General features: G+C 39.2%; 3 protein-coding genes across 11 annotated transcripts in view; 1 reads left to right on the top strand and 2 right to left on the bottom strand.

Annotated features, from left to right (window-relative positions):
• AK8 (adenylate kinase 8) overlaps positions 1–13492 on the bottom strand; it is a 157292-nt gene extending 143800 nt beyond the window's left edge. The window contains exons 1-3 of one of the 3 annotated variants that reach the window (XM_027869681.1): positions 13369–13492; positions 11372–11456; positions 3613–3662 (exon numbers count right to left, since the gene is read on the bottom strand). In XM_027869681.1, the coding sequence (XP_027725482.1) occupies positions 3613–3662; positions 11372–11453 (132 nt within the window). In that variant the 5' untranslated portion in view covers positions 11454–11456; positions 13369–13492. Of the gene's footprint in view, positions 1–3612; positions 3663–11371; positions 11457–13070; positions 13128–13148; positions 13245–13368 lie in introns of those variants that run through there. The other 2 variants (XM_027869680.1, XM_027869682.1) reach the window with 2 other exon arrangements.
• Positions 13493–14383: 891 nt separating this feature from the next.
• Positions 14384–27156, top strand: SPACA9 (sperm acrosome associated 9). The gene is made up of 4 exons (XM_027869686.1): positions 14384–14512; positions 19619–19796; positions 23113–23315; positions 25817–27156. Exons 2-4 carry the CDS (start codon positions 19653–19655, stop codon positions 26151–26153), a joined length of 684 nt encoding a protein of 227 aa, XP_027725487.1. The 5' UTR covers positions 14384–14512; positions 19619–19652; the 3' UTR covers positions 26154–27156.
• Positions 27157–27933: 777 nt separating this feature from the next.
• TSC1 (TSC complex subunit 1) lies at positions 27934–70026 on the bottom strand. Of its 7 annotated transcripts, XM_027869371.1 has the most exons (25): positions 69195–69441; positions 65259–65418; positions 61224–61359; positions 60638–60700; positions 54720–54901; positions 54226–54329; positions 52979–53131; positions 50858–51002; positions 49539–49693; positions 48979–49052; positions 48224–48360; positions 47394–47506; positions 46751–46862; positions 46332–46444; positions 45998–46067; positions 45320–45424; positions 44498–45053; positions 43809–43852; positions 42991–43157; positions 40612–40794; positions 40141–40251; positions 39390–39512; positions 36150–36337; positions 35884–36042; positions 27934–34365 (listed from the first exon to the last, which is right to left on the bottom strand). In XM_027869371.1, exons 5-25 carry the CDS (start codon positions 54823–54825, stop codon positions 33846–33848), a joined length of 3438 nt encoding a protein of 1145 aa, XP_027725172.1. In that variant the 5' UTR covers positions 54826–54901; positions 60638–60700; positions 61224–61359; positions 65259–65418; positions 69195–69441; the 3' UTR covers positions 27934–33845. The 7 variants fall into 7 exon arrangements, with proteins under 7 accessions (XP_027725172.1, XP_027725171.1, XP_027725176.1 ...); XM_027869370.1 differs by lacking the exons at positions 65259–65418; positions 69195–69441 and adding an exon at positions 69937–70020; XM_027869375.1 differs by lacking the exons at positions 60638–60700; positions 61224–61359.
• Between the last annotated feature and the right edge of the window lie 1683 nt (positions 70027–71709).

Raw genomic sequence — 71709 nt, 5'->3', positions numbered from 1 at the left:
ATATCCTAGGAAAATGGCTTAGATCTTTCAATTGGCAGCTCCCCTTTTCCCCTAGGATGGTTCAGATAACTCCTTCTTAATGAGGCTTAAGAGATCAAGGGTTAAAATTGGGGTGGGAGCAGGGATGCACTTTCTAAAGAAAGATGGAACTCTCTCTCCATAACTCTGGTGTGAGTTTACCAGAAAAAAAAGGGATCCCTTAGCCAACTTTGTGGCAATCTGAGTCACTAGATGAAAGTGAGGGAAGAGTACTAACCCAATCCTGATGGAAGAGGAGGGAAGTCCCTCAGAAGAGGTATTTTTAGATGACCAAGGATTATTTCACTGAAGAGATAGAATAAATCAAGTTATGACCTTCTTAGCTTTGAAAGATGACAAGACCCATAAAAAAATCCCCTCAGCAATAAAAACTGATAGCAACAATAGCTGGGCCTAGAGAAAAGATATCCCTAAAGAAAGACCTGTTGGAGGTACACAACTGCTAAGACTCTATGTCCTATAAGCAAAAGAGCAATTCTGCCACATACAGAAGTGAACTTGTTAGAGACTCCAAGAAGGAAAAAAGGATTCCCAAATCCAGGAGATACACCTTAATCACATATACTCCCTCCATGTGTTTCATTCAGTACCTATGTATAAGAGGGAAAGTGTGCCCCCAGTTTTTTGAGGAATATCTTAGTGACATCTATCCTTACCAAATCTCAGTAAACAGTCTTTTGTGGAGGCTAATTGGTATCAACTGGTTAATCAATATTAGGAAGCCCCACATGGGGGCAATAGTAATAGAAAACCTCTTAGTCATCAGTCATTCTCTGGGGCCTATCTGCCAATACAAATAGGAGTTAAGAGAATGAAGCCAGAAGGGATACAACAGGAGCATTTTTCATATGATTGTTGAAAGAGTGCAATTTTTCTTTTGGAAACTGTTTATATTTTTGACTCCTAATATAATTGGGACATAACTCCTTATATTGTTGTGTCATATCTTGGATATGACCATTATCAAGATATGGGATATGAATTATCTAGCTGCATTGATTTTGCTCATGTAAAAGTTTTTTAGTGTAACTGAAACTGTCTTTTTAATTTTTTATGATCACCCTTGAGAGGCAGCATGGAATAATAGAAAGCCAGCCATGGAGACTGAAAGACCTGCACTTAAGTTACACCTCTGACACATACTGTTTGACCCCAAGAGAGTCATTTAACCTCTCACTGTCCCAGACAACTCTTTATGACAAGTCATAGATGAATTCATGATCTGCATTGGAAGAGGGAATTTCTTCATAAGAGTTACTATGCCCAAGAAATAAAAAGGCCCAGATTAAAAAAAAAAAAGCACAATACTGTGTTAGACTACATAAATCTGAGCATTCTTACCTTCAAGGGATTACATTGTACTGAGAAGACAATGTGCAGAAAAAATATATATATTATGTACAATGTAATTTGAGGAGGGACATAGCAGTAAGAACTGGAGAAGATGGGGAAGACCAGAAGGGTGAGAAGACAAGTAAGTTATGTGAACTTGGAAAAAGACGTGGATTCTGAAAGGCAGAAATTAGGAGTAAGTAAATTCAGACATCAGTATAAATTAGGCTAAAATGAAACAATCTTTGTCCCCAAGGAATTTACATTCTGTAGGGGCTGAGGAGGGAGGAAACATAACAGGTACATAAATATATTCAGAAGACATACAAAATAGCGACAAGATAATTTGGAGAGGGAGGGTACTAGTACCTGGGACAATTGGGAAAGGCTTTATATGGAAGCATTTTAACTAAGTTCTGAGAAAATGAGGGGACAGCACATCCCAGGCAAGGGAGGCAGCCAGTAAAAAGGTATGGAGATGGGAGATAGCATACCATGTGTGAGGAAAGGCAAGAAGTCCAGTTGGGTTGGAACATAGAGTGTAGAAAGGGAAGCAATGTATATATAAAAAAGCTAGAAAGACAGGTCCAGACTGGGTCATAAAGGGCTTTAAATGCCAAAGAGAGGAATTTACATTTGTTCCTAGAGGCAATTGAGGGGTAGCTAGATGGCGCAGTGGATAGAGCACTGGCCCTGGATTCAGGAGGACCTGAGTTCAAATCCGGCCTCAGACACATAACACTGTGTGACCCTGGGTAAGTCACTTAACCCCATTGCCTAACCATAGGGAAAAAAAAAAGTTCTAGAGGCAATTGAAAGCCACCAGAGTTCACTGAGTAAGAAAGTGACGTAGTCAGATCTGTCCTTTAGGAAAATCAGTTTGGCATCTTTGTGGAGGATGTATGGCAGAAAGGAAAGAAGAGGCAGAAAGACCAATCAAGAGGCAATATTGCATAGTCCAGACAAGAAGTGATGAAGGTTTAAATTAAGATGGTGGTCATGTGAATAGAGAGGACTCAGATAGGAGAAATATTGTAGAGTTATAAATGACAAAATCTGGCAACCAAATGGATATATGGGTGAAGTAGAGTAAGGAGTTAGGGATAATACTGAGATTCTGAACCTTGGAGACTCTTAAGATAGTAATATCCAGGTAAGAAATAGAGAAATATGGAATAGGAATAGGAATTGAACTAAGTCCTGAGTTTGGGTCAACAGATAATGAGTACTGTTCGGAACATGAAAAATCTGAGATATTTATAGGACGTTCAGTTAGAAATTTCCAATAGGTAGTTGGTGATCTGTAACTGGACCCTCAGGAGAAAGACAGAAGCTGGATATAGATATAGGAACCATTTCCTAGATGACAATTAAACCTATGGGAGGTGATAAAGTCATCAAGTGAGAAAAATATGGCAGTTTGGAGTCAGTTGGTATAGAAACAAACAGCTCAATAGAACCTAAGAACTTCATTATATGCCAGCATAGCATAACCAAATGATATAAAACAAAGAAGTTCAGCTAAATAACTCATTCTAGTTACAAAATTCCAATCCTATATTCAGACTGATGGCCTTGAATCAACAAAACAAGCTCAAATTACATTCAGCATTCTCTATTTAAGAAGGTAAGGAAATTATTATTTGAGAAAAGTTTCAATCAAAAATGTTCAAAAAAAAATTTTAACTGCATAGATACATATACATAAGTAAGACCCAATTATCTCTATGATCCAGCTAAATTGAATTCTATTCTTTGCCTCCAAAACATATCCTGCACTTTCAAGTTCCTGTGTCTTTTCTGATGTTGTTTCTTATACCTGGAATACCCATCTGCCTTTTTCTTCCTTTACTGAATTCTTAGATATCCTTTAAAGCACAATTCAAGTGTCACGTCCTGCAGAAATGCTTGCATTAACTATAACCCACTTCTTCTCCTCCACCAATATTGACCTTTCCCCTTAGACTTCAGGTACCATTGTTTTACATCTTTCATGTAATATTGTATACTTCATCATAACTAGCTTTCTTTGCTACTTATCCCCTTACTAGGTTCCTTTGACAGCAGAGACTTTATCTAAACTTTGGAGCTCCCTCTGTGCCTAGTACAGGGCTCTACACAAAGTACATGCTTAATAAATGTTGTATCTCAGAAATTCACTTATAGGGAATGCCTAATTCCCCATCAATGCTGGGTGAATGAGATGGTACTGTAAAATAACACTTAATACAATGTACTTACAATAGTCGTTTTCCCAGAGGCAGGTGGGCCCAATATAAAAATCCTTGGCACTGTGGAATGAAAAGATTTAAATATCAAATCTCAGCATCACAAAGCATCCTCCCATGTCTGCTGTACTCTGGGTGTATTTATTCCTCTCCTCCCCAGGATTTCATTTTCCTTAAATGACACAACCATTTGTAACAAGGCTACGCCGGAGATACTATTACCGTAGAACATATTCTCTGTGTTTAGAGAAGTAAGTGATCACTGAGATGGTTTATTTTTCTTACTCCAAGGGGACACAGATAAGGTAGCTTACTTGCTGAACTAATAAATATCAAGAACAATTGGGATTTCAAACAACATAAAGCATTTTAAACAGGGACTTTGTCTCTGAGATGCTCTCCCAAATAAAGCTGTATTTTATGTAAATCGACCTTCAGAAACATTTTTATATTTATGGTTTTTTATTTAGCAAATTGTATTCCACATCATTTTACCGAGAGAAATAATAGGAGGGAGCACATAGTGTCTGAACTAGATTTATGAAACCTAAGATAAGAATGTCTTTGTTTTCACACATGGGCATTTCTATGCAAATAGGAAACACTGCCTGAGAGTTTTTATGTCATAGTCTGATGCTCCCTGCCCTAAAATGATTCCAAAATGGCCACAGAATTAGTTTAGGGTCTCTGGTGGTTTTGAAAGAAAAGACTGACATCTTAAGAGTTGGAATAGATAGCTGATTAACTGTAGTCTGGAGTAAAGGAAGAAGAGACCGATGTCCCCTGGAGAGCCGTCCCACGCCAAGGTGCTGCATGGATTCCCTAGGGAATCTACTCTTGACTGTATCACGTTGTTGGATTGTTTTTTCATGCCCAGTGAAAAGAGGGAATGTTTCATCCACTAGCAAAGGATGAGGGTATTGGAGATCTGCCTTCTGTTCCTTGCTTAGCTACTGACTCAGGGAAGATAGCCAACCTAATTGAACTCTCTGCAGGCCTCTTTTTTTCCTATCATATTTAAGCAGTGTTTTTAAGGTTTTCAAAGCACATCCTCAAAGAAAACCTAGGAAGTAGAAAGTGAAAATAATAATTATTACTATTTCTATTTTACATACAAAGGAAAGTCCTAGTGCCAGAGCCAGTTCCTGAACCCAAGTCTTTTGGGTACAAATTCAAAGTTTCTTCCACATCCCCATGACTACCTCTGTCAGGCAGAGCTAGCTCCTGATAGCCAAACTGATAGACCAAGACCAATTCTTCAGTCAGGTGTGGATCTCACCTGCTTTTACAATCCAAAGCCTTTGATTTTCCTAGTAGCTTTTTGGAGGGCACAGAAAGAAGAGACTAGGTAGTACCCCCAGTGAGAACATAGGGAAGGAAGCAAGGTACCTTTCAAAAAGAAAACTAAATGTTGAAAGGGAATGCAAGTGACCTCCCCAGCTCCCAGGGGGATATTCTCTTTCAGGCAGTTCATTGTCCAAGTTCAGTGTCGTTTCTCATGATGTCTAGGTAGGACTGAGGAAAATGAATTAAAGTTACCTCTGGGAATGCTTTCCCTAGGTAGTCCTGTCTACCTCAGTCTTCTTTTTTCAACAACTTCTTTCCATCCTATTATTTAGACAAACAACATGTTCCTCAGTCCATACTCCCTACTCCATTTAACATTAAAAGGGAGGCCCCTTCTTTGTCAGTTTCTATGTTTTTATAGTATCCTTGCATCTTAAGCAGTTAAAATATGCAAAAATAGACTTTAGATAGATTGACATCCACAATAAATAATGAAAGTGACTTACTACTGTAGATCATCAATCTAAACTCAACAAGATCTTTGGCGAGGTACATGGATGCTGCCTTTAGATGTGGATACAATAGTGTTGTCCTCTCTCTACTCTCCTTCCCTTTCTGCATTGAATGGAGTAGGATGAGATGTAACATGAATAGGAATGACCCATAAATAAGATATGACTCCAGTACAAATAAGCCAGAATTTAGACTATCCAGAAGAGCCCCTGCATAGAGGACTTTACCTAATTTATCCCTATAAGCTGATCTAACCCTGGCAAGGGGAGCTGTTTCCTTTGCTCGTGCTATTACCTAGACCTGAAATGCTTTCCACAGTCCTGTTCTAGCCAAGTACTTCCCAGAGTTCAGTTCAAGTCTCATCTCCTCCATGAAACTTCCCCTGAACATTTCAGCTCTTATTATTTTCCTCTCCTCTGAAATCCTATAACACCGATCACTGGTACCACACATTTTGATGCTTAAACCTATATTGTGCCTTGTTATTTAGCTTTTCATTTGTGCCTACTTTGTCCCATCCAGACTGATTTTCTTGGGACAAGGATAATGTCTCAGACTTTTTTGTACATCCTACAGAGCCAAGACTGAGGATAGAGTGAGGATATTCAATGAATATCTGTTGAATTAATGAATGAAAGAGATATAGTAGTAGGCATACCATGTTCCTCTCATTTTTTTTTTGGTCACCCATTCTAAATCCTTCTTTGTAAAGCTGTTAAAATCCTTCTTCTTCTTCCTTCTCCTCCTCCTTGTCAACATAGATATTTGCTGGTCACCTACAATATAGTTAGTCTTTCTGCCCCTGGTCTCTGCTCTTTTCAATCTATTTCACATGCCTACTAAAATAATCTTCCTAATGCACATGATTAATGACACTTCCTTTCCTCAAAAACCTTTTGTGGTTAATTATTGACTATCAAAAAATAAAGACTCCTTAGCTTGGTATTTAAGGTCCTCCACAATCTGACTTGGAGTTGCCTTTCCAGCCTTATTTCATATTCCTTTCTTTCATGCTCCTCTATGTTCCTGCCAAATTCGACTATTAGTTGTTTCCTGGTCTCTTTGGGTATTCTCTTGCTTCTGAGAATTTGTGCAAGCCATCCACCAAGCCTAGAATCCACTTTCAGCTCATCTTTGACTACTGGACATCTTCTCTTCCTTCACATGTCACCTCCTTCATGAGCCATCCCGGATCCTCACAACCCAAAGTTATTTCTCCTATTTCTTTTCCAATAGTCCTTTGTCTGTACCTCTTTTTGCCTCTAACACACTGAACTTTTGATGATGCTCATTTGTGTGCATGCTATATCTCCCCAGTAGACTGGAAGCTTGAGACGAGAGACTCTATTATTCTTTTTCATCTTTATATCACCAGCATCTAACACAAGGATTTGTACATAATAAGTACTTAAAATAAATGCTTGCTGAGTGACTGCAAGGCACTGTGTTATACACTAGGCAAAACAGGACAAGTCTAAAACTAAGTCTCTGTCTTCTAGAAGCTTATAAGCTTACCAAAAGAATGCTTTAGATACTTCATCCTATAGGAATCGAGAAGAGAAGGATTAGCATAGGTTAGTATGGCCAGGGAAATCTTCATAGAGAAGATGGGCTTTGACTTGGGCCTTTGGAGGAGGAAGTTTGGATAAGGAGATGTGCAGGAGGAAGGAGGCTATTCAGGGAGGAGAGGGGAATGGCCCGTCCAAAGGTCCAGAAGAAGGAAAGAGTAGAAGTTTGTTCAGGCAACGGTGAAGGGGAGTGCATAGGGAAATGATGAGATCTAAAGCTAATTTTAGCTTGAGCTGGCCATAACCTCTGCCTGCTTCTCCAAAGCTTTGGTTTGGCTGAGTTGGCCTTTTGTTTCTGTGTGCTCTCCCTCCAGTGACCCAATGATTCTGTCTCTCTCTCTCTTTCTCTTAGAGGAAAAGGAAGATGTATCCAGGCTGTTGTACTCCTAGAATAAGCCTGAGACCCAAATTACACATTCATCTTGACAAAGTTATCTTACTTGGAAGGCTGCAGGGAAAACCCTCCCCTTATTGGTTTCTGTAAGTGGCACCAAAATTGTACACAATCTATGAAAATGCTTTAAAAGGGGAACATCAGCTGCCTTTCTCTCCACCTAATTTCTCTCTCGCACATTATGTGATTAATTCTGGTTTCTTAAAATCTAACACCTTGGAACTCCAGCCCTGCTCATGAGTAATTATTTATAAACAGTGTCATAAAAGACTGCTTGAGTGCCAAGAATAATCAACTTCTTCAAACCACTTCAAAGGAAATCAAAAAACCTTTCCATCCACAGATCCTTTTGAGGTTGAACTAGGAGGGTGATTTAAAATTCACAAGAAAACCCTTAGGTATTGGAGCTTTAATACACAGCTTTCTTGGACAAACGTTTGATAAAAAACGAAACATACCATTATATACACCATCTCATGCTTTAATATTGCCCAGGGCTACTGTAAATGCTCACTTTGTACTAAATCTGCTTTTCTCTGTGCTTAGGGGCTGGCAGCCAATGTGGCAGCGGGCTAGCCTCCTTTGCTCATCTGCACACTCTCCAGGGATCTGTCTGAAGGCCTGCTCCCCCTTTGCACCTGACACTGGGCATGTCGCTGTGTATTGTGTTTAACCCCCACTCACCCAAATCCAGGACCAATTAGCACAGAAGTCGAAGACTGGTGTGCCAGTTAACAAAGGCACCTTCATTTTGCCTATGGAGACATGGTAGTCTAAGGCAATGGCCCAGATAATTCAAGCCCCTTTAAAAATGCCCTCAAATTACAGTGGAAAAACTGCAGATCAGATAGACAGAAGACCTGAGTTCTAACCCCAGTTGGACTACAAACTAACAGTGTGATCTTCGATGAGTCATTTTCCTCGTTGGGGCTCAGTTTCCTCATCAGTAAAACGAAGGGATAGATACAAATACTAAAACATTCATAGCGACTCTTTTTCTAGTGGGAAAGAATTGTAAACAAAATTAGGGGCCATTCACTGATTGGAGAACCATCAAACAAGTATGGTATAGTATGGCATGGTAAATGTAATGAATTATTACTACTATCCCATAAGAAATGAACGATATTTTTAGAATTCAGAGAAGCACGGGAAGACATATGAACCGACAGATGCAGAATAAAGGAAGCAGAAGGGGGGAGGGGAAACTACATACAAAGACTACAACACTGGAAATGAAAAGAACAAAAACTGAATGCTACGTAAATTAAACGAGCTTGATCCAAGGATCAAGAAGAGCAAACGGAGCTCCCTTTCTTCCTTAAAAAGGTGTTGAACATTACATATACTATCTGATTCAGTTGATATGCTAGTTAGATTTACTAAACTGCTTTTTTCTCTTTTTATTCTTTGTTACATGGGATGGTTCACTGAATAAGGGAGGGGGAAGAGGGATATGTTCAGAAGGTTATATAAAAACAAAAGACAGCAGTAATTTTTTTCAAATGAAGGAAATAATTTTTGAAATCCCATCCAGCTCTTGCATTTTAGTCTAAGATGTCAAGTAAAGGAAATTTACAATTCCTATAGGATTCGGTATCCAGAGTATTATTTTGGTACTTCTCTTTTTTTTTTTTTTTTAATGTGTTCATGTCTGTCTTCAAGATTGTAAGCTCCTAGAGGACAGGAACTTTAGTCTTAGACTTGTTCTATTTCCCATACTGTATAGCACAGTGTCTTGCAATCACACTCAGAAAGTGGCTGTTACTGTTGTTGGGTTTTTTTCCCCTTTTACTTAGATGATGACCTCATTTCTCAGCTTGTCTGTCAGGGCAGCCCTATTAAAAATGGTAATACTATCTCACTTTTATGGAATGTTTAAGATTACCAAAAAAAACTGCTCTAATAGAAGAATGTCAAATACTATTCATTAGGTAAGAGAGACAAACATTTTTGAAGGAAAGAAGGGTGGGACATCTTTCTGGTGACACTTAGTAGCTGTGTGACCCTAAGCAAGTCACTTAACCCTGTTTGCCTTAGTTTCCTCATCTGTAAAATGAGCTGGAGAAGAAAATGGCAAACCACCTCAGTATCTTTGCCAAGAAAACTCCAAATGGGGTCTCTGAAGAGTCAGACACAACTGAAACAACTCAACAACTCCTCCACTTAAAATTCTACAAAGGCTTTTTATTATCTGTGAAGGAAGCTCCAAACTCCTTTTCCTGGCATTCGGTGCCTTCCCCAATTATGGTGCTATACTAACTTTGTAACTTTTTCCTCAATCCACTCCTTGTCATGTCTCCTTTCATAAACAGGCCCAGCACTTTCCTGCCCCCATATCCTTTCTCATGCTGTTCCTTATGCCTAGAATATTTTGCATGCCCTTCTTCATCTTTTGAACTTTTATCCATTTTTAAAGTCCAGTTCAAACACTGCTTCTTCCATGAAGACTCCCCTCTGTCAGTAACAACCTTTCCCTCCTTGGGACTCACACAGCAATCCATTTTCACACTTTTCTAATGCAGAAACTTTGTCCCATCTCCTAAAGGGGTATCAGAGTATAAACACTTCTTTGCACTTAAGTAAACATATATTGTTCTCTGTTACCTACCCCTTATGTCCTATAAGTTCATCATTTGGGCTTGGGGGAAATCAGTTAATCAGAAGTCTCCTGATACCCTACCCCTCCCACACTACACTTTTATCATGTGATATTGAGTTTTACAGTTATCTCTAAGAAGTGCTATAGTTCCCAACTAGGCCCTAAGTTCCATGAAGAAAGAGCTCATTTCTCATCTAAACTTCAGATCTCCCCCATTGCCCAGCACAGAATAGTTCGCTCATAGTAGGTGCTTAGTAAATGATTATTGCATCAGCACACAAAAACCTTTCTAGGAGGAGTAAGGTCCAGTCAGACCAAGAAACAGGATGAACTAGTTTCTAGATTAGAAGAACTTTCCTGCCTTAAGAGTATAAAATTAATTTGATAGGTGATGATGGCCTTGGGTTATGCTAGAGGCATGAAAAGGAAAAGAACTTGGTTTTCTCTTTGGACCACACTTTGAAGAGATATGAAATAGAGTTTGGACAACTGATAATATCAAACTACATTTCCACCTAGGCCATCCTGAGACTATATTTGAGCTGGGGTACAGAACAAATTATGTAGGCCAAGCATGATAGAGTCAGCTGGACACAATTTGCATGGTAAGAGAATTTCTCACTCTCCCTTGTTCTTCCCCCTCTGCCCACTACTACTTAAGATCATTTAACATTGACAGCCATCTGAACACCACCATGAAGCATCGATGCACAAAGCCCTTCTCAGAATCTCTAAGCCCTAATTTCACTGATGCTCTGGTAGGTCTTTCATAATGGCTTATGTTCTGATTTGAAAGAAACATCAAAGCACCATGACACCAGTTCATCCTGACAGCTCATGCAGAACAGAAATGATAGTTCACTTGTGCATAGCCAAATATAATCTGCCTAAGGGTGAACAGTTTGTAAATCAAATAATTTGAGAGAGTGTACAAGCATTCCTTGTTCCGGGTACGTCTTTCCTCACCAGTTCATCAGCTTTGGATTTCTGTTCATGCAGATATGTTCTTTAGCAGAAGTGCTACAAGCACTGGAACTCATTAACAGATAATGAACTAATCAAAAAAGCAGAGATGCTGCCTATCCAGGTAGGATAGGAAGCCAAATTTACACCTGACAAGAGGGGTAATTAGAGAGCTTTAATGACAACAGGAAATATCAGATGGGGCACCAGAAGCATTAATAATTGATACCATGGAAGGCTCCAACATTCTCATTTTTAGAAGTGTTCAAGTGCATTTTATTATATGTGCTATCAAAGAAGTTAAAGCATCTAATTAATTAGCCATTCCAAATCCCCCCATGCCATGCTCCCCTTAAACATAAGAAGGAAAATTAACTCTCAGTTTTTCTATCTAAGATAGATCACCATAATTATAAATATTGAGTTGTAGTTCTTGAGACCTTACCCATATCATTGTCTCGGCGCAAGTGATTCAACATAAACTGAATGGGTTCCTCTGGTTGGTGAATCAAGAGCTCCTGTAGCATGACCTGCAAAGAATTGGGGTTAGATCAGAAGAAGCATGAAATTGAAAGAACCAGGATTTTAAATGCTCAGCCACAGATTCTGGGAGGCTCTAGTCTGGCAGATGCTGCCACAGATAAAACTGATCATAATTTCCTATCTTGCTACCAAACTCTCCCCTTCCCCTACCCCCTACAGGCTCACCCAAAATGCCTAGGGCCCAACATGCCAGTTGGCAACTACTTGTGTCCAGATGGGCAGAATGACAAGAGAGATGGCTCTTTCAACTGAAATTTTGTGTATTTTGGGTGAGGTGGGTAAATGGAGACGAAGAAACAAAGTAAAGTGAGTACTTTTTGTCCAGCAAACCTTTTCCAACTTTAGACCTGAGCAAAGTTTCTGAGGTCTGGTAACAACGTACAGAATATTATTAGTGGGATAGGCATAGGAACAGGGAAAGGACTAAGCAAATACTGCTTTATCCACCAGATCTCTGTCTGTGTCTCTGTCTGTGTCTCTGTCTCTGTCTCTCTGTAATTCTCCAGAGCAGTGCTGTCTGCTGAACTTCACTACAGTCGGAATGGTGTCTGGGATTATCTAGACATGTCCAGAAAAAAAAAATTAGGAAACAAGGAGGAAAAGCATGAAAATTAACAAAGTTTCTGATAGAAGCTGAATATGCATGTTTGTCAACAAGAATTTTTTTTTACTTAAGATAATTACTAAAGAATTTTAAGTTACATCCTGGAGGGAGCTAATACAATATAGTTCTAGAGATTACTCTGGGCCCCCCAAGGTAATGTTCGACTTTGGACAAATCACTTCTTTCTGGGCCTCAGTTTTCTCCTCTATAAAATGAAGGGGTTGGAATAAATGGCCTCTAAGGTCCCTTCCAGCTTAACATTCAAATTATAGTGTTTCCATAATCATTCTTTACCCCCATAAGTAGGACACTAAAAACTCACTGAATATAATATTGCCTCTTTTTCTAACAGTTTAAATTTGCTCATCTATTCGTAAAAGTTAATTTATTTAGCTTTTTGTCTGTTCCCAGTCTCTTGGTGTTTTTCAAAGGTATTGGCTGTTTTTACAAGTATCTGTTTGCAGATAAACTTCTCCAAAGCCAAACTCTCGTTTTAACTGTTGTCAACAGCAATCAATACTAATTACTGCCAACTTCTAAGTACTAATTACTGCAAATGGGAGTGGAAGGGAAGAACCCTGTCAATCCCAATTCCCCATTGGAGAAGCTTCTAGGAATCCAGGTTGAGTCGAGACCTTCACGCCCCTAAATTTGGTCCTGAACGTCTCTGATAGGAAAAGCCCTTTTGGTGGAGCCCATTCTTCTGGGCCTTGGGCCCTTCGCTAACCCTCCCCTTGTCTGACTCAGGCCAGGGCCAGAATAAGGGAAGCCCTTCTATTTTCTCTGTCCTGACGATCTGAAGAGGAGATCGAAGGGGAACAATCCGAGGACTTTGTCTTCCGACCGGCGACTCAGCTGCAGAAACCTCACTCCACAAGGAATCGCGATCCCCACCAACTGCTAATACTGCCACAGAGGCTAGTAATGAGAGACACCGCTCCCACCCAGTCACTCCATTCTATCTACACCTGTCACGATACACAAGATGGGGGCGGACCCGAAAGTCGCGATGTTGCCCACACCCGAGTCGAGACAGGGGAGGGAGAGGTAGCCCTGGAGCAGCTTCCCGTGGCACCTGCATTATCTCGAAGATATGATGTTGCTCCCCATATTGGGGCATTTCCACTGGGATCTGATGGGGGGCTCTGGTGGCGTCCATGTCGCCGACAGTTGCAGAAGGAAGAGTTTTAGCAACCTGCTCGTCGCTAGGGACGCGAACACGCCGCCCCGTGCGTCATCAACCCGCGGCCGCCGCCCCCTCCCCGGCAGCCCTGCCACTCCCCCCTCCCCCGTACCCCTTTTCCGCCCAGGCTGGGCTGCAGGTTCGGATGGCTGCGGGACCCTGCGAACTGATCTGGGCCTGCGCCCACTGGCTGGCACTAGTTCCCTTCGCCGTCCGACTGCCCACTCTTTTCCTTTCTTCTGAGTGTCCCCGCTCTGCTCTCGTGACATCCTCCCCCCTCCAATTCCGCGGGGAAAGGGCGCCTGTCTGGGCAGCTGACCCCTTCCTTCCCCGGGAACCAAGGCTGGGTAAGGAATCCCGGACTCTGCCGCCGCTGGCCCCTGTGCAGTGCAGGAAAAGCACATCGGATTTGGACGTCAGATTTAGTAGAATACTGTTCTTTCGACTCTGCCGCTGTGGAAACTCGGCCAAATTCCTTTTCCTCTCTGGGCCTCGATTTCCCCATCTGTAAAAGGAAGTTGAGGTAGATGATATCCTCCCAGAGTGACCTTAAGCAAGTCATTTCCCCTCTGGGCCTCAGATTAAATGAAGGAGCTGGACAAGATGATCTCCAAGATTCATCTAGCTCTAACATTTTAGAATTAGGTGTTTAAATCCCGCACTTTGGATTAGCTCAAAGCTCAGGACAATTCTCCTTTTGGGAAGGATTCCAGGCGGGGAGGAAGTTCCATACATCTCACGGAGTGTCAGAACTAGAGAGAAACGTTCCAGATCATTTAGTCTCATTCTCTTGTTTAAACTGAGGCCCTGAAAGATTTAGTGACTTGCTCAGGTTCACACAGGGAATCAGTGGCAGAACTGGAACTGGAAACCACGTCTCTGGAATTCTAGTCCTACTGCTCATTCTACTCAAGCTCTGCTCGAGTGGAATCTCCTGTGCACACAGGCGCACGAAAAGAGACCATCCCCTTTCCCTACACCCAAATTCAGAACCAAGATCCTGGAGTAGGGTGGATTACTGGGAACGGGATTGCCTCGTGACACAATTGCCATGGTACCCAAAGTAACAATAGCCCTCTAGCCCCACCCCCTCCCTGCCTCAGTCTTTCCCCCTCCCTCTTCCCACCCTCCGGTCTCCCATCCCGGGCAGTGCCCGGGGCCCATGAGCACCGGTGGGGTCGCAGCAGCTCAACTGACTCCAGGCAGGCGGCCGCAGTTTCTGGACATGAAAGAAAGGTTAATGAAAATAACTGGAGGTGGGTTTACACCAGAAGCGGGCAAGGGTTCAGTTTTCCTGCCTCCTCTTTACCTTACTGTTATTACCAAAGGGCAGGGTTGGCTGGTTTTATAGGATTAATGAGAGGAGGGGATGAAGATGCAGATATGTAAGGTGTCCCTAGCTGGCCACTAAACCTCCTCAACTGGAGTCATGGTTTCCATGAGTGCTTCAGGCCAGTGGTCTCTGAGCCCTGACCTTGGGCAAATCATTTCCCCTCCCTGGGCCTCAATCCCGATCTATAGAATGAAGAGGTTGGATTAGATAATCTTGTCTCTAAGGACCTTTCCCTCCAAATTTTATGGTCCTATGATTTCCATATCTATTAAGGGGATGAAAGTGAAGTCACCACAGTCAAGGAGAAGTGGACTTGTTCTGGGGAATCAGGCACAAGATTGGATGTGGTGGCTCCTGTAAGCCTGGGGAGATACTTTAGGGAGAATTAGAATCAGAATCTCTCCAACCAGTCCTTTTGAGATAGCCGTTTGGCTCGATATCCTGGGCAGAGGATGACACCTTAGGGGGTTTTAGTTGACAGTTAATGCTTTCTTCTTGAAAAACTGGGCTCCACCCAGGGATTTTTTCATTTTTGCAACTGGCAATGTAACTGCTGTGCCTGATCCCCCAGGGGTTTCCATAGGGTCTAGAGTTACCCTATGCCAATTTCAAAGCAGTTTCCCCCAAAGCGTTCTCTTTGTAGTAATTAGGGCAGTTCTTTCATTATTATTCTACAGACCAGCATTTCCCATACTGTTGTTCTCAGAAACTCTGAAATTGATAAATGTTTTGTGGGAAAAGTTTGATGCTAGTAGTTTTGTGTCCCCTCCCTCCCATTTTAAAATGTAGTGTATAATGAAATTCCATATGTATCAGGCAATTTTTCTATATGAAAATGTTTTCTAAATGTAATATAGCCTCTATTTTGTTCTAAATTTCCTCAACTCTTATTTTTCCCTTCAGGGGAGAGAGGAAGGGGGTTCCTGGCACCTGAAAACTGCACTCCTTTCCCCCTACTGCATTGATTTAGTTTGAAATTTTTGATGCTTTGGGCATGTCATTTATGCTCCAATTTCTGAAAAACTTAAATCCTTCCTGTTACTCCCTCTGCTCTATTTATTAGAAACCCATCTACTGTGTGTACACACTACCCTGAGGGGTTGAAATCTTGTCAAACAAATTGTATCTGATGAGCCTTAGTCAGCAAAGATGTTCTACTGAGGGCCTACTGTGTGCAAGACAGAGTGAACACAAACTTAACTCCAGTATTGAACTTTAGTCCTAGGACTAAACTAGGGTTTCCAGTATCCCAGGAAAAACTTTCTACTACAAATCAAATCATGAAACCAATGCTAACCCATGAACTGAGAAATGTAGAAACTCATTTCATTTCTGAGTTGTACTATCGTGTGTATAAATATTATTTTTTCTTTTAAACAAAAATTGTTCAAGGTATTCATTTTAAGAGTATGTGATCTATGTTGAGTATTGCCTAACCAATTCAGCAGACCCAGTGTTTCCTTGTGTTACTAATAGCTGAGCAGTCAGGGAACTAACTTCTTAACTCAATAGCAGAAGGTAAATTCTTATCTCCAGTTATGGAGCAAGCAATTTTCACCAACAGCAGTAGTGTTTGGTGTAATTGTAAGGAGGTTTTTTTTTGTTGTTGTTATTTGTTTTTTGTTTGGTTGGGTTTTTTTGGTCTAGACTCTGGTTCTTGAAGACTTTACCTGGTGGTTCTTCAAACCAACAGTTGCCAGCCCCAGGCTTGGGTCTATCAGCATTCAGACAAGATTTACAAAAGAGGGCCCTTCTGCCAACTCCCTATGTGGCCTTGGGCAAATAAATCACTTCCCCTCTTTGGGTCTCAGCTTCCCCATCCATAAATTGACAGGTTGGAATGAGATGCCCTCTAAGCTCCCAGCTCTAACCAGCTGGAGGTTTGGGGGTGGGGGGATTCTGGTCCTGGCTTTGGCGTGATGTAAGGAGCACTCTTGACTTCTTGGATTATCAGTTTCTTCATATACAGTTTGTCTCTAAGGCTCTTTGCAGCCCTAAAACATCATGACTCTTTAGCAAGTTGTTTTCTTAAAGTGTACCTAACTTTATGGGTTCATCAAACCCAAATGAAGAGAAAAACGGAGGAAGAGGAGAGAAGATGCCATTGCCACTACCACCATCACCTTTGCTTGAACAAAGAACAAAAGAAAACCTGCAATTTGCACTGGAGAGGTTCACTTCTCTCCCTGGACATTTCTGAAATGGCTTGACTTTCTCCTCGTTTATTTTAGGCCGTAGGCACTTTTCATACCATTATTTAATCTTCTTTTGCAGCCTGGAAAAATACAAATCAATTAAAGCCTAAAACCTATTGGGTAATCATTTTTCCCTCACTCACTTCTCCGCACACATCCCTCACTTTGTGACTTTCATCCATACTGATTTGGTTGCAAGTGACGCTTGCACAAGGAGACATCACTTTGGATAGTTTATTACAGCTGCTCTCTTGACATGGATTCTGTGTGCATGTCATAAGTCACTAGGATCAAGAGCAGAGGCAGCTTTCCTCTCCTGGGCTTCTGGAACCACTAGACAAGGTGGCTTTTGCATCCCAAGAGAATTTGGCATCCAAAGGGGAACATTGTTGAGAGCTAAGCTCTTTATTTGGTAGCCAAAATTGACCCCTATCTCTTTTAGAGCTGGGCATTCAGAGGCACAACATAAGTCAATTCCAGCCATAACTACCATGTGTAGGATTGGGGGTAGGGGTAAGTTTCACTAGAATGGACCGATAGGGCAAGAAATGAATCCTCTATGTAGTTGTAGAGGGCACTGTATCCATGTGCAGTCCATGGCCTTTGTCTGCAGCCAACTGGAGGACCGACATAACTTTCTCTCTTCCCACTTTTGCATTTAGCCCATCTAATCCTGGAGGTAGATTTGGGTAACTTTTCAACCTTACCACTACTTCTGGGATCCACTTATACCTGTAGATACATTTACAGAGTAAGCTCATATGCATGGAAATGCTGTCTTCATTCAACACACATTAAATGCTTAATATATTGTCACAGTTAGGCTTGAGAAGATATGTTCTCAAGTAGGTTATAATCTAGTTAGGAAGACAAGATAGGTGCAGATGAATGGAATACAAACCAGCATATGCAGGCATTAAAGTCTGAAATATTATGAATTGCAGGTTGGGTGTTTCTTTATTGCTCCTGCACACACACACACACACACACACACAAACACACACACACACACACACACACACACACCCCATTCAGATCAGAAGTGACTAGAGGAAGGGAGAGAAGAAAACACTTTAGACTTTATGGGATATGCAGAAAGGGAATTAATGAATTTCAAGTTGTATAATTTCTATATTTCCAGAATACAGGGTGAAGATTTTTACCAAGATGGGGGGAGGGGGGAGGATGGAGTTGGGAGCTGAGAAAGATGAATAAGGCTTAGGAAAGCTACTGGGGAGGGAACAGGATGCAACAGGTAACTGAATCCACAGGAGATGAATGACAGAATTGATAAGTAACTGAGTCAGATGGCTATCCCAGAAAGTGGGCAACTGACAAAGCAAGGACTAAAGTAAAAGACAATGAATTTGGTATCTCAGCTTTCTATATACTAGAATGGTATTGCTCTCACTGGTTCTCAGTTTCCTTATATATAAAATAGACTAAATTGTTCCTAAGGTACCTAGCAGCCAAATATTTTATGTTCTGAGAGCCCTTCTAACTAACATTTTATGTTCTAAAGTCCCTTTGTATGCTAGAATATTATAATGATGTTTTTGTCTCCTTCCTTCTAATGCAGACAGCCTTCTCCCTGTCAATCAGTCAGTCTGTCAACAATCGACAAGTTTTTTTAAGGGCCTGTGAGGCACTGTGCTAAGAAACGGAGCTACAAAAAAAGGCAAAAAATAGTCCCAGCTCTCAAGGAGCTCCCAGTCTAACGGGGAAGACTGACATGCAAAATAACAATGTACGAATATAAAATATATAGGATTAATTGGCGATAATCAACAGAGGGAAAGCAGTAGTAGTAAGGGTGTTCCTGAAAGGCTGTTTACAGAAGGTGGGATTATAGCTAGTACTCGAAGTAAGCTGGAAGGAGGCCAGGCAGGTCAGTAGATGAAGATGAGGAGGGAGAGTATTCCAGACATGGAGGCAGTTGGGGAAAATATACCAAGGCAAGAGATGAAGTGGTTTGTTGTTGTTTTTGAGAAGCAGCAAGGAGACCAATGTCACTAGATTGCAGAATATGGAGGAGTGGGGAGAGAGAAGTAAGGGCTAGAAAGGCTGCAATGCTAGGGGTGGGGCAGGTCATAAAGCTCTTTGACTGCCAGATGATTCTGTATTTGATCCTGGAGGCAATAGGGAGCCACTGGAATATATTGAAGGGGAGAAAGGGGAGCTGAACACATAGTTACCACTCATTTCTTCACAAAAATAGAAAAGAAATTTAAATACATGTGTGTATAATGTATGACAATGCATAGTCTGTTACTACTGTAGCCAGTAAATCCCCTGAGGGCTGGGATCAAGTTAGCTAATCTTTGTATTTCCCTCCGAGAACATAACCTAGTTCTTCCTAGAGTAGGTTCACAATACATGTTTACCAAATGGGTGAATGAATTTTTTTTTTTTTTGGTGTGTGAATGAATTTTTAAAAGGTTCAATTTACAGGTCAGATAGGTGGTACAGTGAATAGAGCTCTGGCCTTGGAGTAAGGAGGACCTGAGTTCAAATCTGACCTCAAACACTTAACACTTACTACCTGTGTGACCCTGGGTAAGTCACTTAACCCTGATTGCATCAGCAAAAAGCAAAAAAAAAAAAAGGTTCAATTTAGATTCTACTTACTAGAATCCCCCAGAAACTATTCCTCAACTCCAGAAAACTAAAGTAATACCCTGGGCCTCTAACATTCAGAATTCAGGAACCTCCCAGAAAAGAGGGTGTGGATGATTTTCTCTCTTTGCTTTTGAACACATATAGGAAGCCCACTATGTAAATTCAGGGCTCTGGCCAACAGAGGACTCACCCCCTCTTCCTTATCGGTCCCCTAGGATTTTAAGACTTTTTAAATGAGCTTCAAATACAATGAATGAGGTGAAAGAATTACTCAGGAACATCGAACAGACTTACAAACTTTTCCAGCAACAGCAGTTCACTTTTATTGCCGCCTTGGAGCACTGCCGGGAGAATGCTCACGACAAGATCAGACCCATCTCAAGCATCGGTCAGGTATGGGGAGTGATGGGTCTCTCCTAGGAAATGTTGGGGGTAGGGGAAGGTAATAGGGCAAGGAGAGGATGAAGAGGCCAGAGAATGTCACTGAAAACAGCACCAGATTCAAAATCAGGCCCGCACAACCTACAATGCAGCGCAGGCCTGTTCTAAATAGTAGGGGCACAGTGTCTTCAGCAAGTTTGAGGAATCCGAAGGGATCTAGGCAGGAAGTCACAGGAGCAGGGTGTTTGTGGTGAGCTCTTAGAACCCTTGGCCAACTTGCTGTTTGCTGGAACTTCAACCATTACTTTCTAGCTGAACCTTCTAAACTTAAGGAAAGAAAGGGACTCACTTACTGAGGGATCCATTCCGATTAGGGACCAGAGATTGGTGGGCTTTGTTCTGCAATCTCACATCATAAGGGGCAGGCCCTGTTAGCTCTCTACTCACTTTATGGGCAGAGAGACCCCTCACAGAGCCCTCAGGGAGTTATGATCTATTGAAAAGAACATAACTGGAGTCCAGGGACCTAGGTCCAAATCTTCTCTTTGTCAAGTTACCTTAGGAAAGTAATTTTCCTTCTGTGGGCCTCAAGCCTATCATTTCATTTGTAGACTAAAGGGGTGGAAATAGATTGTTTCTAAGGCCTTTTGCAGTTCTAGATCCTATGGTCTCTAGGTCACTAGAGATGTGTGAGTTTGGCAACAAAGAGTAGGGAAGACTCTCTATTTCTTAGCTCTGTGTACCTTGTCTAGGATCTCTGTTAACATCCAATCAAAGTTCAAACTTATACCCAACCGACTTAGCTTTCACAAATGCCTAGACTTCAGATAGGAAATAGCTATGAGTATTGTTGGTATATTCTTGGTAAGTAATGTTTGGTTCTGTTTCCAGCAATGTTCAACTTGACAAGCCCTGCCTTTCTTAAACACAATGAGGTGCTTGGGAAACAAGGTTCTTCTTAATCACATACAAACATACACACCTGGATACCAATGACCTTTCCTTGTATTTACAGGGGACTGGTTTAGGTTCCCCCTTTCTCTCCCCCTCCCCCATTCCTATAGGCAGGGATGTGCTGGAACCTGCCCCAACAGGCCAGAGAATTTATTGTTAAGTTTTCAACGCGAGCATTTACACCTCAATGCAAACACTACAAAATCTGGGTTTGCCTGATCGTTTTGTTGATTGTGTAGTGGTGGGGAAAATGTTAACAATGCAGATTAAATTTAAAAGTGGGCACAAAAAAATTTTTTTTAAAAGTGGGCACTATGTATCCTTCACACTCCCAACCTCACTCCCACCCCTAGCCTGGTGTTAAACTTTCACCTGCACTGCACTGGCTATAGGTATGACGTTTGCTTTGCGTTACTACTTCCAGCACCCAGGTATGCTTAGTTCAGACTACGATTGGGGCGACGGTGCAAGGTTATATTCCACTCAAAAAGAAAAATCAGAAGGTAGCTGTTTTCTGGAGGAGAAAGTAGAAGGAATGATCTGAGGAGAAAACAGCTTTCAGTTAGGAGCAAAAGGCAATTGCATCAGGAAACACAGAAGTTAGACTTTAAAGAGAGGACTTAACTCTTGTGACTCTGGAATGGTGAGAGTAGCAGAAAAGAGAATGGACTGCTTAAACTCTAGGGTCCCATCCAACCAGGCCAGCTCCAACAGCCTAGATGATTGTTAAATTTTCAGTGTGAGTATTTATACCCCAGAAATCGCAAATGCTAAAAATTGGGACTTGATTTATTATTTTGTTGATTGTCTAGACTCAAATTGATGGAGAAAATGTTAATAAATGCAGATTAAACTTCAAAGTGTGTAGTGTTCAGCCAGATGTTAAACATTTACCAGGACACTCTTGCTTCCAACCTTGCACCTCTCTCCTGTACTTATGTTCTATTTTGTATTATGGCTATTGGTGTAGGTGGCAAAGCACACCTACCAAGTTGTGCCCTGTCTTACCATTTTTGTGTCTTCCCCAGTGCCTAACTCAGTTCTCTGACCTGAGTAGGCATTTTATAAAGGTTCAATTGAATCTTGTTTTAGCTACGAGTGAGTTGTTGAGTTCAACCACTTGCAAACTTAATGTTCTTTAGCAAATTTTCATGACCAAGAAAAGACTGTCACCCAATATTACTGTTCAGTAACCAGAAAATGAAAGTGTTCTCAAATTTCTGGGGAAAGAGGGGAAAAAATAAATTTTCCCCCATTTCAACTTAAAAATATAAAACCTCTATTGTTTAAAGTTCTTGGTTCCATTTTGCCAGAAAGAATGCCATTATTGCAAACATGATATTTCTTACTTTAAGACATTTAGAAAACATTGGAATTGCAGGTTGTAATGCTGGACACGTATTGCAAAAATGTTTGAAAATCCAGATGATTTGTTGTGTAAAATTTAAATCCTGGAGTCTGGATAGCCCCTTACCTTAGTATTATCCACATGAGGAAACACTCTGGAGTTCATAACTGTGTCAATTGCATGAGTCCCTGGTCCTTTGCTAAACTTCAAGACAACCCCACCACTGAGTGGGCCTGATGGAGTGGTTCTCAAAGTGTAGCCAATCTGCTAGAAAAATTCCCATAGCATTCATGGTAATAACATGACAATTTGTATTTTATTTCTGACCCTAAATAATTATTTGTTTAGGATATTAGAGGTAGCTAGGTGCACATCAGATGCAAGGCTGGAGTAGGAATTGGAAAGAACTGAATTCAAATACTGTTTCAGACACCTACTAGCTATGTGGGAGCAGGCAAATTATTTAATCTCTCAGCCTCAGTTTTCTCATCTGTAAAATGGAAATAATAATAGCACCTACCTCCCAGGTAGGGACAACAACAATTCTTGTTGTGAGAATTAAATAGAAACATTTGTAAAGCCTTTGATAAACCTTCAAGTATTATGACTATATTTTAAGAAAAACCTCTCAACTAAAGCAGAAGCATTCACTGATTAACACCTGGGAGCAGATGTATGATCTCATAGGATTTAGAGGTAATAGATAATCCTGTCCAACCCTCTTATTTTACAGATATGGAAACTAAGACTTAGAAAAGTTAAGTGACTTATCTAAAGTCATTCAACTACTCAATTACAAGGATTCAAATACAAGTCCTCTGACTCCAAAAGCAATGTTCTTTGCATTATGCCACAAAAGGGATGGAACCAAAATTTGAGCCTTCTAAAGTGAAGAAGTTTGGGCTGGAAAAATACCAGTTGGGCTTTTTCTGGGTGGCCCCAGCTGAGGTGTGGGTGTGGGGAGGAAAGTGTCAATCAATGCCTGGGAACACCACTGACCTGTGTCACACCCACATGCTCCTGCAGGTGCAGAACTACATGGACCACTATTGTAACAACAGCACTGACAATCGGATCCTTCATATGTTCCTAAAACTCTGCACTGAGTTGAGCAAGCTCTGTCAACAATTTGAGTCCCTGCATCCTGGCACCCCAGCCAGCAACAACATCTTGGAGAAATGCAAAATCCTTGTCAGCCAAAGCAATGATCTGAGCTGCCTTCGGGCAAGGTAGGGCCTTCCTCATTCCCACCTCTGAGACTTTGTGAGGTGCTTCTGCAGAGTCCTGCAGAACTAGCCTTCATTCTTTCTTCCTTTCCAAGGTTGGAAGAGACAGGATGTTCTCTGAGCAATCCAATGATGCTAATTGTTGTCTTGAGTGCTGGATGTAAGAGACCCGGATGCAGGGCTTTTTTCTGATATTTACTAGTTGTGTAGTCAATTAAAACTCATCGGACCCCAGTTTCCTCCCCTAAAAAAAATAAAGCTAATACTTTTTTTTTTTTTTGGTGAGGCAATTGGAGTTAAGTGACTTGCCCAGGGTCACACAGCTCAATACTTTTAATATTTGCCTCTCAAAGTTATTGTGAGCCAAGCATTTTGCATAAATACTAAGTATCATTACTTGGGGGTAATCTCAGAACGGTCATCCCTCATTCCCATTTCTTCCATAGCACTGCATAGTGGAATTACCCAAATAACTTTCTAGAAAACCACAGGCCAAAGGAAGGACCAACTTGGAATCTCAAAATTCACTAAGGCCAACACCACCCTGAGGGGGAATGGAAAATAGAACCCTGGGAAGTAACCCATTATAAGTGCTCCAAAGGGTCCCAGGTCCTTAGAAAGCAATGCCATTCTTAGGTTTCTTGACCCACTTTCATTCTCCTCAAAGGGATGTCTATAGCATAGGTTTGAAAATAAAGCGAATCAAAACAAACTTGATTTTGAGAATAATCTCCTTTGCTAGATCATCTAGGTCTTACTCACCAACCCTGGGTATTCCTCTAAGGTTCCGTCCTGGGCCCTTGTTTCTTTCCCCAATCTCACTTGGTGATTTCAATAGCTCCCTCAGATTCATTTATCATCTCTCTGCAGTTGATTTCCAGATTCCTACATCCAGCCAGCCCTAACCTCTCTCCTGAGCTCCTGTCTCCTGTCACCAACTCTCCTTTGGACATCTCAAAACTAAGTTCTCAAACTCAACATGCCCCAGATATATCTTTGCCTCCAAACCTCCCCCTCTTCCTAACTATCCTATTGCTTTTAAGGGGTCTATGATCATCCTGCTCCTTCAGACTCATAACCTCAATGTCACTGTCAGCTCCTCACCGGTACTCATCCCATATTAATGAATCTGGTGACAAATATCCATGAGATAACAAATGTAAAACACTTTGCAAACCTTAAAGTGCTATGGAAATGCTATTATTATCATCTTCAAAATCTCTTGTATATGTCCCCTTCTATTTACTCTCACAGCTACCATCACAGTTCAGCCCCTCACTACTTCTTCTCCCTTGGATTATTCCAATAGTTTTCTGATTGGTCTGCTGCCTTAAGTCTCTCCATAGTCCAATCCATCTTTCACTCAGTTGCCAAAGTGATTTTCCTAAAATGCAGGTCTGTGCACGTCACCTCCCTACTCATCTTTTGTTTGGCGTTTGTAGTATTTTACAACCTTGGCCCCTTCCTTTCTAGTCTTCTTACATCTTGCTTTCCTCCACGTATGCTACATTGGCCTTCTTGATGTTCCTTGCACATAACACTCCATCCTCCTGAAAAAGTCTGTGACTTTTCATTGGCTATTCCTCATGCTTGGGATGCCCTTCCTCCTCCCCTCCATCTCTGGGATTCCCTTGCTCCAAAACTCAGCTCAAATCCTACTTTCTGCCATAGGTTGTCAGCTCTCAAAGGTCCTGCCGATACCTGCTTCACATTTCCTAGCACACAGTACACTACCATTCATTTCTTCAAAATGTGTCATCCCTAAGCACCCCTAGTCCCCACCTCCCTCACCCGGTACACATGTATCTAGACAATGGGTTGGGAAGCCAAATATAAATAAGGGCACACAGAAAGCAGCTTAGGGGTCAGTTCCCTTACATACATTGTTCAGTCATTTCAGTTGTGTCCAACTCTTCGTGACCCCATTTGGGGTTTTCTTACAAAGTTTCTCTTGATAAAAGCTTAGGTAACCTAATCCCCTTCCAGTACCCACTCCCACCCCTAAACCCAGTTCAATGAGAATGAGGTTGTAGGTATGAAGTATTTCTAGTAGAGAGGTAAAGGTAGTCTTGGATCTAGTTTCATGCTTGCTTGTTACCTGTGTGACCTATGACAAGTCACAACTTCGCAGGGCCTTTTTCTTCAGCTATAAAATGAGGGAATCAGAAAAACTGTCATCCCTTTCTCAGCTCTAAAGCCAGTGATGGGATCAATCCATTCCTGCCATGGGGCCACTCTTCCCCTCCTTAGGGTGCTCAGCTATTCTCAGGCATTTGTGGATCATTCCACATCCAAATCTACATGTAGGACCTGTGGAGCCTTCACCTGTTCTCCAAAAGCAGGGTTCTACCCAATATGAATGAATTACATAGCACAGAGTGACTACTGTTTGGCAAGATCAAGTGTTAACCAGGGCTTAACAAACCCTTTGCAGCAAAAGCTTGGAACTGGGTAGGAATGATTGACTCCTGCTTACTGATCTTGCTCTTTTTCCAACCCTACAGATATCCGCATGATGTGGTCAACCACTTGAGCTGTGATGAGGCAAGGAATCACTACGGAGGAGTTGTGAGCCTTATTCCTGTAACATTGGACTTAATGAAAGAATGGATAGCCCACTCTGAGAAATTACCACGAAAAGCAATTCAGCATGTGAGTGACCAGGAGGAGGGTGAAAAGAAGAGTTCAGGAGGCAAACTTAGCTGCCATTCCATTGCCACAAAGACTTTGGCTAGGAAAGAAAGAAATAGGGACCCTAAGAAACATTACAAATTTAGAGGGAAAAATGAAAGGAAAGTTTTCATTCCTCCTTGGAGGCCACCTGGTAGACCTAACCTTTAAAAATTAAAGCCAAAACATTTTAAAATGGTTAAGTTGGGGGTGGTTTCTTATTTAATTTGGTATCCACTAAGTTTTCCACTTCTATTGCCCCCTGCCCCCAACAGTCTCTGCCATATCTTAACTTGAAAATGGGCGGCCCAGACAGTACTATAAGCCACTTCCCCTTCCTTTTCCCTCTTACTCCAACTTTTCCCAGCCTATGAATCAGGTCACATACCAACAGAAGAGGGTCTCAACTCAGGTGAGGAATAATTAGAACAGGTGGTGTAATGGAAGGAGCTCAGGACTAGAAGTCAGGGGGCTTAAGTTTAGTCCAGCTTTGCTACTAAGCAGTTATGTGACCTGCAAATCACTCTGAGCTTCAGTTGAGGAGGCTCATTCTATGAATAGATTGGAGGAAAGCATGATGAGGGGGGTGGTATTCAGAATAAGGGGAACAGGGTGGCTCCACTAAAACTTTACTTTGTGAGCTGCCTCATCTTGGTCTAAATTCCTCCCTTCCCATACAGGTGAACAAGTAGGAAAGCAGGGAGTAAAGTTTTCCCCACCTCCTCCACTTGACATACCTGGTGAGTCAAATCACCTGGGTTCTGTTCTCTACTCCATGCCTACCACGTACCTTTAGTCAAAAGTCACAATTTTTTTCTGCCTTTAGTTACCTGCCTGTAAAATGAAGATGCTCCTTTGCTTCTCACTTTATAGGAATGTATGTGATATTTGTTGTGTTGACCTTTTAAAGTGCTTTAAGCTCTTTGGAGTAAAACTAGTAACTGAATGGGATCAGTTCCTACTACCTATTCTCTATTACTACTACTATGTCATATTAGCAGATTAACACTGTTTCAGAATCATCTGTGGTCCAACATTTTTTAAATGTGTTAGCATCAAGCCCTACCAGTACTGATATCTGACTGTTGATTTTCCCTTTACAGGGGGCTACTTAGCTTCTGTACTCTTGCTTCCTCGGGGGAGACACTCAAGAATTAAAGTGCTCCACCAGCTATTTTTCTGGCTTGGTTTATTGGGATTTTCCCCTTACTGTACCCCTTGATTTATCCTAAAATATCCAAGGACATCAAACTGTCATCAGACAAGCAGAAACTATTAAGCCAGGTCTTTTCAGTGTAATCTAGGTCATTACTTGCCCAATTAGTATATAATCTTATTAAACTAGCCACAAGTGTTGAACAAGAAAAAATCCTAACTTTAGGTTAGCTAAGGTTAAAAAAAAAAAAGGAGGGGGGTAATCCTTCATTTTTTTTTTTTTAAATAAAAGCCTTAATTTTAAACAGTAGGGCCACTGAAGGGACTGGGGAGGCAGAAGGTGGGTGAAAGAGACGATACAGACAAAGATGAAAAATTTGCCGAGATCAAAGAGTCACGGTCACAGGTCTTGCATAAAATTTCAATTTTGAGATGCCATTGTTAGGGTGGTAGTGACATATAAGTAACTCTTCATATACCTAGGGGAAAAGAAGTCCAAAATGGTCACAAAGACAGAAAAGTTCCTTGGAAAATTAAGACTTTTCAGTTGTCTAATGGAATCAAATTACTCTATTTGAGTTGTCAGAATTTTAGTTAACTTATGTTACAAAATCTTAACATAAATCAATTCCTCCATAATCTTTGAGGTCCACAAAAGAAGCAAATCTTCTGAAGTGACAGACAGTTCTTCACAGGATAACAAGCCACAAATGTTGCAAATATTTCTCTAATCACTGGTGTGCTGATTCTATCCAGTGGGCCCTAAACAAAATAAGGACAAAGGTAGACACAGAAATAAAGTAAATTTTTATACATTATTTTACATTACTAGTGTTGTTGCTTTATTAGTCACCTTGTCTCATTTAAAAATTCTTATGAGCAAGGCTAAGTACTGAACAAAAAATCTGACAACTCAAGCATATAATTCATCTACTAAAAGTATTCCAGGTTAAGTTTTGAGAAGTTCATAACCTTTAGATACAAGGATGACACTCCTGACTGTTTACAGCTAGTTGTCTATTGTTGATACTGTTTACACCAAGTTATCCATTCTTGTCTGGTCCCTTTTTAGTCATAACCACAAGGTATGATCCAGGTACATATCAGTCTTTCTGCTATAGATTCAATTAAAAGAAACACTTATCAAGTTAAGTATTAGCAAGCAAACCCCAAATCTTGGACTTGGTAACATACTGTCCCTAGCCAAGTTTTCAAATATCTAGATTGGTTAAGTTAGTTAAAACTGAAAAGGATTTCGTATATTAAAGAGAATTAAAACCCTGTTTTTTATTATTTAAAAACCATAACCTTTGCGCTCACATGCTCAGAGGCTAGCACACATCCCCCATCTCAGTTTAACACAGGAAAATAGTGCAAAACAATAAATTTTTATTTGTTCACAGTTAGACATAAGCAACTGCCTTGACATTTTTAGAACATTCTAATAAGGACAGCAAAACCTTTTGATTCCAATTCTCATTCACTAAGATTGTACCATTTTCCCTTGCAGTTCATATTTATGGCATTTACCGTGGATTGTTTTTGACATGCTTACAAGCGTGAGGCAGGGAACGGATTGAACCTTTTTGACAAAAGATGACATTTTTAGATTTGAACTAAAAGCAGTTAAAAAAAAAAAGTGTTGCCACTTTGCCAAAGGATCCCTTTAAACTGCAAGCTCACTCCATTATTCTGAAGTTCTGTGGTTGAGGTTTACAAAACTAGATTATGTCTTTAGCAAAAAATCTGTTCCTCCATAATCTTCATGGTCCATAGAAACACAAAGTCTTTCTAAAGTGATTCCCAATTCTTCCTAGTGTAAAACACCTGGTGCTCCTGGGTAAACCCATATTGGAATCAACAGCATATGATTCTGCTATAAAGAACACTCCCCCCCCCTCCTCTCCAAACATGGCACCTGGATTCAGCCTACAGGTTTCAAATTCCCAAAGGTATCCTCTGAAAGGAGATCTAGTTCAGTAGGTAAGCTAGTCTGTTTACTCAAGGATAATTTTTGTGGTAAAGTTACATTTATCTATTATCCACTGAGCAATGGGGAAAGAAGGGACAAAGAAAGACACTCTACCTTCATCACCTCATCTCAGGGTAGTAAAGTCATGTTAGGTAGACAGCACTGCCCATTTACAGTGGTGCCAGTTTAATTTTGTGAACAAATCAGAGTTCACTTTCCCCCTTTATATTATTAGCACATATAGATTGCAGGATTGTTTTAGAAAACTGAACTGTTACGTTTTCATTAAGCATACATGTAGCTAGACAATGGATTCTGGAACCAAATATAAGACAAGGGCACACAGCAGCAACACAGGGGCCAATTCCCTTATATAAACCCATCCCTTATTCAGCTGGACAAAATTCCTGATAAAAGCTTAGATAGGTCCAATTAATTTGCAAGAGAGGCTATTCTGAAAACTTACAAAAAGATGTACACACACACATGCGCACACACACACAGAGCTTTGGACAAGATACAATTTCAAACACTCATTATGGGGCAACTATAAAGTACATACCACGAAGAGTAAAGAATGCAACAGGCTAAATTGTCCAAAACACTCATTTCTCCATCAACTATTTGAAACATACCATCCTTGGTCAGATCAATAATGATCCACTCAGCCCAGTATTTTGTCTGATATTGACAACCAAAGGCCATTGTGAGAAACATGGTTATTCTTGCTGAAGCAACTTCAAAAGACTAGGGACATGCCTCAGCCCTAGTTTCTCTTAATAACCTATTATGGATCAAACTTTCATAAATTAATGTTAATCTTTCTTGAACCTGTACTTTTTACCTCCAAACCACCTTATTATCATGTTCCAAAAATTGGCTAGCCACTATCAAGGGGTACTTAAGATTTCCTAAAATTATATCTTTCTAGCTTCAAAAGGGTACCTCTAGTTATAGTTTTCCAAGATTTGGTAGAAAAGGTCACCTTTTCCTTTAGTAATTCTTTCCATAATTTTACAAATTTTGACCATATCCACTCAGCCTTTCTTGACAAATTTTATTTTTCATTTTTCTCTGTCCTCACAAAAACTCCCATCATTGGCCTGCCTTGTTCTTGTCACCCTGTTGCCTAGTCTCTGGCTTTATTCTTCCTAAGCAAATCAAATTGCATATATTACATATGCAGATGAGTCATGGTTTGGATGTTTTGTGTTTTCGATTCCCTTCCTAATAAAGTTTGTTTCTACTCTTCTGACTTTTCAAGCTATAGCAACAATGTTCTCAAAAAAGAGGTAATAATTCTCAGATCTTTCTTAGATGTTAACAGTTCATCTTTTAAAATATGATTTGGAGCATGTACATCATTGACACTTGCTCACACTGAAGTTCATCTGTCATCTTTTTTCCCCAGTTAGACCTCACGAAATTTTCCTGAAGCACATCCCCACAGGCTTGTTATTCCACTATCCACAGAAGCCGAGTGTCACCCACCAACCTTTGATATTTCATTTGTAAAAATGTTAAATGATTGCTTCTAGGAATCCTGTTACTATCCTATCCACAGAAATGACCATTATCCTACACATTTTGGTTCACGTCTCTAAGAAAGCTCCCCATCCATGGGCAAACATTCTTCCTAATCCAAGAGTAACTCAATTTTCAACTTTCTGATAAGACCTTTGTCAACCCTCTTGGGAAAGCCTAAAATTTACACCTTCAAATTTGAGCAGATTCAGGCATGATTGTTATCATATCATTTCCCTTCCTTCCAACTCTGCCCCTCAAAGGTCCACAGTATTCTGCTTATGTTCTTGTTACTAACCTTTATAACTGACTCTACCAGCTTGATGGGCACCAGACTCACCCATCTAGAGTTCAAAGTCTCCCCAAGGAATGGGAATCAGTGATAATCTAGTAGTTCTATGATCTGGTCAATATTTCTAACTAGTTGCACATCTGGCCTAAGAGTTCCTTAATTTTCACCATTTACTTTGTTGATAATGCTTTGATTCTTTACAAGATTCCACTCAATCTGTGATTTATTTATACTTAATTTGGTATTGGTCTAGGACACCTTGTGCTTGTGCCATTATCTGTTCAAATAATTCTGACCCATTTACTTCAAGAGAATTCAGGAATGGAGAGCCTCTCTTCTACATCCTTATCCCCTGAAGAACTTTCTGTACTGTGATCCAGTGTTCCCACTGACTTTCTAGCTTAACCATGTAATTAAAGAATTGCACTATTGGCTTTTAACTCCTTCAAAAAGTATATGCAGAATGAATGCTTTTTTTTTTAGCCTATTTTATATTTGATCTTCATCCACTGTAGACTTAAAGTTTTATGTAATTACAGATATCTGACCTGAATGGGACCTTCTAAGTTATTTAACCCAGCCTTCCTTATTTTATAGAAACTGAAGCTCAGAAAGAGGAAGTTACCTAGCCACTGTCACAGGCAGAGCTGGGATTAGAACTGTTCTGACTCCCAGTCCAATGCTTATACCAGATTACCTCCGTTTAAAAATGAGCATTCGTACAATCTCTCCAGATGTGTGTGTGTGTGTGTGTGTGTGTGTGTGTGTGTGTGTGTGTATGTATATAAAACTACAAAGATAAAACTCTTTTTTTTTTCTCCTTCCAAAGGCCTTCTTTAATTCACTTGTTAGTCATACAGGGCTTTTGTTCAAGTACCTAGTATTTTTCAACTTGTAGCACATGTTTTTGCTGGGCTTTGTAGAGGGTATGTTTAAGAAGTTTCTAGGGTTACCATAACTTTTCAGTTAGAAACGGTATTTTGTCTTTGTTGCCTCTCCTAAAAATGATGGATTTCTTATTAAAAGTTTGGGGCTTTCCTTTTCCAACCAGAAAGATCAAACTAAGTGTGTTGTGATAGTTACTGAAACACTGGATTGCCCATGAATAAATCTTAGACAAGTTTCAGCCTAGTACTCTAAAGTACTTTCTAAGTCAACTCATTAAAAAAACCAAACACACACCCACAAACAACAACAACAACAAAAACCCCTTACCTCCACATCTCGTCCTGATGAAACATGCAACCAAATTAGGTGTGGATATCAGAAGTCCCCACATTATTAGCCAGCCTAATTTTGTCAATTCTAGTGTAGTCATTTCCTGCTCAGTCTCAACATGGGAAGGGATACTAGAGTTAAGTCTTATTACCACTTATTTTTATTATTTTTAAAGCATGGAGTTTCCTGTATTTCCTTGGTCAGTAAGATTTAAGAATCTTCACCTTCCCCTGGCTTCCCCTACACCTCTATTCTTTTTATAATTGTCTGTAGCCCATGCGTCATCCTCTAGGCTTCAAAACATTACTAGTAATTCCAGTCTTCATCTGCTACCTAATATTCCAACTGAAGCATTTCTTAGGTTTCTAACATTTTCAAGGCTTTGGCAGAGCTGGGTTTTCTGCCACTCTCCCCTGGCAGTTTTCTGAAGTACACAGTCATCCCTTGTCCACATGTGTCTGATCACCCAAATGGGACCCGTGTTGATCCGGATTGCTTACGACTTCACAGATTTTCCCTCAAAACCCGTCATCACTGAAACTTGGAATTCAATAGTTCCATCTTACCTGCAAACCAAGTACTTAACATACTAAGTTAGAATTAGTATGGAAAAACCTGCAGCTATGTTGGCCTAAGCCATACTGAGGCCAGACCTAAGAAAAGATGGTCCCACAGCTACATAACAAACGACATTGAGATTTCTTTGGAACTTCTGATCATTTCTGGTGCAGTATTAGATACTGAGATGAACAAGGGGGGAATCACAAAAAGAAACTGATAAAAAACTGAAGGAAAAAGGTTCAGCCAGCCCAAGATTTGCCTGGGAACACATTAACTATTCCACAAGGGTTCCTTGGGTAAATTTCCAGTCTCCATTCTTTCCCTCCCCAGAGTTTGGGTTTCATCACCTGCACACACCCCCCAGTTGTAGTCAGAAGAGTACCAGCTTTTCAGCCAACACCAAATAAATAAGAGGTAGAGGGGAAGGAGGGATGGTGCTTCACCAAACCCCACAGCTCCAGCTCCAGTTCTTTGAAATGGCCAAAGAGTGTGTTCACACCAAACTTTCTAGGAAGCATTATCAGAGCCTCCAAAGAACATAAAGGTGAATAACACACCACTTTTTTTCTTGATCCACTGCTTTGGGTGCTGAACTTCAGAACCAGAAAGCAGGGAGAAAAAAAATATGCATTTAGAAGCCTTCACCTGAAGGCAACTGGCTCTGTAAACTGCATCCTCGAAATGAAAAAAAACCAGACTTACCTGTACCACCACCAATTAACTGGTCTGCACTGAAAGCTGGGCAAGCTACTTGAGCCTCAGTAAAGCAGAAAGTTGTGTGCGTTAGATTCAAAGATTAAATTTGGCCTCATATTGCACAGGTTTATAGGATGCAACCATTTGGGGAAAGGAGGAAGAAAATAAAGATACTTATGAATGCAAACTGGCCCTTGGGTTAGCACACACTGCTAGGAAAGAAAGGAGAGGTTTAGGTAAGAGTCAAGAGAAAGGTCAGAGGCATTTCAATGCCAGATCCAAACACCGTTCTGCATTCAGTCTTTTGTCAAAAGGAGCTCAGTCCTATTTCCATGGCAGGAGCTAGCTACTCACAGCCTGGAAATATGAAAGCTTTTACACTTGCATTCATGCCTCCCATTCTATGCCAAGAATATGAAAGTTAACACTGATTGACCATCATCCTTTAACTTGGTTCATGCTGAATCTCATTGTAGTCCATGATATGAAGCTGTCCAACACTTTCCTGGTTTTTGGGAGATGGGTGAGGGTTGTCTAGGCCCAGAGGGGCCTTTGCTTCCGTGCTTGGATCTTTGTACAGTTCAGTCTTTAGTGTCTCAGAAAGGCTGTTGTTAGTCAAGCCATCTTCATCGCACTGGCTCTCACTCTTATTACGAAACAACTCTCGAGCCTTTATGGCTAGGAAGCTCTTTGAACTGGGAAGTGAGCCAACAGTCACAGGGATGCTGGTGGAAGGTTCTAAAGTTGTTTCCCACCGACTGCTGAATGGCCCTACTCTCTGGTTTGGGGGCTTTTCGGGGGTAGAAAGCTCACTGCTGCTGCTGCTGCTACCTCCACCTCCTCTGCTGCCACTACTGCCCCGGCTGCTACCAGACTTGGGGGTCTTAGTTTCACCATTGCGGCCAGCGGCCTCTTCATTGTGCCCTACCAGTGAATCAGGGCAACCTTCATTACAACAGTCAAGCCTGTTAATGACAAATGAAGGTGAGGGGAAAAAAAGATAATGGTTATGATTTGCATTGTCATCTAAAAGCTAACTGTTACAACAGCAACAACTCAGAAACGGCTGTTGGTTCAGATCTGCTAACCCTAACCAACTCATCTAGTTTGTGACCCACTTTATACAACACAGTGGGGGCAGAATCAAGCATAAGCATGAGCTCCCAGGTATTGCTGACTCCTACCATCATGGAGTCAAGGGAGGCTATGCGAGAACATCTTAGGAACTTAAAATATCTTAAGGACTCACATAGAATTTCTTCTAGAAGGGCATGAGTTGAAAGGGAACCTCTTTGACAAACCAAATTGCCTTGGGATATAAACAAAAGGTATAAACGAGGAAACATAAATTATAATCATTAGTAAAATTGTTCAAGCCCTTAATAAAAAGAAATGTTTATTAAATCAGTTAGAGACATTTTCACCTCCAATTAAAATGGCAAAAAGTGCTTAAAAAGATAAAATTTAATGTTTCAGTGTGTGTAGGAAAAGGCACTATTATATTATTGGTGGAATTTTAAACTCATGTAGTCTTTTGGGAAAGCAATCTGGCAAAATAACAAGTTTCAAAAAGGACCATGGGGCAGCTAGGTGCCCCATGGCACAGTGGATAGAGTACTGGCCCTGGAGTCAAGAGGATCTGAATTCAAATCTAGCCTCAGACACTAGCTTTGTGACCCTGGGCAAGTCACTTAACCCCAACTGCCCCCCCCCACCGAAAAAAGGGGATCATATTCTTTGATCTGGTAAGTCCACTGTCAAGACTATATTTTAAGGATCTTATTCATGCTTTGTACCAGACAGAAGATTTAACTGATATAGGGAATTCACAATAAGAAAACTTGCCCCTTATCAATGCATAACAACATCTGCCCTACAAATTAAATCTTTAGAAAGTTGCCTGGGCAACAACTTAAGAGGTTAAGTGACTTGCCCAGAGTTATAGTCAGTATATGTCAGAGAAAGGATTAAACCCAGTATGTCTTGACTCTGAGGCCAACTTTATCCATTATGCCATACTATCTCTGAACACTATTTTAAAAAAAGACCTAGCTATATAAAATTAAAAGCAAGTTTTTAATACAAAAACACCCCCCAAAAAACTCACTGCCAGGAAACTGAATATCTAAAGATCCAAAGAATCAACAGATTATGGTTTATCATTTAAATTAATTGTTGCAATATTTAAATGAGGAACAAAGAAATATGGGAAAACAAAGTAATGTAAAGTGAAGAATTAGAACAGGACACAATAACTATGACTATTAATAAAATCAGTACACAGATGGAAGAGAAATGGAAGCTAGCACAAAGTGTATTAAGTTATTTTTTGTTAAATTTAAGACTATGTGGTTTTATTGGGTTTAAAAAAAACTACTGCCTTAGCTCTTTAGTTCCAAGTATAAATTTAGTTGCCAAACATAAATGGATATAAATGTACCTCCAGAACATGGAATCCCACTTTCTTCCCAACCTGTCCTTACCTTTCCTCAGCTGCCTCAGCTGCTTCTGTCTTTTCTTCAAGTTTTTTCAGGAGGCCATCCTTCTCCAGTCTCCCATATAAATCTAAGATTTCTAATTCAAATGCCTGCGCAATCCTTTTCTGAGCCTCATACCTGCTCTCTACTGCCTGTAGCTGTCCTCTGAAATAGGGTAAAAAAAATACAAAAAAATCACCACAAATTTGAGAGGCTTCACTTACAAGTAGGACTTAATACTGCTAATGCAAAGCTTTTCTTAATGAAGCTACCTAGCCTGAAGTTTGACATCCTCCAGGTATTTTTTCTGTTCCAATAGAAGATGGTCTTTTTTGGCCAGATGAGATTCTAGTTCCAGAATCCTTTTTTGGGAGGTATCAAGCCGCTGATTCTGCTGAAGGAGATGGCTTCTATTTTTCTCTAGTTCCTTTCGATAAGAAGCCTTCATCATTTCCACTTCCTTAAAAACAAACATAAGTAAAAAAAAGACTATGAGTCAATGCTTGTTAATGAATTAAGATTTTTTTTTAAATGAAAGAGATAGATCCTACTTGTGTCATGCACTAAAAGCTAAAAAAGTAATTGTAATGCCAACTAAAACAAAAAGTTTTAGTTGGCTAGAATGTGCTATACCACCTGGGGAGGTAGGCTTAGGCAAAGCATTTATGGCACTTTTAATCCAAAAGCTTTGGCAAAAATCCTTTTCCAAATACGCTGAAGAAGATAGCCCTGCCCTGTTCGCTTTATTTTATTTTATTTTTTGGTGAGGCAATTTGGGGTTAAGTGACTTGCCCAGAGTCACTTAGCTAGTGAGTGTTATGTGTCTGAGGTCGCATTTGAACTCAGGTCCTCCTGACTCCAAGGCTGAATGCCCTGTTCATTTTAGACAAATCAGATAGCCTGTAATCCATTTATCATTTCCAGTGTATTGAATATACCACAGTGAAACAATCATAGAAACATGAGATTCTTAGGGAAAATAATTCAAAGTTTTCTAAAGTAAAGGAAACTAATAGAAAAAAATCTTCAGTGACACTTCAGGAGTTGTACTGTCTGGAATGTTATGTATTAGAAAACTCAAATGATTCTCTGAGATTGAATACATTCCAACATTTGAGCACAGAACTATGCCTATGGTATCTAAATGCTTCTCAGCTGTAGCCTACTAGCAAGGACTCAAGTATGACACTTATGCTAGTTTTGCCTTTCTGACCAGTATGAATGGATTTGTTAAAGCGCTCCAAAATATTCAAATAAATGCTCTAGGGCAGTCCTGAAAGGCTGTCCTAGGTCCTCTTCTCATTCCTCTCTAGCATCTTTCTTGGCAACCTCATAAGCTCTCATAGGTTGGATTACTATCTCTATGCAGACAATTCTGCAATTTATATATACAATCCTAATCTCTATCCTGAACTATAGTCCTACACCACCACCTGTTTTTTAAATATTTTGAAATGAATGTTCTGTGGACATCGCATGCAAAGATGCCCCAAACAGAACTCATTATACTTCCACTTATTCATTCCAAACTTCCCTAATCACTATGGAGGGCTCACAGTCACCCAGGCTCACAACCTCATCATTTCTCGATTCCCTCCCTCATATACCTGCTTGTTTTTCCTATTTAAATGCTTCCCTTGGTTTCTCATTCAACTCACATCCATCTCCTCGCCTAATCTTGTTGTTTCTACCTCCACAATATTGAGTATATTGTTCCCTCTCTCCACTCTCACAATCACCACCCCAATTCAGCCCCTCTTATTACCTGGACTATTACAATAGCCTTCTAATTGGTCTTCCTGCCTCAAATCTCTCCCCACTCCAATCCAGGGAGCTGAGTTCCACTGAGTTGCCAAACTGCTTTTCCTAAAGTGTAGGTCTGTTCATGTCAGTTCCCTATTCAATAAAGTCCACTGGTTCTGTATTAACTCCAGGATCAAATATAAAGTCTTCAGTTTGCCACTTAAAACTCTTTACAAACTAGTTTCTTCTTCTTCTTCTTTTTTTTCCCTTGGCAATTGGGGTTAAGTGACTTGCCCAGGGTCACACAGCTAGTAAATTGTCTGAGGCCAAATTTGAACTCAGGTCCTCCTGACTTCAGGGCCGGTGCTCTATCCACTGCGCCACCTAGCTGCCCCCTAAACTAGTTTCTTCTGACCTTTTTAATCTTCTTACATTTTACTCTTCTCCACTGATTCTACAATCCATCTACACCTGCCTTCTTGCTGTTCCCCGCACAAAGCACTCTCTCTCTTAACGTTGTGACTTTTCACTGGTTGGCTCCCATGTTTAAGGTCACTACCTCCTGGAATAAAGATTCAGTTCATATCCAGGTCTTTTCCTGTCTCCTCTCACCCATCTCCATCCCACCAAGTCCTGGGTAGTGCCTTTCCCTTTGAAATAACTTCCTGTCTACTCTGAATATATCTTGTATGTATCTAGTTTTTTTTTTCCATGTGGTTGTCCATTAGAATATGGCAGAATCTGCTTCTGTCATAGTGCTTGGCATGTAGTTAAGTGCTTAGATTTTTTTTTTTTTTGGATTTTTTTTTTTACAGCCTAAATGACTCCTGAAGTTTCACTTCAGTGCTTCTAATAACTAGCATGTCTAAGTATAATAAGTACAACTGAGACTGAATACATGAAGTTCTCTACACAGCATCTCCCCAAAGTCACTTTTCCGTCCTGTGGACTTTCCAAAGCCATTAAACCATTCAGATAAGAATTTAGTTCATTTTCCTAAAATTAAGATTGCCTTACTTAAAAGAGTTTTAAAGTTTGTCATTTAGCAAGTGGCTGAGATGCAGCAGAAGGCAACTTGGCCTAGTGTGAAAATTATATTTTACTCCCTAAGATTATTTCAGAGGGTGAAAAAATGTCATGCTTTTCAAAGCAAAGTTCTTTAAATCCTAAACAAGACTGTGGATGATGAATAACTTAGTGACAGGAATCATTTACTATTAAAGTTCTATTCAATACAAAAACATTAATAACATTACTCAGGTCTATCTATAAAGTTAACATAAGACATTTGCTTTAACAATATTGATGAGTCACAAATTAACATAAGGCCAGGATCAAGATGATCTTATTGACAAAAGTAAGCTCAACAACTAATCAAAATTAAATTCAGAATTAAAAGCTAAAGGAAAATGAAAATACATGCAATTACTAAGGAAACACATAATCCAGCATGCACCCATATGCCCCCAGGCCTGACATTTAATAGAACTGGCTCTCTTTTCTGTTCATTTTCTTCTGGCAAAGGGTGTTTGTAGGGGTCCAAGAGCATAACCTGACATCTAGGAAGTGCTTGTGTTGTTAGCCTAGGGGATATGGGGGAAGAGCAGATACTAGAGCAGGGAAAATAATTCTATTATGTAGACTCAGGCTTTACAGTCCATCAATGAGTCCAGTTTTCTCAACAACACTCATTTTCAATGCCATCTGACTGAATCCCACATGTCAATATTCTGTATTAAGAGTTTTCATTTCTCCTGACCCCAACATACCTGTGTAGTGTCTGCATGCTTGTTCTGCAATTGCTCCAAATATAGCTCATTGACCTCCCCAAGAACTAACAGCTGCCTGTTCAAGAACTCCATCTGCTGCTGGACTGATTCGCTGTTTGAAAGCTAAGCAAAACATGAACACACACAAATAATCAGGTATAAATTCTGCGGAGCTGAAAACTACTAAAGGGAACCTACAAAGCAGAGCACAAGGTAGACACATACTATTTTCAAGAGTAAAAATCAAAGGCTTGAATAAATTACTCCCTTGGTTTACACCTCATCATTGCCTGGCCTCAGAAGTAAGGGGTTAGAAGGGAGGCCTACTATGTGGTAAAGACAGGCAAAAATGTAGGCCAAATAGTTGACTCTCAAAGAGTAAAAAAAGTACAAGTGAACTGTAACAAATTCAAAACTGAAAGGGGAACTTGCAAGGAATAAATCCTAGGACTCAGACAACAAATTATTTAATTATGTACAACCTCCCCAGCTGAGATCTACAGGCCCAGTGGAGTAACAAAGCTAGAGGAAAGACTCACCCATTCCTGGGCAAATGGATGTTTTCATATCTGCAGTGAACCCCAAAGGAAGACACACAGCTCAGGAACCTAAAGGTCAAACTTAGTCCTTTTCTGTAAAAGGCTGCACCACTGCAAGCATCTTATGGTGGGCAGAGGAGGCATGTCTTCACTGGAAGGAATGGTGCTGGGCAATGCTGTCAAAAGGGCTAAAAGTTTACTGCATTTCCTACCTTTTGAGAAACTTGGCTGAGCAGCAACTCTCTGTGACACACCTTATTATTGGCCTTCTTTAATTCTAACCTCAGATCTGCAATCATATTCCGGCAGTCTTCCAGCTTTGTCTGTCCAAGCAGATGTTGGCAGAAGATTAGATAATGACCGACTATGAGACCAGATTGTGTACCTACTCCAAGGGCTAGCCAACCTTCAAGTGGTAATAATCAATTCTTCAATTATGTTATTATCCTTTGTTCCTTAAAATACAATTTCTTGGCTTCAAAAATTATAATCCATTTGACTCACCAGTCCTATATTGTTTTAAGAACACAGATACCAAACAACTGGATAAATTATATGTGTTATGATCTTGGAAAACAGTACTTTCATTTAGGTGAAATGAACAAAGTAATTCTCTTGCCCCATCCAGTTTTTAGTTTGTGCTGTTCCCCCTGACTGAATTTCTTCCACACTGAGGTCTATACCTGCAATTCCTGGCTCTGATTATAGAATTCCTCCCGATCGTGTTGCAGCTGTCTGATCTGGCTGTGGAGCTGGGTCACCACAGTCTCACGTTCCTCTTGGAGCTGTTTGTATCTGGCCTGTTCTTTCCGCATGCTAGCCTTCCACATCTGGATGTCCTTCTCTTGTAACTTCAACTGATCTTTCTATCAGAAACCAAAAGTGGCATGAAGTTTTAATTGCCTAGCACAGGACTTTGCACACATAAAGTACTTAAAAAATATTTGTACTGTAATGTTTTTTACCCCCCCACAAAAGTAACAAAAGCTAAAGGTTTCCCAAATAGATGTGCATCAAACAAAGAATGTGTAAACAAACTGTGGTACATGAAAGTAATGGAATACTATAAGTACTATAAGAAATGACAAACATGATGAACACAGAGAAACATGGGAAAATGTACAAATTGATACAAAATGAAGTAAGCAGGATTGGGAAAACATATACAATGGCTACAAAAATAGAACAATAAAATAATTGAAACTAAATGCTTCAAACTTATAATGAACCAGTCAAGTTTAGCTCCAAAAAGGAGATATTAAGAAAACACCTTTCCCTCTACTTTGCAGAAGTGGGGGACTATGAGTATGAAACTTTTTCAGACTTTTTCAATGTGGCGATTAGTTTTGTTAAACTATTTTATCCTTCCTCTGATTTATTTTTTATCATAAGGAATGGCTCTCTTGAAGGAGAGGGGAGAACACAATGAGAAACACAGGTGATATAAAAACAAGTTATTAATATATTTTTTAAAAGTTTACATTTTCTTCCTCTGCAAACACTTCATTTAAACAATCATGAGTAACCAAAAAAACTTAAAGAGTTGCTACTGATGAGAGATTGCAGACTGCTTATTTTATCTGGTAGCTTCATGTGACCCAATTCACTTGGAAAGCTTTTAGACAAAATACTTCAGTCACTGTACTTAGAGTGAATGTAATTTGCTGCAAGAGACTTTTTTTTGTGTGTGTGAGGCAATCGGGGTTAAGTGACTTGCCCAAGGTCACACAGCTAGTACGTGTCGAGTGTTTGGTCTGAGGCTGGATTTGAACTCAGGTCCTCCTGACTTCAGGGCTGGTGCTCTATATACTGCGCCACCTACCTGTCCCTTCAAGAGACTTTTCAAGGTGATTTTCTTTCAGCTTTTCAAAACTCAAAACTATGAGCCAGGGTTTGACTCTAAAGCTTTTGGATCAAATACCTTCAAAGGTAGAGTAACAATTAAGTTACCTAGGATTATAAAGTGGACCATTCTAACTACAAACTTTTTCTTCCCCCACCAAGAGAAAATCTCAAGTATTACACCATTACACTAAGCTTTATAGCATGAAAATAGCTTATTTTTAAGGCATCCTTTTAAGAGGCCATTCTCACACTCAAAAAAATAAATTTTCACCTTTCACTCAGTCAATAAACATTTATTAAGCACCCTCTATGTACTAGGTACAGTGTAAAACTTGCAGACTAAATATCTGCTGTTCTGTCATCAATAGTACAATAAATGATCTTCAACTGGTAAATATACAATTTTAGAACTATAAGGACTCTGAAGATTATTCCAGCCTGCATGCCCACCCCCACCCCCCTTTTGGGCTGGATTTTTTATCTCAATAATGTACAAAACTCCCATTGAGAAAACTTTCTACTAATGCTGAATGGCAACTATTATGCAACTTATAGTCTTAGAGAGTTGCCCATGGCACTGAGAGGCAGATCAGGCGAGTTTCCCAGGGGTCACAGAGCCCAGTATTGTCAGAGGCAAGATTTGCACCTAAGTTTTTCTGACTTTAAAGCAATCTCTCTATGGACTAAATCTGCTTCTACTCCTTTTTTTTTCTTTTTTAAAAGATAAGAATACTAAGTTTAGCTAGAAGGGGCTCCTACAGTGACCACATTCAGTCCCTCTATTAAGAGAGCTACCTTGAGAATTGGGAGGAAAGGTTCTTGCCAACTTCTCCCCCTAATTTTTTTGGTCTAAAAAATACTAATAGTAACCCCACTCCAATTGGAGTATGACAGGTGAACAAATGTAATCTGCTACCATTTACTCATTAATGGATTACAGGGACAAGTTTGTTGATAAATGAAGGAAGAATCTCATTTTACCCTACATTTGGGGAGGAAAATATAATGGTTCATATAAAGAAAGTTGTTTAAATTGTTTAAAAAAAAAGATAAAGACACCAAGGCTTAGAGAAGTGATTTGCTTCAAGTCATGAAACGAATGATTACCCAGCCAAGACTAGAGCCTAGTTGGCTGACTCCTAAGTCTCATGCTCTTTCAGCTAGCCCACTGCTACTGCATATTCAGACCAGGGTTGGGCACCCGCACAAAGCCTCACCATAGCAGCGTTGTGCTCCTCCAGAGCTGTGGCTTTGATCACCTTCCGTAAGAGCCGTCTGTTCCGGAGAGCGTGCTGCTGCCTTTTGAAGCGCTCATAGAGTAACTGGTTGTGCAGTAACAGCAATTGGTTCCGAAGGGTATGAATCTCATCTGAGGGTGGAGAGCCTAAGCCAGGAGTGAAAGGTAGGGAACAAATGCTCGAGCACCTCTTTTGAACATTTCAATCTTGAGCTAACCATGAAGATTCGGTGTACATTAGTGGCAGAGAGGCTTAGGGAACAAAACTAATCACATAATCTTTGGAAATACCCCACTGGCTACACAGAGCCAGCCAATTCACTGGGTAAGACGCAAGACTTAACTGTTGTCGAGTACCTATGTCCCCTCTCTTAAAAAGACTAGCTGGACAAACACAGGCTGCTCTTTGAGGGTATTTTTTGCCAATGAAGATTACAGCTACAAACTCAAGATTCCTATTCTACTTATCCAGACATATCATCAGTGTACTCCATGTTTTTTTTCTGTGAAAATTCTCCACATAACTTTTCTCCAGGGAAACCTGCAGTGAATATCTGCCATAGCCCATCAATTTTGCTAATGACTGAATTAGTGGCACTTACCATGTTTCAAAAACAGGAAAGGCCTGCTTTGCAATACTACAGGAACTCAATACAAGTCTGATGACTGTATCTTAAGGGGTAGAAGTCATCATCACTTTCCTATAATGTACTTCTGTGACAGAATAAGCACACAGAAATATCTGGGGCCTTTTGAGCTGGTTATTTTTAGTCTGGGTTTAAAACAAAATAAGTTTACCTCCAAAGTGGGTCCAATCGACAGACTTACTGGGCAAAGACAACCTACAAAGAAAGATTTTACTCAAGTGACTGTTTAGATTGGAAGCTAAAATTAAGTACCTTGTCTTTAGGAGACAAACTCTCCTAGAACATTTTATTTCATCACTCTGAAGTTCCCCTTTCCCCTTTATTTGAGCCATTCCTCCTATTAAGAATTCCCAATAATAACATTTAACTCATTTTTTTTTTTAGAAATTGCCTTATCAAAGGTAAATAGAAGAGCCCTTTGAGACATGGTAAGGTTTATTGCTTATGAAGAGATATCCCATTAGAGATTACTTTTAATTAGTGCTCCTATTGTCTAATTCTAAGTACTGAGCAGACTCAACATCACAATCTGTTTTCAAATGTCTACAGTCACAGGATGATCAAACATACTGAAATCAACAGACTCAAAACAAAGAAATAAGTAATGAAAATCGCTATTCAATAAAATTTGAGGTAATGAGTATTTAATTTATTAGGCCTACTAGACTTCTAGAAAAGACAGGCTTGACTTATTTTATATTCTATATCAAATTCCAGCTCATAAAGTCAACTAAGTTTCTCCAAACTTTTCACCTACTTTTTGTCCCTCCTCATGCTTGGGTAGAATAATCCCAATGAAGACAACAAAAGGGGGTTTAGAAACAAGTTCAAGTTACTTACTTGTTCAGCTCTTTTGTATGTGCATCTGCTCCCTGTTGTATCAGCCTATCCAGTACCTCCACTGGGGAAGTGGAGGGCATATAATCTTCCTCTGTGTTTCCTTTTACTTTTTTTAACAGCTCTTCAGTCTTCTTGCTGACAAAATGGTAAGCAGTCTTTGGCAGTGCCACCTCAAAAAGGTGATCATACGGGGGAGATTGTCCGCTTCCAAAACCTACTTTTCTCTGAGATGGAATTTTAGGGCTAGGTGTGAAGATGTTTGTCTCCAATGAAGTCTGGTTTTCCCTGTTACCAGCAGGGCTTTCACTGGCACACCCACAGGGCCGATCTATGGGTGTAAAGGCTTGCTTTGGTGTGTCAGGCCCAAGCTTGTCCACAGAGGAAGTTAGAGGTTCAGTGCTCACACTGGGACCTTGAGTGTTAGAAGATGTCGAATGGGACTTTCTCTGAGAACATGGGAGACTGTCTCGATAGAAAGGGGAGTCAAATCCTCCTCGAGGCACCACAGGCTCAGCATCTGCTGTGGTGATCTCAGAAAGCTCCTTTGATATTGCAGCTAAAAGGAAAAGAGGGAAGAAGAAAACTCTGAAAATTCCGTGACTATGTGCTATAATTTAGCAGTGTTTATATATGGCTCAAAATGGGAAACTAGTATCAATTTAACTAGTAGGAGACCTGAAATGAAGTGCTTGTTTTTCTAAGACAAAATTAAGTGGGTACATACACTAATATTAAAGCAGTTTTATGGCAGAATAAGGCCATTTAAATTTTGCCATTTAAGCAGCACTCACAGTTGATAGGCCAGAGTTCCGTATGCATTACCTTCTTCCTTATCTTTCTCAACACTATCTTCTTCAGAGTCTAGATCAACTAAAAACCGTGGAAGATCCCTTAAAGTGACAGAACCCTTACTGTCAGATGTTTCTTCTAAAGAAAAAATGGACAAATTAGTTTACAAAGATGACAACATTGACAACTATTAAGCCTACTTCCCCACAAGACAACTAAGGATTTGCAACATCTATCCCACCTGTTTGAGAAAGCTAGAAAATACTCACTACGGAGCTAATCTCTCCAGAGCTTCCCCTGCAGATTGCTAAGAACTTTAAAAATGATCTAGCTACATTGTTTTCAAAATTAGTGACTCGACACTAAATGAAATAAACTAAGATTAAGTTCTCTAGAGAGGTAAGATAAAAGGCATCCATGTAGCTCTGTTCATCAACCTACTTAAAACAGTTCATTGAAAATGAACTTGAAAATGAAAAATGAAGCTTATGCTAGACAAGTTAGACTTGACTTCTGTTAACTTACTATGGTGTCCAGGGTCCCTAAAAATGCAATGTTGTGAATTATTTCAAAATTTCATTTGTCTTTCACTTGCCCCACTCCAAACCCCCATCTTTTAACTTTTGGAGTTATGCCTCTGAAGAATCTGGTTTGGCTCAAGGGAAGGAAGATAGACTGTAAAATCTACCATTGCTGAATGATAAATTTTACCTAATCCTCTATCATTAGAAAGGTGGTGTTGTCTGTGTAGACATGGTCTCACAGAATCCAGTCTGTCCTCCTGAAGAAAAAAAAAAAAGGACATTTTCAACAGAGAATAAGTTTATGTATATACTCATTGATGTTTTGAGAGAAGAATCCATAATTATACCATATAATTAGGCAGAGAATTTAAAGATTAGCCTAGCTACCTTGACTCAAAACTGACAAAATATCAGGCCAAAGTCATATTTGGTATAATTAGGCTTTATAAAATCAAGTTAAAAGCAACTCCTCATGATTAGGCAGGAGAAAAAGATGGCAGGTAGGCAAGCCTGGCATTTACCTTCTTGGGGGGCATGACTATAGCCTGAGGGGGTGAAATGTGCACGTAGTCATCTGAATGGCATGGAGGAGGAGGGGAGGTTGCTGGTGTTCCCAAAGGAGTTCCTTTCCCACCTGATCAAAAGATAAGCATGGAGGAGTTATAAATCCTTTGCTAAATTACTTATGTGAACTTCTAATTATTTGTAGCTTCAACTATTACCCCACAGTTAAACTTTTATAATTCAATTCTTCTTTTGGGAATGCTTGTCAGCAGTCATCACATTTGGAAGTTCAGTTTACATGCTTTGAAAACCCTAGTAGCTTGCTTTACCAATGTCTAGAGATTCACTTCTCAAATCTGCAGTAAAGCTATACATATTAAATATTTATAAAGTTAATTTTTACTAACCTACAAAAAATAGTCTCAGATATACATACCAGATGTACCAAAGACTTTGCTGTAAGGGTGTGACAACTCAGGTGGGACATTTCCAGGTGAGGTTGGAGGAGTGGTCATACCACAGACTGCAGAGGGGCTCCATATAGTAGCCTAGAAAGTTAGTAACATTAGGTAACTATAGTGAAGAAGTAGCAAATCCAAAGGTATTACATGCCTTGTGGTGTGTTTATTAAAACATTGTCTGTACCTTCTAATAGCATCAGGTAACCTTGACATGAATAAGACAGAGTAGTTAGGCACACTGTAACTAAAACAACTCCATCAAAGTAGCATTGTAGTTAGTGGATTTTTAATTGCCAAAACTAACAAAAGAGGTAAGAGCAAAATTAGATATTTATGCCATGGATCTTTTTTTTTTTTTTTAAAGGCAATTGGGGTTAAGTGACTTGCCCAGAGTCACACAGCTAGTGAGTGTCAAGTGTTTGGTTTGAGGCAGGATTTGAACTCAGGTCCTCCTGACTTCAGGACCGGTGCTCTATCCACTGCACCACCTAGCTGCCCCTAAGCCATGGATCTTAAGAATAATTTCTGATATCAGTGAAATATTCTATTCATACATTAAACTTCTAATCCAAATGAGCCAGCTTCAACACAAAGAAAGATAGAGAATAGGCACCATACTTGTGACGGCTCAGTTGACAGCCGTGTTGTGGAACTCAGAACCTGAGGTAGCTGCCCTGGCGTGTTTAATAACGCCAGCCGAGGAGTGGAATAAGGGGTAGAAGTAGCATTCCCTAAAATGAAAGACATAAGTGGGATTGACATCTGGTTTTAGATCACTTTAAATGAACATGGTTCTCTTAAATCATCTAATTCTGTCTCCAAAAAGGTCCCACTGCCTCATTAGAAACAGAGTGCTAACATTTTCTGCCTAATATTTAAAAAGTTCTTGAAATAAGTTTTATAAATAGGATTTAGTGATATTCAGTTCAGTTAACCATCAGAATTCTTTGTTATGAGTCTAATGAGGATAGCAGTTTTAATTAGTGCTATGGTATAAACTTATGGTTTAATAAACTCTTTCTACAAGTATTAATCCTATCTTAAGTACACTAATTCCATAGCCAAATGGATCCTCCCTTATTGTGCATAACTAGATAAAAGTGTTTGGAAAGTAGATATTCCCTTGTGAGCAAGAACAAAGTTGTTTTACATTTAAACATACTTTCTTCTAATAGTCTAAGATATTTATTCTTGAGTCTGGTGATATCACTGGTAGTCTGCCACATAGGGATCAAAACATAAGACCCTGAAATTATAAGTGCTACAAAACATGGGATTAAGTCAAGGGAGTAAGGAAGTTGGTTTGAATTGGAAAGCTTTGGGAAGAATGCCCAAGTTTTTGATAACCCTTATCCCAGAGAAAAAATTAAATCACCAGTAGGAGTAAAGTGTTTTCTAGAGAAAAAAGTTTTAAAGTAGATAAGTAGTAGAGTTTTCTCTCTTTTTACCATAACTATTCTGTGTGTCAACACGTGCTGAGATCTGCTGTGACACAGAATAGCCATCTTCGTATGAGGCTTCGGTTGGGTCCAGAGAAATTTTGGCACATTCTATTACAACATCATGAGTTTCTAATCTCTTCCACCTGTAACAAGAGAATTGAGAATTGAAAGTCATGAAATACAAGTTTAAACCAACTCAGATTCGGAAGCATAGTAAGAGCTACATATTTGTTCTGCAAATCCATCTCTCACTAGCTTAAAAAGAACTATATTAAGCCAATTCCATTTTCAAAAGCCTAGGAATATACATGAAATATAGTTTTAAAAAGCATGCTCCACTTGATTAGAGCACGCCATAGAAGTCTGCTTATCAAAGAAGCAAACAGGGAGACTTGGAAACTCCTAAGCAGCAACACCAGGTGGCAAATCTAAGTCCTCATATCAAAGCCTGAAGCTTCTCCCAATTCATCCTCAGGTTAGTGTGGAAAATGGTGAATCTAGGAAACTAGCTAAAATAGTCTACTTTATTTTTTTTAAGTATATTTTCTACCTTTTCATTCTCCAAACAAGGCCTTATAGGGAATAAACATTTTCTTCCTAATGTTCCAAAGTTCTGGGAGAACAGCATAACAATAACTTCCACTAGTTAAAGGAAAAGTCCATTCCACAAATAACCCAAAGGATTTTATTGCTAGAAAAAGCTTTCAATCTCTAAAACACTATTTAAAAGGTTTGTATCAGTCAGCTTAAGTTTCTAATACCTGCGAGGGTCCAGTTCATGGTCCTTAGATCCAGTCACTAATTCTGGATGAATTCGAACATGTTCCATCATTGGCTAAAAGAAAAAAAGACAGATAATTTTGATGCTCCATGTGAGAAAAAGTTTAACCCTGTGTAGTCAATTCTAGGACAGTCTATAGGTATAGAAAACTTAAGACTCTTCTTTAAGCAATAAAGCCCACACCCTTCTTTTTTCAAAAGTATCTCTACCATTTGAGTAGAATGGGCCACAGTTGCAGATCAAAGCTACATAAAATTTATTTTATGTAAGTAGGCCTGAGGCAGCTAGGTGGTGCAGTGGATAGAGGGCCAGGACTAGAGTCAGGAAGACTCATCTTCAAATCCAACCTCAGACATTTATTAGCTGTGTGACCTTGGACAAGTCAGGTAACCCTGTTGGCCTCAGTGCCTCATCTGTAAAATGAGCTGGAGAAGAAAATGGCAAGTATCTTTGCCAAGAAAACCCCAAAAATGGGTTCACAAAGAGTAGGACATGACTGAAACAACTGAACAACAAAAAGACCAGTAAAACATGTTTTACCTTTACCACTTCTTCAAAGGTCTCCAAGTTTTCCTTCATACTATAGTGAGAACGTAGAAAGGAGACAAAGTTGCAAGGGTACATTCCATAAAGGCGATGAAAGAGAGCATAAACACTGGCATGAAGATGGACGAGATAAATTTCTGTCACATGACCTAAAGAAATTAGACTCTTTAGAAAGTACTAACAGTGGAGCACATGAGAAAAAGCAGATAATACACACATTTGTCAAAAAATCTTGCTGAACCAGGAGTTTTGGCTGAAAAGCACCAAGGCACAAACCTAGAACAGACAAGAGTTGTCCATAAAAAGGGGCAAACTGTACAAAATAATGATTCCCAACTTCAAAAGAATATTCCACTAATAAAAAAAGCTGGCATCATGAAAGCTTTTTTCCACATGTTTAGCTGTGGAAAAAAAAATTCTATTCCTGTATAGGATATTAAAATGTTACACATTCTATCACTGCAATGCTAATGTTTGACGCTGGGATTGGCAGAAGACTAAGAATTTTATCACATGCTCATAAGCTTATGAGTCACTTTGATGGAGTTGTGTCATCTGCAGATATGTAGAAAATTCTATAGCTCTTGAAACCAGATCTCTAATTAGTACATACTATTTCTCCCCGTCCTCTCTACATATATAAATAAGTCTTTCTTTCTTTTTTTTTTGCTAGGCAATGGGGTTAAGTGACTTGCCCAGGCTCACACAGCTAGTAAGTGTCAAGTATCTGAGGCTGGATTTGAACTCAGGACCTCCTGACTCCAGGGCTGGTACTTTATCCACTGTACCACCTAGCTGCCCTATAAATAAATATTTCTTAGCATTAGAAGACAAGGTTTCTTCTAAGGGTATCAGCAGGATAGCACACCAAAAACACTCGGAGCTGAGTCTTCTGCACAGTACAAAAATGCAGAGTAGTCTCAATTAACTCCATTTTGTAATTGCTTAAGTTGATCAACAAGCATTTATTAATCACCTACTGTGTCAGGCACCACTCTAAGTGCTGGGGATCAAAGAGAGTCTCTGCTCCCAAGCTTGTCTATTACACCTAGTTTTACTACTAAAAAAATCAGTTATCTTGTGCTGTACCACAGACTTCTCCTCCGACACTTAACCTTTCTGGAACAAAGAATACTAAAAGGCAGCGATCTCTCAGCTGCTTATCAGATGTGTATTTATAGCTAATTTCCAAGAACATTTGTAAATCATTCAAATTGAGCTCATACCAAATAGATGAGAGCCCACAGAATAACAAGGGAAAAAACTCATATGCTCCACCTAGTGTCTGATGTGCAATTCTACAAGAATCTTACCTGGGTTCTTCAGGCACCATGATGAAAGACGGCCAAAAATATCAAAGAAGTCATGAAGGTATTGTTTGCCTGACTGTGGAATCATTGGCAGCATGGTTATTAAGACTAAAACTCCTGTTGTAAGTATTACTACATCTGTATCAGTCTGCAGAGAGGAAAAGTCAAGTGAGAAGGGTGAAGACAACCTGCCAGAAATAAGACTAGCATCAGCACTACATACTACCTGATGAGGATCTAAATGAGTGAGCTTCATTACTAACTTAGAAACTGAGAATGAGAAGAGCATTCATTACTAGCTTAGAAACTTTTCCTTAAGGATTTAGAGATAAACTCAAAAGAGACTCAACATAAATAACTTTTAACAGCTCTATGTTAATCGTCTTAAGTTCTCATCACACCTCTATAGCTTTCAGGATGAGTGGTAACATCATATAGTGAATTTCAATTCCTAACTCTTTAGGACTTATTTATGGCATTCAAATGAAAGCATAAGAAGTTTTCACCACTAGGCCTTTCCAATGTTACATCAAAACTAGATCATACATTGTTCTCTTGTTCTCGGGGTTGGTCTACATATCTTAGATCCTGGTCAGGAAAATCCTAAACTATGTAGCAGTACTTTATTCCATGTTCACTGGTGGTGGTAAATGTTACCATTCATAACCAAGTCATTCATCACTAAAGAAAAAAGTCAATACTTTTTTCTCTATTTAAAAGACTATTGAGTTATAAGATCATCTAAGAAGAAACCAATTAAGACAGACAAAAGGTCAATCAGGACAGTAAAGCTATCTCTGACAAAATCTTTGGTTTTCTAACATCACCAAATAACTCAGGAGAAAGCAGTATTTAATTGAACTCATAAGAAAAGAAATCAATTCAGAGTGTCACTAGGTCTCAAAGAGATATGATTACTGCATAAGTTATAGGACAAGCAACTGAAGTTAAATATTCAAGAAACAATGTTAGGCAAGAGGATATCAATTCAAGACTAAGGAATCTAATGATTGCTATTACACTAAAGAGTTCTAAATTACATTTCTAAAATCTGTAACTTTTGCTCATAAAACCCAGATGTACACAACCCAGAGATCCAGAGCTCAGAGATAACTTAGTACCAAGCCTTTATTTTACAAATAAGGAAACTGAGGACCAGAAAGGTTAAGTGACCTGTCCAAGATCAATTAGCAGTGACAAAGCCAAGATTCAAACCTAGATCCTCTGACTCCAAATTCATGGCTCCTTTCATTGTACCACAATGTCTCCTCTAAAGCCTCTTAGTCTTCTATTACCAGAGAGGTATTAAAATATGTTTTTCTACAGTTCTGCCTAGGCTACAAAATGCTCCTTTGTGTATATTTAAAAAAATGCTGAAATTCATCAAGTCATGCCATTAACAAATGTGAATAAGAATAATTATTATTGGATAATTAACCTGGATAATTAACCAAGTTGTGAATATATAGCAAATACTTTAGTAAGGTCTTTTAAACTCTTTTATGGTTAGTCCAACAGAGCACCTAGATAAAATGTCATTCATTTTTACATAAGAGATAAAAAAGATGAACCAGCCAGTTTTTAACATCTTAAACAGTATAAAGTTTAGAATAAAAACTGCTTTAAGTTATAAACTTCTGAACAGAGATAACTAATAAGTTTTATTGTACTTGGCTAAGACAATTCAGACATCAAGCATCCATAGTATTCCAGGTATCATAAAATTCAACGAGCACTAAGACATGTGTTACACTATACTTGAACAAAATTGCTGAATTTTAAAGAACAGTCTGGCTTAAATAAAACTATCTTATTTTTATAGCACTTTATGGTTTACAAAGTGCTTTGTATGCATTTTTATTTAAACTGAATAGTCCCTTGAGATAAATAAGGCAGATATTGCCTTTATACAGCTGAACAAACTGAGGCTTACAGAGGTGAAGAGACTCATTACACCAGTAACAGGACTGGGACGAAGATCAAGGTCTGACTCTGATTCCAGAAGGCTTTCAACTACGATGCACTCCCTACTATAATTATTAACAAGCTCAGTGGTTCCAAGTTATTCAGTATTTCAGAGACTAAGCTCATAGAACAAATCATTCAAATCTTCAGAATGCCTACCTTGAGACACTTCAGCAAAGAAGGCAAGAGAGGCGCTTGGGAGAGCTTATGCTTCCATGGGGGTTGCAGTCTTATGACATGCCCCAGTAAGGAGAGGACGGGTAAACGAGTAGCAGCTTTACCCACATATTCATTAATTTTGTCCATGAGGTGCTAAAAATGGAAAAGACAAAGTTTATTTCATACATTCAGATATGACCTAATACATGTGATGCCCTTAGAAAAAAGATGATTTTTATTAGCAGTCTTCAAGTGTCTAAATCATTCTAATCTGTTTTTTGATACAAAAGACAATAGAGAGAGACGGTAATGATTAAAAGTATCTTTTCTTCCACCTTCATTTTGGAGACCTATATCATATTTTAACCCCAAATAAGCATCATGAATCACAACAAACTAAAATGACAAGAATACATAATTTCTGCAGCAAAAACTGACAAAAGTGGCATGTTATTAGAATCCTTTAAAAAATATTAGAAAGTTTCCTCACACTCCAAATCACAAAGTTCCAAGTTTTGCAAATACAAAAAAGTTTTTATATTCTACCAACCAAGGAAAAAAGAAATAGGTATTGATACAGCTGAACCCTCCTCTGTTGTCCTATCCTTCGGCACCAGGTTTAACAAATGGCTTTACAGGTTAACAGCATCCATAGGCTTTTCTTATATAATAACCAATGCATGCAAAATTACAAAAATCTGAATTTACAAACCAGAAATTTAAGAGATGATTTATTCTCTACAAAAGAATCATAAGGTTCCTACAAAGAGCAAAGTCTTTAGTACATTTTAAACATGCTTTTGGACAACTTTTCAATTAATTTACATTAAAAAGTTATTCCTGCATGTAATTATATTAGTCACAATTTTACCTGTGATAAGCCAAATGTGAAACATTTAGTGTACTGAACATAATAATAATAATAGCAAACATTTATATAGCACTTACTACATGCCAGGCACTGTGCTAAGGCACTTTACAATTATTATCCCATTTGATCCTCACAACAATCCTAGGAGGTAGGTGCTATAATTATCGTCCCTATTTTAAAGAAAAAGAAACTGAGGCAAACAGAGGCTAAATGATTAAGTGAAACTAGGGTCACACAGCTGGTAAGGAATAGAGGCTGGATTTGAACTCAGATCTTCCTGACTCCAGGCCCAGCCTCTATCCACTATGCCACCTAAAAATTATGTCATTATTTCATAATTTCTTCAGTGTTTTACCATCAAATATCAAGAAGTTACCTTATCATGAGGCTCTTGCAATGTAGTCAGGATGCGCAACACCTGCTGAGAATTGGTTTCCAGATAATAATCCACCAATGTGTTTACAAGCATAGGACCACGGTCTAAATAAATGGAAATATGGCTTAAATATGGCTTTCTTTCTTAAATACCTAAAATATGCCTCAATATCTTCTCTTCCCACCAATGTGAAATAAGCTCGATTCTGTATTTAAGTTTTAAGAATAACTTTGTGGCAAATTATCATGCAAAATCGTGTGAAATTTATGTTACTTCAATTCAGATCACATAAACCAAACCAATTTCTAGTTTTTTAAAATTCTAACTTGAGTAAGTGCCTAATTGTTTGCCCCCATAGAAGCCATGAATCTTGACTCCATAAAGATTCTAACTTAGGAAGGAGACTTTAGAGGTAGGCTGTTTTCTCCGGATTGGCACTAAGAGGTGAGACTGGGAAAAAATAAAAAACTACACTATCCACACTAGCTACTTACCAGAATTGAGGTTCTCTTTAAAGACAGTTGTTATGTCATCTAACACACCCAGAGCTGAGGAATCCAGCATGGAGAGGAGTTCACTAATATTTGCTTGCTGTGCCATTATCTTATACGTATGTGTTCATGCTAGTTTTGGTACACACACTAAAATTTCCACAGGTTCTTCATTTGTGACCAGACTGAGGAAAAAAGAGAAAACTATTCATGTGATAATGGTACCATTACCCACTAGCTCCTCATTCCCAAATGATTGCTGAAACACAAAACTAATACTGATGGCCAGTAGGGAAGAGAAAAACGATTGATAATCACTTTTTTACGTGACACTAGGGTCTATGTGATTTCATTCTTCTCAATTTTATGACCAAATATTAGTTCTAGTTAATGAAATAACTAGAAAAAGATCATTAGTGTTAGGATAGCGAGTTATCGACGACAGAAATTTACAGATGGGCAAGTTTTCCCTTGGGCAGCTAGGTGGCGCAGGGGATAAAGCACTGGGCCTAGAATCAGGAAGACTCATCTCCCTGAGCTCAAACCCAGCTGGACACTTACTAGCTGTGGGACTCTAGGCAAGTCACTTAACCCTGTTTGCCTCAATTTCCCCACTGTAAAATGAGCTGGAGAAGGGAATGGCAAACTACTTTAGTATCTTTGCCAAGGAAACCCAAAAACGGAGTCACAAAGAGTTTGACAACTGAAAAATGACTGAACAACAACAAATTTTCCTTTAATATCTATCTCAGTTTCTGTGCTTGGTTCCCTGTTGGTTAGAACACTAATGATACTGAGACCACGGTCTCAGGTTAATTGGGTTTACCCCCCCCCTTTTTTTTTTTTACCTCATATTGTACTTCCTTAACCCTCTTCAGGCATCTCAAAACACATCTGCTACAGGTCAAATGAAACAAGACAAGAAGATGGAAAAATCTCAATGCTCACACCTTATCAAAGGTAGAGCACATAAAAGACACACATTACAGGAGTCACTACAAACATCTATAATCATACCTGCCTGCTTTAATCTTTAAAGTTGTTTGTTTGGTACCAATTATTGTATCTCATATAGATTTGTTAATAATAAAAATATAGCCAGTATATATTGCAATGATTCCTTGAATAAGCCAAGAGTAAATGGCTACAACATTAACCGGCTTCTCTGAACAACAATGCCACTTCATATTAACGTTAACTTGTAAAATAGTCAGTTGTAATTGACTACAACTAATGTAGTATTCCAATGCAATGATGCTAATCCAAGAATCCAAATTCTTTAAATTCTCAAGCAAAAACCTTGAGGCATTCATTGATTTGTTCCTCTGAATCAGAAGTTAAGAGGCCAGAAAGTCAATTAAAATATTTAGATGTATATTTGACTCCAAATCACGATATGGGAAGAAACTTAAGCCCACCTAGAAAAGTGATCACAAAGCCATGTCACAACTCAGGCATTATGTCAGACAATCAATTCTATAAGACTCAGTTGCAGAAATGGTTCTAAAAAAGCAATAACTTCATTATAATGGAGTACAAGACTTACATAACTTCTAGAGCACTCATTTCTATTCCTAAATGTTACACCGGAGACTTGGAAAGAATTGCCAAAAAGGCTTAATTCAGAAGCCAAGGAAAAAAATCTTACTCAATTCATCTAGAAATTTTTGAAAAGCATTTCTGCTGTCACCAAAACAAGCATTTGGGTAAAGCAGGAAGCGCAGTTTTTAATTTTTAAAAATCTACCAACTTAGAAACAAGCTGGGTAGTCCAAGTCAATTAGCCTTGACAGTAGTAGGCAAGATAACTGGATGCTTGCCATCTTTGTTTGGGCTTTGCTGATGTTTCTCTGTGCTTTAGAACTGAATATATTCAGAAGAACAAAACCGAGAACATTTCCTTTTAATTTCACATATAAAAAAGAAGCCCTCAAATCTAATTTAAGAACTATAGAATTACAGTACAAAATTAAGTCAATGATAGCATGAGCAAGTCAATGTATATGGATACCATCAAATCCAGGAACGATAGCATTAACTGGAAAACAATCCTGAAATTTACCCCGAAAAGAAACAAGAACCTCATCACCATAACATTAAATTTTGATGGTACAGCGTTTACAAGACTGTCTATTCCTACAGCATGGAGAGGTCACGACTGGCTTTGATGGGAGAGGTATGTTTAGTCACCAGGGCAAATGCTATGCCATGTAACAGTCACCTGAAAGTTAAGTGATGGTTCAAAAATTACTGATATTTAGACACAAAACTTTTAGAAATGAAGCTTTAAAATGCCAACTAATCTTACTAGGCATCTAATCTCTTGCTAGCTAATCCCAATATATAACTAAATCAAAAGATTATCCTAACCTTCAAATTTTTCAAAGCATAAATATCTAAACTTTATGAAACTATGATTCCAAGTACTAAAAACATGAATTTATATAATGAATCCCCTAAAAGAACACAATGGTCTTTTGGGGTTTGGTCCCAATTCTGCATACTCAGATACTAACTTTAAAAGCAGAACATCTGTTGAGCATTTTAATAAAGTAAACAAAGCCAGCCAATAAAACTAATCCAAAATACTTAAGAGAGTTTAGTAACCAAGGAAAAAGGTGAATTTTCTTTTCCGTCTTAATAAAAAACTAGTATAATTCCCTACGAAATCAAAAGCATACAATATTTTAAAAAGCTGATTGGTAAATGCCCTGGTCACACAAGTATCTGAGATCCACAGATAACATACAAAAGCCTGTAATTTCAAGGGCTCTAAACTTAAAACCTGATGACCACAGATTTGAAGGATTTTAAAACTGAAAAGGACCTTATAGATCTTAGAGTGCAAACCCTTTATTTCACAAGATGAGGAAAGTAAGATCTAATTACAGAAGAGACAAAGCAGGAAATGGAAGGTCTTTTGACTCTAAACAGAATGCCCATTCCATTAAACCCCACAAACAATAAATATTCATTTTTATAATATTTGTACCCCTGAAAATCAAATACTTTAGATATTATATTCTAATAAACCCCCTATCATAGCTACAAGTATATCCTAAGTCTTAGAGATGGAAAAAAGAGATAATATGATAAGCAGCATATGACTTGATCAAGATTTTTATATTACTCACATTTAAGAAATGAATCGTTGAAGGATACTCAAGTCTAGTACCCAAGTACAATGATACTTACTGGGCTCTTAACCACATATAATTAGAGAATCATAAGATGCTGTTTAATTCAAAAGAAAATGACTGGCTATCATAAATAATAAACAGTAAATCAAGGTGTGTGTGTGTGTGTGTGTGTGTGTGTAATACTCACTCAGATCAATAAACCTCTTTCAGCTGTTTGAAAACAGCAACTTGGAGGCGGAATACAGGAGAAGCCAAAAAACCTAAGTTCCAGGTCAGTAACGTCTTACATATCTGAAAGCATCTGAATTCACTACCACCAACTGATAAGTGTACAGCAGAGTGCTAGGTATTTTAGGTATACTTTGAGTAGTCAAAGTTGTAGGTAAGTGATTAATGCAAAAAATCTGACAATGCTACATGATTATTTCTGAACACTTAGCTCATCTAATTATAGCATTCTGTTTAACTCAAGTAGCCCCCATCTACTACAGTCACACTGTCTACAGGAACAGGTCCCTTGCACCTAGGTTTAGGTCTTATTTTTAAGGCCTAAGTAAAAAGATGTGAAGATCATGTGCATTATCTAACACTTAGCCCCAGCTAACACTTGTATATATAAAAATACTATACACACACACACACACACACACATATACACTTGTATATATAAAAATAACTAGGACATTTGACTGATCTTCATTGTACTAACAGTAAAAAACACAATCACTGTTGCTCCACGTATACAGTTTGGAGTAGGAAAGAAAACAACTCCACACAACTTTTAAGAAAAGGAAGATAAAGTAAAAGTAGGGTATAAGTTCTGCTTGAGTGGGGTATTTAAACCAGTTCTAAGCAGATAAGCACTCAACTCCTACGGTTGTCTATCTACTTTTTTAAGCCACTTAATTATTTCCAAAATGTTCCTTTTTGTTCCTGGGAAATCAACAGCTAAGTTAAAAAGTAGTCAAGTATATATAACTGAGATTCCTAATCATAGAAACCTTCTAATTAGGAAATTAATTTTAAATAAATTTTAATGAAATGAGATATCTGTAAAGTGCTTTGTAAATTTTAAAGCACTACTTTTAATATATCCTCTCTGCAAAACTTAAAGCACTATATAAATATTAGCTATTATTATTTTAAATATATCCTCCTTCCATCTCATTCTCAAAGCCCTCCTTTAACATGCTTTCCTTACAGTGCTGTCCATCACAACCATTTTATACTTTTGTAACACTTAATATCTGAACTCTCCATTTGTTACATATAACGTGTTTTACTATGTATTTTTCTTTGTGTATATATATATATACATATCCATCTATATACATATATACACATATCTATATCTACATATATATCTTGTTTACCTATTCAGATCATAAACTAAAAGAAAGAAACTATATCTTTTATAAAACCTGTCCCTACTGTGTCTAATACAAGTTACACACAGTCGGTATTCAAATACTGAACTTGTTATTGAATTTGCTTTCTGGTGCTTTTTCATTCATTTTTTAAAAATCTGATTTTCCCCATCCCAAAAGAATTAAAGTCTTTGGGCCAAATGTTCTTTGTAAATCAAATGGAAAACTGGATTGAGTTTTAAGTTAGCTACTTATCACCTTGTTGAATGTTTAGACACAACTCCTACTAGCACTCTTAATACTTCAAAGATTTGTGATTTTGTTGTTGTCAGCTCTCCCTTCACTGATTCAGACTTCAGGCTCTCTACAACTATATAATAACGATTTCAAGAATTTCTTTGGCTGAAAAATTCAACACTTTGCAGCCAACCTGCTCATGAGCATCAATCCCAACTAGCAGAAAATGCTCTTTTCTGAAGCACAGAAAAATAAGAGGCTTGAAAACAGAAATGACAAAACTCAGGGAAACTTCTTTGTCTGACAAAAAAAGGAAAACATCCGCCTATTTTCACAGGGGGCAGCTAGGTGTCATAGTGAATAAAGTGGCAGGCCTGGAGTCTTCTTGAGTTCAAATCTGGCCACAGACACTTATTAGGCCCTGGGCAAGTCACTTAATCCTGTTTGCCTCAGTTTCCTCATCTGTAAAATGAGCTGGAGAAGGAAATGGCAATCTTTGCCAAGTAAACCCTAAATGGAATCACGAAGAGTTAGACATGACTAAAAACGATTCAACAACAAAGATTTTCACAGAATCACAAATTTAAAGCCGGAAGAGACCTCAGAAGTTCTCTAGTCCAACCTCCTTATTTTACAGATGAGGAAACTGAGGCCTAGAAAGATCTAACAAGTACTGAGAGATGGGATTTGAACCCCTGTCCTCTGACTCAAAATCCAGTGTTCTTTTCACTGTACCACAGTGCTTTTCTTAGTCTATAATCAACAAAATCCACATAAAGAGCAAAAATTACTAAGGTAAAAATATCAGGTTTTTTATCTCATAGGATTATCACTATCCACCTGAGCTTAGTTACATGAAGGTAATAAATGTCACAACATTAACACTACTGGATGATTTATATTAGCCAATTACCAACATATATATTCATACCAGATACAATTTCATTCTCAACTCCTCAAAATATATACACACTATTCTACTACAGATGACGCCCTTGCTGTAATGGTCAGCAGAATAATAGGTCAAATATAAGATCATTAGGCCTATAATCACCTCTCCAAAGGTACTGTCTAAAATGTAAAACATACTCCCCCTTAGAGGGGGAACTTAGCCAAAACCAACATTAAGCATTTTGCCCCTAAATGAGAATGACAAACCACAAGAAATTATGCTCTACCTGTTCTATGGACAATTAGTACTTCAGTTTCCAGTGCTGCCAACCTGGTGTCTTTCATGATCTCTAAAGGAAAAAACAACAACAACAACAACAACAAAAAAAAAATACACTAGATAAGTACAAACACTAATCTTATAATAAAATATGCTCACAGAATATCAGAGTTGGAAGGGACCTTAGAAGTTATCTACTCAAGTATGTAACCTTTCTTCCAGATGACAGCCTTCTAAACAGTGAAAACCAGTTATTATGCCCACCCTTCTTGCCCCAACTTTCTTCTTCTCCAGGCTAAATATCCTAAGTTCCTACAACCATTCATCACCTGACATGTTTTCCAGACCCTTCAATGCTCTGGTGATCCTTCTTTGCACAAGATCTAGACCTTCTTAAAATGTGACAGCCTAAATTGTTCCACTGCTCAAAATATTGCCTTATCAATGTAAAGTATGGTAGGACATATGTTTCCTTTGAAATAGATTTTATTTCTACTAGTGTAGCCTAGGATTACATTAGCTTTTTGGCCTCTCATGTCACATTGCTGGCTTATCTTCTCTCCCCTCCTCCTTTTCCCCATCTCACCACTTACCCAATGAGTTAAGCCCTGAGAGGCTCTCACTTCTGATGTCTCGCACAGTGAAGACTGAGGACTTTGACTGGGGCACTATACCCACCAGACTGTAATGCAGGTATCCTAAGTCAAGTTCAGGGAGGACAGAAATAGCCTATGAAGCAGAAGGGCAAAAGCTTACTCAGTGTATATTTATTTAGTGTGAATAAACCAGTGAAAGTGGGGTTCTATTAATGATATTCTATATTTACCTAGTAATCAAGCCTTGAAGAGCAGTAGGTTGGAAGCAATTAAGTTATTAAAAAACAGCCAACGTTGGTCAAAATTAAACTGATTGCAGATCTTTTAACCATTTTAAACCTATTGATCCAGTTGATAAGAAAAATTGTACATCAAGGTTGTACAGGCATTTTCTAGTACTCAAAATAACAATTCTCCATTACTAGATGATGTACATAAGTTATTCTACAATGCTATGAGGCAGGTCCATTTCAATAGGGTAGACAAATGTTCAGATAGAAAAAGTTTTTATCCCAGGTAACTCAATCAAGCAGATAACTAGGATTAGCATACAAGATCTCCAGTCTATAAGTAGCTTAGTCAACTGCTTAGTCTACTCTGAGTCATATAGACTCCTTATTTGTATTAATCCCAGTCCATATCATCAACCTAAAAAAATAGCAACAGAAGGATAAAGTTGTGATCATTTATATACCACACCCAAATCTTTTCCAGTTTTGTCTCCTACAATCCTATCCATATCTCCTCCTAAACTCTTCCAACTGGACTATTCACCACTATCAATTCATCCTGCCATTCTCTGACTTGGTTAATGTGGTTTCCTCCACCTAAAAATGTCCTTTACATCCTGACCTCTACCTACCTTTCAAGGGCAAGCTCAAATGCCATCTCTAACACAAAGCTTTTCTCGATCTTCTCTCCTCCAGCAATCTCTTCTCCCTCTTAATTTCTACATCCCTCCTCTTAACTGCATTTACTATACATTCACATTATACTTTGCATAATAATCATTGCCTTATTCTCCTCTACAAGACTAAGCTTCAAAAGTCAGGGATGTTGACAATCTTTGAATTTCTCGTGGTATGTAACATAGTGCCTTGTATATAGTAAGCACTCAATTTGTTGGATCAGTGAATTACAGAAATATACTTCAACAATAAAACAGGAGTTCTTGATGTTTTCTGTGTCATAGAACCCTTTGGAAGTTTGGCAAAGCCTACAGACCCCTTCTCATTATGTTTTTAAACACAAAAAAGAAAATACATAGACTTATAAAGGAAGCCAATTATAATGAAAGTTATAAATATTAAGAAAAAGTTCATGAACCCCCAGATTAAGAACCCCTGAACTCTTTATCAAGTGCCTAATACATGCAAGCTACTGAGCTAAGTCTTAGGGTTTTAAAAAAAAATCTCAATATATTGTCTGTACCCTCAGAAGCTTGTGTTTTAGTTATGGAGAAGAAAACTACATTAGAATTTATAACGTGAAGCTACAGTTAGAGAGACGTCAGCAAAGTACTATGAGAGGTGGGAACAGATTAGGGAAGAGTTAACACATTCTCTAGTTTTAAAGCAGCCTCATATAGGTTTCATTTCTGGGGTTCATAAGTGGACTGTTTTCATATCTGAATGCAGAGTAGCTATGAATTTTAAGGTAATAGCTATTTATTCATGCATGACCTAAATACAATCTTTTTTTTGGGGGGGGGGAAGATCGGGTTTCCCTATTTAATGTAGGCTGGAAGTACAGCTCAAAACTCTAAGTTCAAGTGACCCATCAACCTCAGCTTCCCAGTACCAGGGATCATAGGCATGTACCACCATACTTGTTTAGTAGTATGAACTTGTAAAGTCTTTTTCCTACATCCTTACTTATGAGAAGATAATTTTTCAACTGCATGAGTTAAGTAATAGCTATGAATTTTGAACCTATCAGCTATCGTTTGCAGTTCAAAAAAGGATCTAAAATGCCTTAAAAAGTGTTTTATGTGGAAATACTGCCATGGAGCTCTTAGGATTCAGGGAAGAAAGTTTCATATGTTCCCTAGAAAAAGCTACTTGTCAAAGTTAACAGTACTTAGAAAATCATTATGAGGTAGTCTGGAAAATGCAAGTTATAGATATGAACTTTACTCTTCCCTAAAACCTTGTTTCTTCCTTTCTTTTTTAAAATTTTTTTAAAGGGTCCACAACATTTTTTTGGGGGGGGGGGGAAGTAAAGCAATCTGGGTTAAGGGACTTGCCCAGGGTCAGACAGCTGGTGTCAAGTGTGTGAGGTCAAATTTTTGAACTCAGGTCCTCCTAACTCTAAGGCCAGAGCTCTATCCATTGTGCCAGCTAGCTGCCCCTGTTTTTCCCTTTCTTGCTGAGTATGAATATAAAAGAGCAATTCACTGGATGAAATGAATTAAAATGATACAATGGAAAGGAAGGGAAATTTACTCTATTATGTTAATACTTCTATTAAAGGCCAAGGCAAATTTGGATATACTACGGTAATCAGTGTGTTGCAACGTGTACAAAGTTCTCTCATATTTCTCTTTAGCAAAAAAGAATGCAAAAGCATAAGCTATAATTTGCCCTGATTATATTCCCAAAGATACCAAGTATCTCAAACAGCACTGAATAATCTACAAAAGAGAGAGGGGAAGAAAAAAGACAACACTGCTTGCCAGAGAGTAAAACAGCTGTTAGTTAAACCTGCCAAAGTTTGTGGTCATATGTTAGAGTTGTCTCTTCAGCTGTAGTACCTTCCAAGGTCACATTAACAGGGGCAGTAGAGAGCTCCAACTTGCCAGTTTCTAGGTTCAACAGTATACATGCCATTTTGGCACAGTAATCAGATAATTTTGCTCCTTATTTTAAGAACTCAGAAACACACTCCAGTCAACTGTCTCAAGGGGCAAGAACTCAACAGTTTTGGCCATAATATTACTCAGCATTGTCACATTCTGACAATTTGCTAGCACCAAGAATGCTTCACCCCTTCCTTATCTCCCCCTCTTCCCCCCCACATGTGTACTAGACAGGTGACTACTGTATGAACTTGAGAGGTTATTTAGCATTGTGTCGCCTGAATCAGACATAATAAATCCTGCAGATCTTATAGGATGTCCACAGAATCAGAAATGTAACTTGTCATTTCAACATGCTGAACATATACTAGGGAAGTACCAAAGGTGTCAAGTTAATGACCATTACAGAAAAAAGGTCAAAAGCAAGGTACTGGAAATACTAAAATAAATACTTGCTTTTAGGTTCAAGCAAAGAAGAAACTCAGTATTATATAATTCTTGAAGAATAGTCCTGCAACATTCAAATACACCAAAAATGGATTGGTTTCCATCATCAGTGTACTGTAAACTTTGACAATTATTTAGAAGCTGTGAAACAGATCCTATTCTTGAAAGGTAGACACCCAAGTTCTTCACTCTTAAAAATATGATTTAAGTGGCATCTTGTTTAAAAATCAGGAGCATAACAAAAAATTTAATTGCCAGGGAAGAGTGAATTAATCTTTTAGCCTAGGGGCTTAAACAAAATGGTTTACAGTCTTTGTGGTCTATAGGGCCATCTTTAAAAGAAAGCTGCCAGCTACAAACCAACTGGGGACTTTCCAGTCTGCTAGTCATTCAAGAAATTAATTTATGCTTATTAGAGTTTGCCAATTTTTTAAAAATAGTAATGTATCCAGAAGTTATTACTAAAAAGATGCATTAGGAGTACAAAGTATACTTGCTACTTTATAATATTAGAAATATTTACTTCTAAAAAATGCCTATAATAATTTAACATTGATACACTTTTGCATTTTTACCATTACACCGTGTAAACAGCTGAAGTTAAAGCAGATAGTGATGGATTATTTCAGTATGCCTGAACACATTACTTTCCATAAATCTGTTGCTATTTAACTTTCATCTCCTATACCAGATTTGACACAATGAACATCCAAAATGTACCTTGCTGCTCAAACACAAGATGAGATTACTATTAAGCCACCATTTTATTTATTTTATAAGACCCTTACCAATGGGTTTGCATAACTATCATGCTTGGCATGTATCCAAGTTATGTCTTTAAGAGGAGAATGTGGAAGTGCAATGCTGAATGCCCTCCTCACTCATCTGACACAGAAGCACTCTTTACTTTATGGCTCCCTCTTCTGCCCTTTATTGACACTGAGGCCCCTACACAACAAAAGACAGGATTACATGAGGAAAGGACATGATTTTGTGAACTTTTATTGAAAATTAGAAATGACTACTAACTTAACAGCATTTTGACTCTAGAGGTTCAGAAAGGTAAATTTATTACTTATTTTATTACCTGAAATGACAACCAACAGATGTTAAAACTAACAGAGAAACTGGCGATTATAACACTGTTTAAGATTTTCAGGTCAATTTAAATGGAAACCTATATATTTGTTCATTTTTGCCCATGTGTACTTTAATATAAAATGAAAGTCATATACCTCTGTCCAGGTAAGTCTTTTGGGCCACATTTTGGCTCATTCTGGAAACTTGATTTTAGGAAGGTCATCTACAAGCTACAAAATAACCAGAATGATGAGAGGACTCAAAACCAGCAGGGACTCTGTCAAAGAACTTTGGGATGTTTAGCCTAAAGGATTTAGGAAGAAGATGACTGCTTTTTTCAAGTATTTGAAAAGCTATTTTTTAAAAAAAAAGGTGGGGATCGATTTCTTTTGCTTGGTCCCACCAGTTAGAACTAGGACCAACTGTTCCTGGGAGTAAGGAGAAGGGGAGAAGTCATAGGAAGGCAGATTCTTTTTGATAAGGGATAAATTTCCTAACAATTTGAGATGGTCTCTATCACTTAAGGTATTTAAGCAAAGGCATAGCTACTCAGAAATCTAATGACGATGAGATGACTTCTGATGACTCTTCTCATTCAGATTTAAGAAAACTGTATTGTATTAACTTGTGAATACTTAAGTACAGAAAAAGGAAATTCTATTTGAGTACACACCACATACAACCATACTCCTAATTCCAACGAAAAAACAACTAGTCCCTTAAAAGATAAACACCACAAAATAACATCGTAAAAAAAGACTATAAGGAATTCACAAATTAGTAAGAAAAAAAAAGTTAAGCAATAAGATTTTAAAGAGGTGCAGAGCAGTTTATTTTTCTAGGCCATTAAATGTATAAAAATATCACCATGTAAAGTCTAATTGTTTAGATATAATAAAGCCATTAGCATTTTGATGAGGCAAGCTAGAATTAGGGATTCCTTCAAGTCAAGAAGTCAAGAAGCATTTATTAAGCACTTACTATGTGTCACCCAATGTACTAAGTGTTGAGGATACAAAAGCAAAACAGTTTCTGCTGTCAAGGAGCTCACATTCTAGTGCGAAAGACAATATACAAATAAGTATGTACATACAAGAAACAGACAAGGTAAACTGGAGATAATCTCAAGGAAAAGATATTGGGGTGGGGTGACCAGGAAAGGCTTTCTTAAAGAAAGTAGGATTTGAAGGGGCAGCTAGGTGGTGCAGTGGATAGAGCACCAGCTCTGAAGTCAGGAGGACCTGAGTTCAAATCTGGCCTCAGACCACACACTTGACATTTACTAGCTGCGTGACCCTGGGCAAGTCACTTAACCCCAATTGCCTGGGGAAAAAAAAAAAAGAAGGTAGGATTTGAGCTGAGTATTGAAAGAAATCAGTGAAGCCAGGAGATGAAGAGTAGTATGTCAGGCATGAGATAGCCAAAGAAGCTGTAGTGTTGTGGGTGAGGAATAGCAAGAAGACCAACCTCAAAAAAAATTAAAATCACGGAATCTTGGAGCTGGAAGGGACCTCTTTGTTGGACTAAAAATAATTTGGTCCAACGACTTTACTTTAAAGATGAGACCAGGAAAAGTTAAGTGACTCAACAAGTTCACACAGCTAACAGGCTTCAAGGAAAAATTGATCTATTTCATTGCAAGGTTTCCAGTATGCCACTGGATTGACTCTTTGGGGTACATATGAACTTAAGATAACAATGTAAGAATATGTAAAAGCTTTAATCCACTGTGGCAAGGTAATGAAAGGGTACATTTGCACCTTGGAAGTTTCCTAGAGGAGTCTGAGATAGTGTTAGGTTCCCTCTAGCACCAACTTTAAGATAAGTTAAAAAAAAAAAACAAAAAACCTCATTCACAGTACTCTGCATGCAACAGTCACTTAAGTTTGCTGATGAATGAAAATCAAACTAAGATTTCTTGAGTATCTATATCCAAGTGTTACATTATAATGATTAACCTAAATAAAAGGCAAAAACAAACTGAAAAAGAAGTCATGAAAACTGTTACTGTAGGGCATACTGGATAGCTATTAAGTTATTCATTTGCCCTGATATACTGATGAAATTGCGCAGTTTCACTGCATAAATGAGACACTTAAGCTTCAGGGACTTTCCTAGTAATATACTGCATAACCACTACACCAAACATACCAGAACTGTTTTGATATGTCAGTGAGAGTTCAATGATTCACATGATGAGCCAGTTTATGGGTTCTCAAATCTAGAATGAACAGGTTAAGGAAGCTGACAAAGGCATTCTAACTAAGGGCTTAAAAACATGCCATGTGCTTCATGCCACCAAGAAATGCATGAAGCAAAAAAAAAGCTGACATCATCTGCATTCTTAGAAATGACATACTATAGTTGTTTTGTGTTTTGGATAAGATATTAACTTTAGTAGGTATGGAGAAGGTGGTATTTTCCATTTATATCTACTATAAATACCCCTTAAGCTTGCACCAGGTGGTTATAAGAAGATTCTGTAGCTCCCCAGGGCAATAGCAAAGAATGTTTCAGTGTTGAGTAGCCTCATTTGCCTGATGCATGACTGTTAAAAGTATATTTCCCTACACAGCCCCAAATCAGTTTACACATTTGCATATTCAGGGTTTATTTAGGATGTTCAATTTAAGGATCACAGGTGTTCACTGCATAAATCAAGAGTTCTCTGAAGACTGGGTTTAACACTGCCTCCTGAAATTTACAATTCCATTTAGCCAGGATGTATTTGAATTCGGAAGACTACAAGTTTATCCCAAGATTACAAAAAACAAAGCATCTCAGATTTAAATTCTTCATATATTAGCAAATATATATCTTGACTAGCTATCAAAGTCTAACACAAAAGCTTATTTTATCTTGGAGAAAAATATTTTCTGTTTGGGGAACTTATCTATAGAAACCAAATAGTCTAGCATAAATATACCCCACTGCATTGAATTCTTTATACTTCAAGTCAACAAACATTTATAAAGTGTCTATAAGCTGCTAAGCAATGCGAATACAAGGAAGAAAAAGGACAATCCCCATTCTTACAACTTACCAGGAGGGATTCAATATGTACACAAATAAGTATAATACAAGACACGATAAGATAGGCAAAGGAGGCATCCAGACCTAACCTGTTAAAAAGGTCCTGAATATTTTCTACATAATACATACATACATAATACACAATACACAATACGTACAGAATAGAATGTTTATGATATTGCCATTTTATATTTTTGGTGGAGGAGTAGCTTATTTCTCCTGTAAACAGTCAAGAAACACACACCACATACACACACACACACACACACACACACACACCCCCTCCAAAAAAAAGAAAAAAAAGAAAAAGAAATCCAAAAGATTAGCTCCATCTCCACTGAATGACAAGAATGGGAATCTAGACATAAGCAAATATATGAGCTAGACTTAGGAAACCCAGTAAAGGTTTCAGAACTAGAAAAACAAGATTCACTGACACCAAAGAAAAATCTTTTATCACTGCAAGCAAAGAAAATGCTTTTAATAAAGCAGCCATCTCCAGAAAGAGGTCTCTTCACCCTCTGCTCCCTTAAATGAATGAATGGGTGACCTGTGGTTGGTTCGAAGTCACTGCAAATAGCATTTTAAGTATTACTTGTGCTGACAGTTACCTTAACGTCATCATCAATTAACGGGCAAAACCACTTCTCCTCTCGGGCCTCAGTTTCCTCATTTGACAAATGAGGGGGTTAGACTAGACGATCTCTAAGGACTCTTCCAGCTTTAAACCCTCTGGATGCGCTGAAGCTCCCAAAGTGCAAAACACTTAATTAAGATAAATCTCAACCGAGGCAGAGGGTGGGAAGGAAGAGAGAAAATGAGGCTGAAGTAAGTGCAACAGGACACTTCGCCTCCCTCCATTCATTCTCTCTTCGACCCTTCCAGTAGGGTCCCCGGCCCTTTCCCCTCGCCACCCCTTAAAGAGTCAAGAGCCCTGATCTCCTCAGAGAGGCTGTGAGTGCTTCCCACCCCCGGGGAAACCGTCACCCCCGGAAAGTGAGGGAAAGGAGGAGCTGCAGGGAAGAGAGCCCATCATCTCAGGGTTCCCCTCGGCACCGGGGCCTGGGAGGTTAGGGGGCCTGGGGTCAGGCGCCGTCCGAGGGGCAATCCAGGGGGCTCGCCCCCCTCCTCCTAGAGAGCTGCCAGTCCCCGCAGGGTCCAGCCCCCAAAGAGAAAGAGAAGAGAAGGGGAAAGCAAAGAAGGAGGGGACCGCCAACGAAGCCCCCCTCCTCCCAAACGCCCAGCACCAGCGCCCCCTCTTTCTGCCAGGACCCTCCCTGACAAGCCCTCCAGAGCGCGGGCCACCCCTGGGATCCCCGGTGAGAAGGAGAAGAGCGACACCCTTATACTCACCCACCGCCTCCTCCCCCTCGGCTGTTTACCTCTCACAGCTCCTCCAGCCTACAGGGCGCCGCCATCTTGGACGTACAGCTCTCCCCTCCCCCTCCCCTCCCTCAGCTGCGCACAGCGAAAGCCTCTGGAAACTTCCGCCACGGAAAAGAGTGCCCGCTGACACCCCAGCTCCCAACTCGACCGCGGAGGTTTACCGTGGACATCCTCCTGTAGTTAGACCTCCCACAGGAGATGAAGAATACCTATCTGTGGAATGGAAATATGTCTAAGGGAACTAAAGAGTGAGCATAAAGTGTGCTTGCTGCGGAGGGGGGGCGGGGCGGGAACTGGCGGAAGGATTGAGAGAGAAGGCCATGGTAAAGTCTTGTGACTTTGAAGGCGGCAGAAAGAAGCGCCGGCGCTGCGGGAGGAGCCACGAGAAATGGGGCGGGGGGGAGGGGGGAGTGGCGTCACGTGACTGATTCTTTAGAGGCGGGGGCGCTGCTAAGGAGGGATAAACAAGTTCATTCTGTCCGGGTGTGGTTTTAGCCGAGGGTTCATATTTTCTACCATTCTGTTTGTTTGTTTTTTACCCTTCTCCTGCTTCCTGCAAAGCTGTAGGATTTAGGGCCGAAAGGGACCTGGAGACTACTTGTTGAGACCCTGTTCCCAAGGGAATAGAGAGACCTGGGCCAGGCACTGCTTGTTATAGGCCTGATTTTGAACCTTAAAGGAAACGGTAGCTCATCACCTTCAATAACATCCCTGCTCCCCACATTTAAAGGGCATTGACAGCCATGATTCCATTTAATTTCTCTAACAACCCCGTAAAATAGAGCATTTTACAGAGAAGGAAAGAAAGGCTATGAAGAGGTGTACACAGACTTGCACAATACGTAAGCAAAAGAACAGATACTGGAACCCAAAACACCTTTGCTCAGCTCCTCAGGCTTGAGGAACCCTTTTAAATAATTAGCTCTTCTCTCCCACCCAGTTAAATCAATGCCTTTAATCACTATGGACTCATGTCACATTCTCTCATGGACTGGTTCAGTATGTTTCACTAACTGCCTTTTGGACATCTCCAATTGGATATTCCGTAGGCCTCTCAAACTCAACATGCCCAAAACAGACCTCATCTTCCCCCCAAAAACCTTCCCTTCTTCCAAAAATGTCCCTATTATAGTTGAAGGCACCAGCATCAGCATAGTTAAGCACGCTTGCAACCTAGGTGTCGTTCTCTACTCACACTCATGCCACGTATCCATTCTGCCACCGTCTTGGTCTTTCTACCTTCAAAACATCCCTTATAAACATCCCTTTCTTTCTATTCAGAGAGCCACCATCTTGGTGCAGGCCCTCATCGCCTCACAATTGGACTATTGAAATAGCCTTCTGGTTGATTTCCCTGCCTCAACACTCTTCTCACCCCAGTCTATCCTCCCTTCTTTTGCGAAGGTGACCTTCCTAAAGCTTGTCACCCTCCTACTCAATAAACTCCAATAGCTCTCTTTTACCTCTAGCATCAAATATAAACTCTTTAGTTTGGTATTTAAAGCTCTTCACCACCTGAACCCTTCCTACCTTTCTAGTCTTGTTACGCTTTTAATCCTCAGCGGGTAGTCTATGATCCAACTACACTGGCCTGCTTGCTTGATACTTCCCATATGACACTCCATCTCCTGGCTCCCAAGCCTTTTCAGGCTCTTCACCATGCTGAAATGTTCTCCTTGCTCACCTCTACCTCCTGGCTTTCCTGGCTTCCTTCAAGTCTTGCTTTACTCCCACCTTGTG

This window comes from Vombatus ursinus, unplaced genomic scaffold (genome assembly GCF_900497805.2).
Source record: "Vombatus ursinus unplaced genomic scaffold, bare-nosed wombat genome assembly UNPS02014793.1, whole genome shotgun sequence".
NCBI classification, from domain to species: domain Eukaryota; kingdom Metazoa; phylum Chordata; class Mammalia; order Diprotodontia; family Vombatidae; genus Vombatus; species Vombatus ursinus.
The sequence above is the reverse complement of the archived record's forward strand: the minus strand, read 5'-3'. Positions and strand labels throughout refer to the sequence as shown.

Excerpts from the sequence above, each read along its gene's own strand:
- SPACA9 (XM_027869686.1), top strand. The coding sequence starts at position 19,653 with ATGAATGAGGTGAAAGAATTACTCAGGAACATCGAACAGACTTACAAA. Across the intron at positions 19,797-23,112 it reads CCATCTCAAGCATCGGTCAG|GTGCAGAACTACATGGACCA; the intron begins GTATGGGGAGTG and ends ATGCTCCTGCAG. Across the intron at positions 23,316-25,816 it reads CTGAGCTGCCTTCGGGCAAG|ATATCCGCATGATGTGGTCA; the intron begins GTAGGGCCTTCC and ends CCAACCCTACAG.
- TSC1 (XM_027869372.1), bottom strand. The coding sequence starts at position 54,825 with ATGGCACAGCAAGCAAATATTAGTGAACTCCTCTCCATGCTGGATTCC. Across the intron at positions 49,053-49,538 it reads CCTTTGAAGAAGTGGTAAAG|CCAATGATGGAACATGTTCG; the intron begins GTAAAACATGTT and ends TTTTTCTTTTAG. Across the intron at positions 36,338-39,389 it reads AGCATGCAGACACTACACAG|GAAGTGGAAATGATGAAGGC; the intron begins GTATGTTGGGGT and ends TTTGTTTTTAAG.